Source organism: Rutidosis leptorrhynchoides, chromosome 5 (genome assembly GCF_046630445.1).
Source record: "Rutidosis leptorrhynchoides isolate AG116_Rl617_1_P2 chromosome 5, CSIRO_AGI_Rlap_v1, whole genome shotgun sequence".
NCBI lineage: Eukaryota > Viridiplantae > Streptophyta > Magnoliopsida > Asterales > Asteraceae > Rutidosis > Rutidosis leptorrhynchoides.
The window spans coordinates 411,508,250-411,580,338 of NC_092337.1; the positions used below are offsets into that span (position 1 = coordinate 411,508,250).

Below are 72,089 nucleotides of genomic sequence, written 5' to 3' on the forward strand. Positions count from 1 at the left end.
GGTACTGTAGTGACCCGAACTTTTCCATGTTTATATATATTAATTGAGATTGATATTTACATGATTAAATGTTTCCAACATGTTAAGCAATCAAACTTGTTAAGACTTGATTAATTGAAATATGTTTCATATAGACAATTGACCACCCAAGTTGACCGGTGATTCACGAACGTTAAAACTTGTAAAAACTATATGATGACATATATATGGATATATATATATATATAGTTAACATGATACTATGATAAGTAAATATATCATTAAGTATATTAACAATGAACTACATATGTAAAAACAAGACTACTAACTTAATGATTTTTAAACGAGACATATATGTAACGATTATCGTTGTAAAGACATTTAATGTATATATATCATATTAAGAGATATTCATACATGATAATATCATGATAATATAATAATTTAAAATCTCATTTGATATTATAAACATTGGGTTAACAACATTTAACAAGATCGTTAACCTAAAGGTTTCAAAACAACACTTACATGTAACGACTAACGATGACTTAACGACTCAGTTAAAATGTATATACATGTAGTGTTTTAATATGTATTTATACACTTTTGAAAGACTTCAATACACTTATCAAAATACTTCTACTTAATAAAAATGCTTACAATTACATCCTCGTTCAGTTTCATCAACAATTCTACTCGTATGCACCCGTATTCGTACTCGTACAATACACAGCTTTTAGATGTATGTACTATTGGTATATACACTCCAATGATCAGCTCTTAGCAGCCCATGTGAGTCACCTAACACATGTGGGAACCATCATTTGGCAACTAGCATGAAATATCTCATAAAATTACAAAAATATGAGTAATCATTCATGACTTATTTACATGAAAACAAAATTACATATCCTTTATATCTAATCCATACACCAACGACCAAAAACACCTACAAACACTTTCATTCTTCAATTTTATTCATCTAATTGATCTCTCTCAAGTTCTATCTTCAAGTTCTAAGTGTTCTTCATAAATTCCAAAAGTTCTAGTTTCATAAAATCAAGAATACTTTCAAGTTTGCTAGCTCACTTCCAATCTTGTAAGGTGATCATCCAACCTCAAGAAATCTTTGTTTATTACAGTAGGTTATCATTATAATACAAGGTAATAATCATATTCAAACTTTGGTTCAATTTCTATAACTATAACAATCTTATTTCAAGTGATGATCTTACTTGAACTTGTTTTCATGTCATGATTCTGCTTCAAGAACTTCGAGCCATCCAAGGATCCATTGAAGCTAGATCCATTTTTCTCTTTTCCAGTAGGTTTATCCAAGGAACTTAAGGTAGTAATGATGTTCATAACATCATTCGATTCATACATATAAAGCTATGTTATTCGAAGGTTTAAACTTGTAATCACTAGAACATAGTTTAGTTAATTCTAAACTTGTTCGCAAACAAAAGTTAATCCTTCTAACTTGACTTTTAAAATCAACTAAACACATGTTATATATCTATATGATATGCTAACTTAATGATTTAAAACCTGAAAACACGAAAAACACCGTAAAACCGGATTTACGCCGTCGTAGTAACACCGCGGGCTGTTTTGGGTTAGTTAATTAAAAACTATGATAAACTTTGATTTAAAAGTTGTTATTCTGAGAAAATGATTTTTATTATGAACATGAAACTATATCCAAAAATTATGGTTAAACTCAAAGTGGAAGTATGTTTTCTAAAATGGTCATCTAGACGTCGTTCTTTCGACTGAAATGACTACCTTTACAAAAAATAACTTATTTTTCCGACTATAAACCTATACTTTTTCTATTTAGATTCATAAAATAGAGTTCAATATGAAACCATAGCAATTTGATTCACTCAAAACGGATTTAAAATGAAGAAGTTATGGGTAAAACAAGATTGGATAACTTTTCTCATTTTAGCTACGTGAAAATTGGTAACAAATCTATTCCAACCATAACTTAATCAACTTGTATTGTATATTATGTAATCTTGAGATACCATAGACACGTATACAATGTTTCGACCTATCATGTCGACACATCTATATATATTTCGGAACAACCATAGACACTCTATATGTGAATGTTGGAGTTAGCTATACAGGGTTGAGGTTGATTCCAAAATATATATAGTTTGAGTTGTGATCAATACTGAGATACGTATACACTGGGTCGTGGATTGATTCAAGATAATATTTATCGATTTATTTCTGTACATCTAACTGTGGACAACTAGTTGTAGGTTATTAACGAGGACAGCTGACTTAATAAACTTAAAACATCAAAATATATTAAAAGTGTTGTAAATATATTTTGAACATACTTTGATATACATGTATATATTGTTATAGGTTCGTGAATCAACCAGTGGCCAAGTCTTACTTCCCGACGAAGTAAAAATCTGTGAAAGTGAGTTATAGTCCCACTTTTAAAATCTAATATTTTTAAGATGAGAATACATGCAGGTTTTATAAATGATTTACAAAATAGACACAAGTACGTGAAACTACATTCTATGGTTGAATTATCGAAATCGAATATGCCCCTTTTTATTAAGTCTGGTAATCTAAGAATTAGGGAACAGACACCCTATTTGACGCGAATCCTAAAGATAGATCTATTGGGCCTAACAAACCCCATCCAAAGTACCGGATGCTTTAGTACTTCAAAATTTATATCATATCCGAAGGGTGTCCCGGAATGATGGGGATATTCTTATATATGCATCTTGTTAATATCGGTTACCAGGTGTTCACCATATGAATGATTTTTATCTCTATGTATGGGATGTGTATTGAAATATGAAATCTTGTGGTCTATTATTATGATTTGATATATATAGGTTAAACCTATAACTCACCAACATTTTTGTTGACGTTTTAAGCATGTTTATTCTCAGGTGATTATTAAGAGCTTCCGCTGTCGCATACTTAAATAGGACGAGATTTGGAGTCCATGCTTGTATGATATTGTGTAAAAACTGCATTCAAGAAACTTATTTTGTTGTAACATATTTGTATTGTAAACCATTATGTAATGGTCGTGTGTAAACAGGATATTTTAGATTATCATTATTTGATAATCTACGTAAAGCTTTTTAAAACCTTTATCTATGAAATAAAGGTTATGGTTTGTTTTAAAAATGAATGCAGTCTTTGAAAAATGTCTCATATAGAGGTCAAAATCTCGCAACGAAATCAATTAATATGGAACGTTTTTAATCAATAAGAACGGGACATTTCAGATGACATACTACTTATTGGAAATGACATTCCAACTTTGCAAGATGTCAAATCTTGGCTTGGAAAATGTTTTGCCATGAAAGATCTTGGAGAAGCTAAGTATATTCTAGGAATCAGGATCTATAGAAATAGATCCAAAAGGCTTATTGGTTTGAGTCAAAGTACATACATTGACAAAATCTTACGAAGATTTAACATGCAAAACTCTAAGCGCGGAGCATTGCCCATGCAAAAGGGCATAACCTTGAGCAAGTCTCAAAGTCCTATCACACCTGATGAGATAAGACGAATGAAATGTGTTCCGTATGCTTCGGCTATAGGATCCATTATGTATGCCATGTTATGTACTAGACCTGATGTCTAGTTAGCCTTAAGTTTGACGAGTCGTTATCAACGGAATCCAGGTGAAGAACATTGGATTACTGTTAAAAGCCTTCTTAAGTATCTGCGAAGAACTAAAGATATGTTCTTGGTTTACGGTGGTTTGGAAGAAGAGTTGAGTATTAGATGTTATACAGATGCTAGTTTTCAAACTGATCGAGATGATTCTCGATCCCAATCAGGGTATGTCTTTGTCATGAATGGCGGGGCAGTTGATTGGAGAAGCTCAAAGCAGAGCACAGTTGCACAGTCTACAACGGAAGCAGAATACATTGCTGCCTCAGAAGCTGCTCAAGAAGCTGTCTGGATTAGGAAGTTTATTGCTGAACTCGAAGTAGTTCGCAGCATTGAATCCCCTATGGAAATGTACTGTGATAATTCAAGTGCTATTATACTTGCGAAAGAATCACGTGTACGTAAAGGTAGCAGACACATTCTTCGAAAGTTTGACTACATTCAAGAAGTCGTTGAGAGGAATGATATTAGTATTCTTAATGTTCATACAGATGATAATGTGGCTGACCCGTTCACGAAGCCCATGACACACAACAAGCATGATGATCATGCTAGTAGTATTGGACTTCGTTATGTTGCCGATCTTTTTAATTTGTAATTTAGTATTTGGATATTTTTGGAACATTAAGCAGTTTTATCTTAATGAATTGATATATAGTTGGTATGATCAGTTTCATTTATATCACTGTGTTCTATATTAGCATGTTTAATCCATGAATAATTGTTGATTATTCAAAATCTCCATAATCGGTTATGTTATGGGAATAACATGAATTAAGATTAATATGAATTTTTGGTTATATTCATTGATGATGAATAGTTAACTTATTGAGACCAAAATTCATATGTATTCATTGATGATGAATATTGGAATGACCCAACCATGAGATGTCACTACATGGATCGTAGTCAGTAGTGAATCTTTTAGTGATTATGTTTTTATGTCCTTAGACTTGAGATGCACGCCCGTCTTAATGAGTGTAACATTGTATTTTGATATGGTTAAACGCTGTCCTGAATAAGGCTGTTATAAAGGCCATTATTGGGTATACTGTAAAGCTCGTGATAGACACGTGTATGCAACATAGGATTTGTTCCTCTAAAATGTTTGGAGTTAGATACTTTTTGAGCTCCTCGATGAATGAATAAGATATTTGTGTGGCCGCACCCAGATGTAATTAAGATGATACTTAATTAATTTGGTGATCTAATTCAGTTATAAGATCGAGAAACAAAATTGTTAAACAAATGAGAATGACCGATGATCCATATCTCAAGTTTAACTAAAGTATCTGAAACAAAAGGACGAATGACATTTAAAACTTACCATAAACAGTTTCGAGAAACTACCCTCACATGAATTTGGGGACAATGACGTGTTGCTAGACGCTTACCATTGTTTGTATAGTTACTTGGTGTTGTGCCATGCACAAGTGGGAGTCTGTAGGATTAATGTGCAAGGTACAACATATAACTATATGGCCAACTTCATTTGAGCCTTCGGGGTCACACACATATACACCGAGATGTCAAATAAAATATATATATGATGTATATATATTACTCAAGTAACAAAATAATAAATCGAAATTAATTCATTTACTATTCATATGAATAGTAAATGAAACGAAATTAATTAATTTACTATTCACATGAAAGCGACATGATAGAAATTATTAATTATAAGTTACATAATATACCCCTAAAGTATTTGAGAAATACGACTTTATGATATATATTCGTTCTAATTTGGGGGTTAATTCATAAAAGTTCACGGGTGTTTTTTTTTTAAAAAAATATCTATATATATTGGTCTGTTATAATTCAGTAGGCTTATAACTACCTTTAGTGGTTTGGTTCGTGTTATAATTCAGTAGGCTTATAACTACCTTTAGTGGTTTGGTTCTTGACTGTAGACTACTAATAAGTATATAGAGAGAATATGAGAGAAGTATGTGTTTTATATATTTTCATAAAATGAGCACCATATGAGCTCTTACATAACACATATATATACTCAAAAAATCTACCATACAATATATATAATAATAATAAAATTAGCATCCACAATTGACTTTTATAACACTCCCCCTTGGATGACAATTTTATTAGAGTATAACTATTACTGCCTCGTTAAAAACCTTGCTAAAGAAAATCCATTGGGATAAAACTTTAGCTAAGGGAAAAAGAGTGCAGCATAGAGTTGACTCCCCCTCAAGTAGGCAACGCCTGAATTGTTACATCTTCTGAACATGCCTCATGCCAATATTATGAACGTATGTTATGAAAATAGCAGTTGGAAGTGCTTTGATGAAAAGGTCAGCAGAGTTTTTGCTGGACTGAACATATCTCATTTCAATCTGGTTGTCCTTAATGAGATTTTGAGTGTATGAGAAGAATCTAGGAGGTATGTGTTTTGTTTGGTCACTTTTGATATACCCTTCTTTCATCTGTGTTATGCAAGCTACATTATCTTCATAGATAGTTGTTGGACTTTTATCGCGTTCTAGTCCACAAGAATCAGTAATGAGTTGTGTCATTGATCTCAACCAAAAACATTTCCGAGTAGCTTCATGTAATGCAATCACTTCGGCATGATTTGATGATGTTGCAACAAGTGTTTGTTTTTGAGAACGCCATGATATTGCGATACCTCCATTTAGGAATACATATCCATTTTGAGATTTAGCTTTATGTGGATCAGATAAATAACCTGCATCTGCATAACCAACCAAATCTTGTTTCGATTCGTTAGAATAAAATAATCCTAAATCAGTAGTTCCTCGAAGGTATCGAAATATGTGTTTGATCCTATTCCATTGTCTTTTGGTAGGAGCTGAGCTGAACCTTGCCAACAAATTAACTACAAAAGAAATGTCAGATCTTGTACAATTTGTAAGATACATAAGAGCTCCAATTGCACTAAGATATGGTACTTCTGGTCCCAGGATATCTTCATGATCTTCACAGGGACGAAATGGATCAGTGTCAACATTAAGTGATCTAACAATCATAGGAGTACTTAATGGTTTTGCCTTGTCCATATTAAAACGTTTTAAAATCTTTTCAGTATATGTTGTTTGATGTACAAGTAAACCATTAGGCATATGTTCAATTTGTAAACCAAGGCAATACTTGGTTTTTCCGAGATCTTTCATTTCAAATTCTTTCTTTAGAAGTTGAATGGCTTCATGGATCTCTTTATTTGTACCTATGATATTAAGATCATCAACATAAACAGCTATGATTACATATTCGGATGTTGTTTTCTTAATGAAAACACATGGGCAAATAAGATTATTGGTATACCCTTTGCTTATCAAGTAATCACTTAATCGTTTATACCACATGCGACCCGATTGTTTCAACCCATATAAAGACCTTTGTAACTTGATTGAGTACATTTATTTAGGTTTTGCATTGGTTGCTTCTGATACCTTAAATCCTTCAGGTATCTTCATATATATATCACTATCAAGTAATCCATAAAGATAAGTAGTAACAACATCCATGAGATGCATTTAAGTAACTACCAGGTTGATTAATTATCTAATAAGTAATTGTATCCATTACAGGAGGATAAGTTTTCCTCATAATTCATTTCTGGTCTTTGTGGGAAATCTTGAGTTACAAGTCTAGTTTTTCCTTGTAACTTCATTTGCACATTTCTTTTTCGGATAAAAATTCATTTGTATTCCATACGTTTCACATCTTTAAAAATGATAACGATTGATCCGAAAACTTTTATTTTATTGAGCGATTCTAATTCAGCTCGTATTGCTCCTTTTAATTGAGCGCAATCATGTCTATTTTGATATTCAATGACAGATTTTGGTTCTAGATCATCATCTTTATTCATGATGTCATTGTAATATTATATGAAAATATCTCATCAAGATTTTTCATTTCATTTTGGTTCCATAATATTGCATAATTTATTGCAATTTATGTATTTACATTTATCAATATCCTCTGCAGAAGGAGTATTGATTTGTGGTTCTTCTTGAACACTTTCTTTTACCTCATTATCAGCTGATTTTCTTTTTCGAGGATTTTTATCTTTGGAACCAATTGGTCTCCCACGTTTCTGCCGTAGCAAAGACTCATGAGTGACATTATTGCTAGCTTTTGTAATTTCAATTCTAGCTGAAGCATTTACTGCTGGTATATATGATTTAGTCACTTATTTTTTGTATCTTTAAATGCATAAAGTAATTAATTTGCAAGTTCTTGCATATGCATTATATTTGAACTTTCTTTTCGCATTCTTTTGTGCGATGATCAATATTCCTTAATTGATCTTCACACCATGAAACATCATTTTATTTATAATTCATTTCTCCGCCTAATATAGGGAACAATGTTTCATTAAAGTGACAATCGACAAAACTTGCTGTAAAAACATCACCCGTCATGGGTTCAATATATCTTATGATTGAAGATGTTTCATATCTAACATATATTTCAATCCTTCTTTGAGGAACCATTTGTTGTGGTTGTTCAATTAAAAATACACTGCACAACCAAATGTTCTAAGATGGAAAATATTTGGTCTCCACCAAAATTAAATTGGTAATGGAGAATATTTATAACTTGCACTTGATTTAATGCGAATTAATGTCACATCATGTAAATTTACATGTCCCCATATAAATATTGAGAGTTTTGTACTCATTTCTAATTGTCTAGTTATTAGCTGTAAGCGTTTATCTATTGATTCAGCTAAACCAATTTTGTGTATGCACATGAGCAACTGGATGTTCAACAACAATCCTTGTAGACATATAATAATCATTAAAAGCTTGAGATGTTAACTCACCAGCATTATCAAGTCTCATCCTTTTAATGGTGTAATCAGAATAATGTGTTCTTAATTTAATAATTTGTGCAAGAAACTTTGCAAATGCCATATTACGGCTTGATAACACACAAACATGAGACCATGCGTTAGATGCGTCTATTAGAAAAATGGTCCACATGATGGATGAATTGGTCCATATATATACCCTTGAATTCTTTCAAGAAACATTGGTGATTATTTCTCAATGTGCTTTTCATTAATCGCCATATGTGCTTTTCATTAATCACCATATGTGTTTTTCGTTAATCACTATATGTGCTTTTCATTAATCACTATATGTGCTTTTCATTAATCACCATATGTGATTTTCATTAATCACCATATGTGCTTTTCATCATATATCATTTTCACCATATGCGCTTTTAATCATATGTGCTGCGCTTTTCGTCATATGCACTTTTCATTATATGCGCTTTTAATTATATGCGCTGCGCTTTTCATCATATGCGCTTTTTATCATATGCGCTTTTAATCATATGCGCTGCACTTTTCATCATATGCGCTTTTTATCATATGCGCTTTTAATCCTATGCGCTGCGCTTTTCATCATATGCGCTTTTTATCATATGCGCTTTTTATCATATGCGCTTTTCGGTGCTACATTGATATTTCTCATTTTCGATTATCATTGACTGATAATCATATCCATTATGATATATATCAGAGAAACTTAACAAATTTCTCTTTGATTTGGGAGAAAACAAGACATTGTTTACCAAAAAATTCGTACCATTTGGTAATATGAAATTTTGCCTTTTTCGTTCCTTATATTAAGTTTGCAAGAGCTGATATAGTATTTATAATTTCTTCATTTGATTTAAATCAATGAAATATTTCTTAGATTTGATCATAGTGTGTATGTTACTACTATCTGCAATACATAGGTCTTTACCATTTAATTGATGTTGTATTTCAGCAGGATTCATACTAAAACTTCAAATAAGATAAGCAAATAATGAGTTATATTACAGCAAGATAATCAAATTATATTACCTGCAAACAAGTTATAATCTGAAGTACATAAAAGATAACACTTAATAAAACATATGCGTTATGGTCTAAAACCATTTATTTATGAGTGATACATAAAAAAAACTAGGCATCTTAGAAAATTCAAACCATTCAAGTCTCAAGGTAGCTCAGGGTTAATTTAATCAAGATTTGTCAACAGATTCACTCTCGTTTTCTTTTCTTTTGGGACTTATTTGTAGAGCTAAACAAGATGTTCATGTATTCAAGAAATACTAGACTGATGATCCACGTTACCAGATCATTAATAAGAATCTCCGGAATTCTTATAAGAGCGTCTACTAATATCTTTAATTTTATTCTTTCATGGATCACCGTTATTATTATTATTATTATTTTTTTTTTTGATAATTAATATCGTATCTATCTTTGATTATTTTCCATAATACACTTGGATTTTCGATCATATAATATGTAGATTCTAAGGACTCGTCAATATGTTTGCTAAGAAAAATACTTACTATTGCATTCTCTTGTTCGGAATAATTGTTATTTTCATTCAGGGTTTCTAAAATACCGTTTGATTCGAGATGTTTTTCTACATTCATAACCCATGTTAAGTAGTTGTTCCCACTTGTTCTAAATGAACAAATTTAAGCCTTTTCAAATTCGACATTTTCTATTATCAAAAAGATGAATAACATAAATCATAATCATAATCAACTTCTATTTATAGACAAATAATAAAATGAAATTAGAATCATTTTAAATTCATAAGTAGCAAACAACAGAATAATTGTATGATTACAAATAATAAAACCACAAGGGCAGGATAGAATATAGGTTCACCCGGTGGTATATTAGCAACAATGATGATAGTTAATATGACCAATACAATAGAAAAAATCATCCTTGTGTGAATCATTTTTACAAAAATTTTTTGAGAGTAGTAATCTGAAAAATGAAGATTGATTTGTGAAAATGTGAAAACGGAGATGTTTATTTTATATTTGAAAAATATAGTTGTTGTAACGTCGTCAGTTGACGTTAACAACCGTTATGTTTATATGACCGTTGTAACGTCGTTAGTTGACGTTAACGAATAAAGTCACTATATCAAAACGCGTATGAGTAATATAAAGGACAAGATTTTTTTTCTTATTTTAACTTTTAAGATTTACTTTTAATAAAAAATACAAACTACTTTTTCTTATTTTAACTTTTAAGATTTACTTTTAATAAAAATACAAACTACTTTTCTTATTTTAACTTTTAAGATTTACTTTTAATAAAAATACAAATTACTTTTCTTATTTTAACTTTTAAGATTTACTTTTAATAAAAATAAAAACTACTTTTTCTTATTTTAACTTTTAAGATTTACTTTTAAGAATAAACATTAGTATGCGTGAAATAAATAATGATTAATTGCATAAGTAATCATAAATGTTAGATAACATATAAAGACCCCATCGTATTCGTATTGATCGGAATTAATCTCGACCCATGGTACCGTGTTGTCAAATGACGTGTTGCGTACATAAAGTACCGTGTTGTCAAATGTCGTGTTGCGTACAATCATGAGGTCTTATTAAAATAAATATAAATGTTAGTGAAGTTAATAAGAGTTAGATTACAAAAAATATAATTCAGGCGGTATAACCGACCATATATAACTTAAATAACATAAATATAAATGTTAGTGAAGTTAATAAAAGTTAGATTACAGAAATATAATTCAGGCGGTATAACCGACCATATATAACTTAAATAACATAAATATAAATGTTAGTGAAGTTAATAAAAGTTAGATTACAGAAATATAATTCAGGCGGTATAACCGACCATATATAACTTAAATAACATAAATATAAATGTTAGTGAAGTTAATAAAAGTTAGATAATTTCTTACCTTGATTAGTGACATGTGCTTGCTTAGATAAACCTTGATTATACGGAGCACTTCGTGCTGATAACGTGTTATAATTCAGTAGGCTTATAACTACCTTTAGTGGTTTGGTTCGTGTTATAATTCAGTAGGCTTATAACTACCTTTAGTGGTTTGGTTCTTGACTGTAGACTACTAATAAGTATATAGAGAGAATATGAGAGAAGTATGTGTTTTATATATTTTCATAAAATGAGCACCATATGAGCTCTTACATAACACATATATATACTCAAAAAATCTACCATACAATATATATAATAATAATAAAATTAGCATCCACAATTGACTTTTATAACATGGTCTAATTTGGGGCTGGTGGAGATACACAAATAATAAAAGGAAAAGAACCACTTGGTTGATCATAGTCTAACGAAAGAAAGAAACACAAATTTCTTTCTTGCTTTTTTTTCTTTTCGCACAAACACTAAAACCAATCCCAAGTTTCCTTTTGGTTTCTTTTTGGTAGTCAAAGTAAACTTATACGGAGTATTATTATTTAGTGTATTAATATAATTTGATTATATTAATATGTAATTTGGGTTTGGACTAACATCCGTAGACGTTTTTGAAAGTGTAGTGGACTATCCAAAGAGACGGTCATACTTTTGATCGTAAGTTTCTCTCCGTCTCATCAATTCTCCAAGAAAGGTATATCGTTAACTCCTCTTTTGTTTTATATTCATGAAAATTATTATGGTGTAACTGGATCATTGGGAAAGATTAATCGTGTGCATGTTTCATTAAATAAGTGAAAATTTAATCTTGTTAAATTTTGTTCATAAAATAATAAAAGATTATTATTTTAACTATCCGCTGCGTTAATCTGTTTTGGTAAAAGTACACACAATTTTCCAACAAAAATCTCAAATACCAATCCCAACCCCAAATTTTAATCCCACACAAAAGTTAAAAACCAAATTTAATCATCCTTGACATTAAAAGGCTGAGGGGTAGCAAAGGTTAACCACAGTCAACATGGGTCATTGTGACCAATACCAAACAGTAACCAGGGGAAAATAAAGCATAATCCTTTTAGCATTAATATTCAAGAACTACATTATATGTCCTGTAATCAATCTGTTATAACAAAAACATATTTTCTAACTTTAAACATTCTACTGTGATCCATCACACTGATACACGATAAACTGGGTCATTGCACGCTTGCATTTATCGCAATCTACAATCTTTTCAACCATTCCTTCATCATATGGAACCATGTTTGTGTGATCACAACTGGCTGTCTCACCAGCTTCATCAAATATACTTGCGATCGCACCCACAAACCCAAATGATGCAACCTTTTTAGCCCAAACAGGGACCCGGTCCAAAAACATCATTATATCATTCCCTTTTAACTTCACTAAATCTTTTGAACTCAAGCATCCAAAAACTGCCCAATTGCTATGATCATCATCGGTGTCTAGTAATTCTAAAACTTGGTTCAAAATGATTTCATAGTTGGTAAATGTATGCACTTGACCGACCCGAATAATTGAATCTTTAATTTTCTCCAACCTTATCCAGAAAAACTGAATTTGTAAAGGAGTGAAAGACTTGTTTTTGTTAACAATGGCTAATGTTTTTAGCATGTCTTCATTCATGTTTCGGCTTCCGACATAGATCACTTGAAGCTTCAAACCAACATTTCGTAGTTTCTCAATTCTCGATTCGAATTCCTTGATCCATTCTATGTTACTACTTCCACATATACAAATGTTTTTGTCTCCTTCCTCCTAAAAACAAGACTATTTTGTAAATATAACCAGAAAAAAAAAAAAAAAAAAAAAAGCAGCCAATGACATAACAACAACAATACCCAATCTCACGAATGTAGGTTATGGGTAACCAATGACATACTAACATATTAATAATTTTATAGACATAATTACGCTGACAGTCCCCGTGGTTTGCACAGATTACGCGCTCGGTCCTTAATTTTTTTTTTGCGTGGTTAGTCCCTCGTGATTTGCAGTTTTAACAAAAAGGGTTTCTACTGTATCTCTTTTTTAGATATAAACTATTTTAACTGATTTTAAGAATCTTACCGTTTGCTTTAGGAAGTGATCATCTACTCCATATAACATAAGATCAAGATTCCAGTGTTCTTCTTCCCAAAGCTTTTTCTCATTCGAATCAGAAAAAGGAAAAGCTTTCGCTCCCCAAATTAACACCATATCTAACGCATTATAATTCGAAACTGACCCGTGTTGATCTAATACTACCATCAAGGGCTTTTCGTCGAAATTCCATTCTTCTCTGATCATTCTAACTACTGCTGAGTTTAGCAACCATGGTTTCCTGATTGATAACCATGGTAATGAGTTTGACAAGTAATCAAAACTTTTGTGCTCATCAAGAGTCCATGTTTCTGAAGACGAGATCGGGACCCACACTATTTCATAGTCTTGCTTTATGTATTTGTGGTGAGGATGCTCATAAGTTTGTTGTATCAACAACAGAGTTTGATCTATTGGCAAAAGATCTGGCTTTGAAACCAAAAGCATAACTACCTTCTCTTTCAGTCTATGTATACCCACCTATTTAAGAAAACAGTTTTAGTTTTAGTAACATAAGAAATATGGTTCTTGTAATAAAAGGACTTACATTTTCTTGAGAAAACGAATCTTTGAGAGGCAAATCATCGTCCAAAGAAAAGAATAAGTTAAGAAATTCTTGGTTTTCAATTTGCTTATTATCTTTAAGAAGATTCAACAGCCTTTTGTACAGCTTCTGTTCTGCAAAAGATAATCAAAATTGAAGTTAAAATGTACAAAAGATTCGAGATCGCTCGAAGAGTTAAAATAGAACAGCCCACATTTTAAAGTTTTACTTTGTCAAACAAGGTTTTATATGATCGTTCAGAAAAAGATTCAACATTTATCTGTTCTTGAATTACCTATATGTTCTTGAAATTCATCAACCTGGATTCTAAGGCAACTGCATAATGTGCTCAATCTAAGAGCCAAGCTAGACAAACCCCATGCAGCATTCGCCGTTATATTTGAATTCCTGGAATAAAGTTTCAAGCTTTAATATAACACATATGAAATAATCCAAAAAAAACTCAAAAAAGTCAACAGAACATGCACTTGCTCCTGTTTCATGGCAATCAAGTCTGTAATCTGAGAAGCCGATGTTAACGAGCTTCTAAAGATCCAATAAGTAGCCAAATAAATCTGAGACTTCACAGCAGAAACTAAGGTACAATCATGATCAGCATGAAGTAAAAGATTTATCGGTAGGACTTCAAATCTCACTACACATTTGGCCAATTCCACCATTTCTTTAATAACAATTTCCATACTTTTCAATTGGGGTCTTAAAGTTTCAAAATTTCTCCACCATAAGTTCTTGAGTATTGCAAGTGATGCTGCTAGTGAATTGTTTGCGTAAACGTCAAGAAACAGACGAAATTCGCCGTAATTTATTGTAAAAGCTGTGAGCATAATGACCACTTTTGCATCCCATCTATAATTCCCTAACATCTCAAGCAAAGCCAGAGTTCTCGTGTGTATATCGGTTGTGTTGTAACACTCCCATAAAATCTGCAACATTAGCATTGTACTTAAAAAAAGAAAGAAAAAAAAAAAGATCGAGTCAAATGGTAGTTTTCGCTAAGTTTGACTAAGTACCGCGCGTGAAATCTTGTAAAAGGAATGCTCCAAAGTTTCACTTGAAAAGTTTTTGATGTTATCAAGAATTTGCACATCAACAGCCTGAAAGATAAAGAAGTGACAGTTGGTTGTTATAAACAAATGACAGTTTTAGTTAAGATGATTAAACGAAAGATAAAGGTCATACATTGTTTATGTTAGATGCATAAAGCATGACATTTTCCATGGCTTGAAACAAAATGTTGCAATCAACAAGACGATCGTCAGATTTATGAGTGAGCAGAGTCTTGTTTATGATGAATTCTTGTTCGATCGATAGTTCTGGTGAAGAAGTTTGAGGGGTAAAACTGTCATTTACAGTTAACTCCATGGTTGCATCAACTCAAAAGAACACAACTGCTACATGATGTGTTATGTTAATTGTTAAAAAAGATTGGTGAGATATAAGCTTTTCTGAGGCTGTAACTTTAGCTGAAAGTTACAATACAAGTATTTATGGCATGTGTACAACATCATAATGCACTTGTTTTGCTTCATTTCTATTAATGGGGAGACAATTCAAAAAGATAAAGCAGAGCATAATATACAAAAAGAAAAGGGATGTAGAGGTTCTTAAACCTTCCTGTAAGCATGTAATATATGGGAAGACATTCAAAAAGCAAAATAAGGTTTATAAATAAATATGAAAAAGTAAAGTAAAGGTCCATGGAACCAAATAAACGTACATATTTGATCTATATCCATGTAAATCGATCATTGATCTGCCTTTCAAAAAAAAAAAAAAAAAAAAAAAAATCGATCATTGGTCTTCGTTAAAGGAGACTTGGTCAGTCAGTCTTTCGAAAAACCACACATTGATCTGAACAAAATGTTAGATACTAAGGATTCAAACTTCATCACCATACCATTTTTTGTAAAGCAACTATCTTGACCCATTTTATGATTATATATTCTTGTATCATCGTATACAAATGTGTAAAACATGTCAAAACACGAGGTCGTCGATCAGTGTCCACCCAAGGTACGTGACATGATCGTTTGGCCTTTCCAAAATGGCCTTATAAATACAATCATGAATAAGAAAGATTCAAACTTTTTATATTTACACTACATGTTTGTATCTATGTTTTTCTGTTTGTTTGTAAATTTTCATTGAGGTACTCTTGTGCGCAGAAAGGAATGCGAATGAGAATCCAATATACTCAACAAGTAGTTTTGATACCCCGTAAATCAAGTTTAGTGCTTTTTCTATCAACAAATACTCACTCACACAAGCCACAAATGACACTCTAATCTACACCCTATTAAAGCTTAATCATGTATTGATATCTAATTGGCTTCTCTTACGTCTGCTAAAATATTTGAGCAAAAAAGAAAAGACTTAGACTTCGCATATAACACTAGCTCTGTAATGTACACCAACATAAAAAATCACACATTTTGTATGTCATTGTGGTTGTTACAAAATGTTCTATAACTTACCAAACGTGACGTCTTGAACTCGACCCTTAATTCATGGAAACACATGTTTAGTAAAGTAATACACCAAACTGATTTGCTCTTAAGCACATACTTACATTCCTGTACCATTCTCAATACTCTCCTAATCTCATATACAGTAATTTTTATACTTTTATTTCATAAAACAAAAACAAAAAATCCATAAAGAAAAAAACAGAACATAGATTACAACATGATCCTGAACCTTGTATTCTCTTTACCAAGATGGCTATATTCCCATTTGTCGTCCGCAGATATAACAATGTCCCTCTTAATCATCTTCATCTGCAACTCGATCCTTAATAAACTCACCCGAAAGGGTCCTATGATATGGCCCGTTTTTGGAATACTTCCAACAGTAGTGTTACACGCATCCAATCTTTATGAATGGGGGAGCGATTGTTTGATAAAATATGGTGGAACGTTTTATTATAGAGGTATGTGGATGGGTGGTACTTTTGGGGTTGTAACAGGTGATCCTCATAAAATCGAATACATGCTCAAAACCAATTTTAAAAATTTCCCAAAAGGGCAAGCGTATAAAGAAAGATTTTACGATTTTCTTGGAGATGGAATCTTTAACGCCGATGATGAGCTGTGGAGGACTCAGCGTCGTGTGGCTAACTCTGAAATGCATTCGGCTCGTTTTATGCAGTTTTCCTTGGACTCCATCAAAAATCTTGTGCATAACAAGTTGTTAAAGGTTTTAGAGGCTAAAAAAGGGTGTGTTGTTGATTTGCAAGATGTGCTTCTTCGTTTTACTTTTGACAATACTTGTTCAGTGGCGTTTGGTGTCGATTCGGGGTGTTTAGAAGTTGATTTTCCTGAAACGCCCTTTGCAAAGGCGTTCGAGAAAGTAACTTTTGCTAGCTTGATGAGGTTCATGGTCCCTCATTATATTTGGAAGCCGATGAAGTTTTTTAGAATTGGGTTTGAAAGAACATTGCATGATGCTGTCAAGATTGTGCATGATTTTTCTGAAAAAACAGTAAGAGAAAGAAAGATGGAATTGCTATCTAACAAGGAGGGTATAATAAGTACTTCAAGGTGTGATCTTTTGTCAAGGCTTATAATAATGGAACAAGATAAAAAAGATGTCTTTTTTACTGATAAACTGCTTCAAGATTTTTGCATTAGCTTCATTTTAGCAGGAAGAGATACAAGCTCAGTGGGATTATCATGGTTCTTTTGGTTAATTACCCAAAACCCGTTAGTAGAAACTCGAATCCTCGATGAAATCCATAATATTTTACAACAACACGAAAAACCCAACAAAGATAATCAAGAAAATGTTGTATTTACAGAAGAAGAACTCAAGAAGATGGTGTATTTGCAGGCAGCAATATCTGAATCCTTACGTTTGTACCCTCCTGTTTCATTTGACCACAAACAGCCACAAGAAGACGATGTTTTTCCTGATGGGACCCACATTGGAAAGGGTGCACGAGTCGTTTATTACATGTATGGTATGGCTAGAATGGAGAACCTTTGGGGTAAAGATTGTTGTGAGTTTCGACCCGAAAGGTGGATTAAAGATGGTGAATTTGTGAGCGAAAGCCAGTTCAAGTACACTGCTTTTAATGCTGGTCCACGATTGTGTGTGGGCAAAAAGTTTGCGTATATGCAAATGAAAATGGTGGCTGCTTCGATTTTATTAAGATATAAATTGAAGTTGGTTGAAGGTCATAAAGTATGTCCAAAACTAAATACTACACTTTACATGAAGTATGGGCTATTGATTACAATGGAGCCTAGGGTGTAAAGATGATTGTTTGATGTTAAATTGAAACTTGTTCTTTATTCTAACGGTTATATATGCAGTGGATTGTTAATTTAGATTCAGTGTCATACATAATATGTAAAGTATAATGGAATTTTATGCCTCTTCTAATCAGATTATATTCATGTTCATGTTTGTATCTCAACTTGATTAACCAGTTACAAACTTGCACTTGAATACATTTGATACGAATTGTCTCGGCTCATATATAATGCATTTGAGCTAAGCCTGGCAAACGGGTCGGGTTGGGTCGGGTTAGGTCGAGATCCAAATGGGTTTGGGTCAAAACGGGTCATGGGTCGAACGGGGCTCGAAAATCAAACGGGTCGGGTCGAGACCCAAATTGGTTTGAGCATATGCCACAAATACACTTTTCTAACACAACCTGATTGGTCAAGTTGCTTCTGATAAATGGGTATTGTTAGAATGTAGATATGCATTTATGATAGGTAGTTGATAGAAAACATTTATTGTGTTAGGTGGTATGTATTTATTGTAGTAGTTGGTATTGTGCCTATAAATAGGTTGTATGTATCATTTGTATAATTGAGAAAGATTAATAAGAATTACATGTTTAATCATTCATATATCTTTCTTCACATGGTATCAGAGCTAGGCTAGAGAGTCGTAACATGTGAGATTCGTATCCAGTGAGTACAACTTGTTAGAGTTACCCAGCGAGTAACTGATCTTCAAATCACCCTGGAGAGTGATTATTGAGTGTGATATTGTACCCTGTGAGTACAAATCGTCATCACCACCGCTGCCATATTAGAAGTTACACCCAGGAGAGTGTAACAGGGAATGTGTAAGTGAGTTTCTGGCACCCTAGAGAGTGTAATCCAAATTTCGAGAGTACACTGTGAGTACTCTGAGAAATTCAAGTTTCTTGAGTACCCCGTGAGTACTCTCCGTTGATGTTTCTGTTCTGAAAAAAAAAATAGCGTACCACTGATCTTGAAATCACCTCCGAGAGTGAATTTGGATCCCACCACCCCACCGGTCGTCGCTGTATATTTCTTTCCGGTAACTTTTCTGAAGATTACGACCAAAACCCCGATGTGTATTGGTCTGTTCGGATGTGTCAATTTTCGAGTCTAATTTTTGAATTTGCTACTGCTACTATCTGGGTTATGGTTTGGAGTTGGTGAAGAAAGTGGTACAGTACTTAATTGAGGAAAGGAATCTTGTCTAGAATGGGATGGAAAGTGGTGTCTGCCACTTATAAGAAAAGAAAAAAAAAAGTTTAGTGGTAGAATGTCGACATAAGAAGCAAAATAAAACAAAAGAAAAGAGAGTTTGGACCCACCATTGATCAAATTGACATTAGTATTGCAAGTACATAATAAAAAGAAATTGTTGGTGGGTTCTTTGTGATGATAAAAAAAAGGAAAAAAAAAATATGTGTTTATAATTTTTCAAGTACCATGAAGATGTTTGGAAGATGTCGGTCCATGTGTGTCAAGAATGCCCCTGGTAGGCAAGAAAAGTTCGGTTGTTTGTCCCTGGTGAGATGAGTATTGTTGCTCCTGGTGAAGCAAGTTTGGGTATTTGAAGATCCCTGGTGAGATGAATTTCGTTGTTCCTGGTGAAGCAAGTTCGGTTGTTTGTCCCTGGCGAGATGAGTATTGTTGCTCCTGGTGAAGCAAGTTCGGTTTTTGTTCGTTCTCGGCGAGACGAATTTGGTTTTATGTCCTTTTGTTTTGTGGCAAGTTGGAGTTGGATCAAAATCTATGCTCCAACTTGAGGGGGAGTGTTAGAATGTAGATATGCATTTATGATAGGTAGTTGATAGAAAGCATTTATTGTGTTAGGTGGTATGTATTTATTGTAGTAGTTAGTATTGTGCCTATAAATAAGTTGTATGTATCATTTGTATAATTGAGAAAGATTAATAAGAATTACATGTTTAATCATTCGTATATCTTTCTCCACAGGTATAATTTACACCCTTTCATTAAAATTTTGCATGATGTTCATATGGCTCTTGTATAACAAAATCCAAGCAATGATTTACATCAATAAGAACTTGTTGTACTAAGCTATTATTCGAAGTATGTTACACAAACTCGTAACCTTAATTCCAACGCGAAGTACAACAATATTATACACGTAAATAACATGAGTTTTGAACTAAAAACCAAAATGTTGCAAGTCACACTCTTTGTGTGGTAAGATGTTTTTAACAAATATTCGTAACATACCAAAAGAGTCGTCTTAAACTCAGAGCGAAATTGTATATGTATGCTTAACCATAATATGATTGAAAGGTTTTTGCTTTTTTCATATTTCCTTATATAATCCATCATTTGTTAATATATCAATTTCCATTATATACAAGTTATGGAGTATAATATAATCATAAACCTTATTATCTCTTTAACAAGATGGTTGTATTCTCATTTATGGTTCTCAGACGTAGTCATAGCGCTCTTAATCATCTTCGTTTGCAACTGCATACTTACAAGGCTCACAACAACGGGTCCCATGAATTGGCCGATTTTTGGAATACTTCCAACAGTCGGTTTGAACGTGTTAAATTTTTATGAATGGGGAACCAATTCTTTGATCAAATATGGCGGTACCATTTACTATAAAGGTGTATGGATGAGTGGTACTTTTGGACTTATCACGAGTGACCCTGCAAAAATCGAATACATGCTCAAGACAAATTTTAAAAACTTTCCAAAAGGGGAAGCTTATAAAGAAAGATTATATGATTTTCTTGGAGATGGAATATTTAATGCTGACGATGAGTTATGGAGGATTCAACGTCGTGTGGCTAATTCTGAGATGCATTCGGCTCGTTTTATGCACTTCTCAGTGGAATCTATTATAAATCTTGTGCATGATAAGTTGTTGAAGCTTTTAGATGCTAAAAAGGGTTGTGTTATAGATTTGCAAGATGTGTTACTTCGTTTTACTTTTGATAACACGTGTGCAGTCGCTTTTGGTGTTGATTCGGGGAATCTGGAAATTGGATTACAAGAAACAGCCTTTGCAAAGGCGTTTGAAAAGGTGACTTTTGCGAGCTTGATGAGATTTGCGATACCTTACTATTTATGGAAGCCTATGAAGTTTTTTAGAATTGGGTTTGAAAGAACATTGCATGATGCTGTCAAGATTGTGCATGATTTTTCTGAAAAAACAGTAAGAGAAAGAAAGATGGAATTGCTATCTAACAAGGAGGGTATAATAAGTACTTCAAGGTGTGATCTTTTGTCAAGGCTTATAATAATGGAACAAGATAAAAAAGATGTCTTTTTTACTGATAAACTGCTTCAAGATTTTTGCATTAGCTTCATTTTAGCAGGAAGAGATACAAGCTCAGTGGGATTATCATGGTTCTTTTGGTTAATTACCCAAAACCCGTTAGTAGAAACTCGAATCCTCGATGAAATCCATAATATTTTACAACAACACGAAAAACCCAACAAAGATAATCAAGAAAATGTTGTATTTACAGAAGAAGAACTCAAGAAGATGGTGTATTTGCAGGCAGCAATATCTGAATCCTTACGTTTGTACCCTCCTGTTTCATTTGACCACAAACAGCCACAAGAAGACGATGTTTTTCCTGATGGGACCCACATTGGAAAGGGTGCACGAGTCGTTTATTACATGTATGGTATGGCTAGAATGGAGAACCTTTGGGGTAAAGATTGTTGTGAGTTTCGACCCGAAAGGTGGATTAAAGATGGTGAATTTGTGAGCGAAAGCTAGTTCAAGTACACTGCTTTTAATGCTGGTCCACGATTGTGTGTGGGCAAAAAGTTTGCGTATATGCAAATGAAAATGGTGGCTGCTTCGATTTTATTAAGATATAAATTGAAGTTGGTTGAAGGTCATAAAGTATGTCCAAAACTAAATACTACACTTTACATGAAGTATGGGCTATTGATTACAATGGAGCCTAGGGTGTAAAGATGATTGTTTGATGTTAAATTGAAACTTGTTCTTTATTCTAACGGTTATATATGCAGTGGATTGTTAATTTAGATTCAGTGTCATACATAATATGTAAAGTATAATGGAATTTTATGCCTCTTCTAATCAGATTATATTCATGTTCATGTTTGTATCTCAACTTGATTAACCAGTTACAAACTTGCACTTGAATACATTTGATACGAATTGTCTCGGCTCATATATAATGCATTTGAGCTAAGCCTGGCAAACGGGTCGGGTTGGGTCGGGTTAGGTCGAGATCCAAATGGGTTTGGGTCAAAACGGGTCATGGGTCGAACGGGGCTCGAAAATCAAACGGGTCGGGTCGAGACCCAAATTGGTTTGAGCATATGCCACAAATACACTTTTCTAACACAACCTGATTGGTCAAGTTGCTTCTGATAAATGGGTATTGTTAGAATGTAGATATGCATTTATGATAGGTAGTTGATAGAAAACATTTATTGTGTTAGGTGGTATGTATTTATTGTAGTAGTTGGTATTGTGCCTATAAATAGGTTGTATGTATCATTTGTATAATTGAGAAAGATTAATAAGAATTACATGTTTAATCATTCATATATCTTTCTTCACATGGTATCAGAGCTAGGCTAGAGAGTCGTAACATGTGAGATTCGTATCCAGTGAGTACAACTTGTTAGAGTTACCCAGCGAGTAACTGATCTTCAAATCACCCTGGAGAGTGATTATTGAGTGTGATATTGTACCCTGTGAGTACAAATCGTCATCACCACCGCTGCCATATTAGAAGTTACACCCAGGAGAGTGTAACAGGGAATGTGTAAGTGAGTTTCTGGCACCCTAGAGAGTGTAATCCAAATTTCGAGAGTACACTGTGAGTACTCTGAGAAATTCAAGTTTCTTGAGTACCCCGTGAGTACTCTCCGTTGATGTTTCTGTTCTGAAAAAAAAAATAGCGTACCACTGATCTTGAAATCACCTCCGAGAGTGAATTTGGATCCCACCACCCCACCGGTCGTCGCTGTATATTTCTTTCCGGTAACTTTTCTGAAGATTACGACCAAAACCCCGATGTGTATTGGTCTGTTCGGATGTGTCAATTTTCGAGTCTAATTTTTGAATTTGCTACTGCTACTATCTGGGTTATGGTTTGGAGTTGGTGAAGAAAGTGGTACAGTACTTAATTGAGGAAAGGAATCTTGTCTAGAATGGGATGGAAAGTGGTGTCTGCCACTTATAAGAAAAGAAAAAAAAAAGGTTTAGTGGTAGAATGTCGACATAAGAAGCAAAATAAAACAAAAGAAAAGAGAGTTTGGACCCACCATTGATCAAATTGACATTAGTATTGCAAGTACATAATAAAAAGAAATTGTTGGTGGGTTCTTTGTGATGATAAAAAAAGGAAAAAAAAATATGTGTTTATAATTTTTCAAGTACCATGAAGATGTTTGGAAGATGTCGGTCCATGTGTGTCAAGAATGCCCCTGGTAGGCAAGAAAAGTTCGGTTGTTTGTCCCTGGTGAGATGAGTATTGTTGCTCCTGGTGAAGCAAGTTTGGGTATTTGAAGATCCCTGGTGAGATGAATTTCGTTGTTCCTGGTGAAGCAAGTTCGGTTGTTTGTCCCTGGCGAGATGAGTATTGTTGCTCCTGGTGAAGCAAGTTCGGTTTTTGTTCGTTCTCGGCGAGACGAATTTGGTTTTATGTCCTTTTGTTTTGTGGCAAGTTGGAGTTGGATCAAAATCTATGCTCCAACTTGAGGGGGAGTGTTAGAATGTAGATATGCATTTATGATAGGTAGTTGATACAAAGCATTTATTGTGTTAGGTGGTATGTATTTATTGTAGTAGTTAGTATTGTGCCTATAAATAAGTTGTATGTATCATTTGTATAATTGAGAAAGATTAATAAGAATTACATGTTTAATCATTCGTATATCTTTCTCCACAGGTATAATTTACACCCTTTCATTAAAATTTTGCATGATGTTCATATGGCTCTTGTATAACAAAATCCAAGCAATGATTTACATCAATAAGAACTTGTTGTACTAAGCTATTATTCGAAGTATGTTACACAAACTCGTAACCTTAATTCCAACGCGAAGTACAACAATATTATACACGTAAATAACATGAGTTTTGAACTAAAAACCAAAATGTTGCAAGTCATACTCTTTGTGTGGTAAGATGTTTTTAACAAATATTCGTAACATACCAAAAGAGTCGTCTTAAACTCAGAGCGAAATTGTATATGTATGCTTAACCATAATATGATTGAAAGGTTTTTGCTTTTTTCATATTTCCTTATATAATCCATCATTTGTTAATATATCAATTTCCATTATATACAAGTTATGGAGTATAATATAATCATAAACCTTATTATCTCTTTAACAAGATGGTTGTATTCTCATTTATGGTTCTCAGACGTAGTCATAGCGCTCTTAATCATCTTCGTTTGCAACTGCATACTTACAAGGCTCACAACAACGGGTCCCATGAATTGGCCGATTTTTGGAATACTTCCAACAGTCGGTTTGAACGTGTTAAATTTTTATGAATGGGGAACCAATTCTTTGATCAAATATGGCGGTACCATTTACTATAAAGGTGTATGGATGAGTGGTACTTTTGGACTTATCACGAGTGACCCTGCAAAAATCGAATACATGCTCAAGACAAATTTTAAAAACTTTCCAAAAGGGGAAGCTTATAAAGAAAGATTATATGATTTTCTTGGAGATGGAATATTTAATGCTGACGATGAGTTATGGAGGATTCAACGTCGTGTGGCTAATTCTGAGATGCATTCGGCTCGTTTTATGCACTTCTCAGTGGAATCTATTATAAATCTTGTGCATGATAAGTTGTTGAAGCTTTTAGATGCTAAAAAGGGTTGTGTTATAGATTTGCAAGATGTGTTACTTCGTTTTACTTTTGATAACACGTGTGCAGTCGCTTTTGGTGTTGATTCGGGGAATCTGGAAATTGGATTACAAGAAACAGCCTTTGCAAAGGCGTTTGAAAAGGTGACTTTTGCGAGCTTGATGAGATTTGCGATACCTTACTATTTATGGAAGCCTATGAAGTTTTTTAGAATTGGGTTTGAAAGAACATTGCATGATGCTGTCAAGATTGTGCATGATTTTTCTGAAAAAACAGTAAGAGAAAGAAAGATTGAATTAGCATTAAACAAGGATGGTTTAAATGATAATTCAAGGTGTGATCTTTTGTCAAGGCTTATAATAATGGAACAAGATAAAGATGAAGTCTTTTTCACTGATAAATTGCTTCAAGATTTTTGCATAAGTTTCATTTTAGCAGGAAGGGACACTAGCTCAGTTGGGTTATCATGGTTTTTTTGGTTAATTACGAAACACCCATATGTAGAAACTCGAATTCTTGATGAAATTTACAACCTTTTGCAACAACGAGACAACCCCAATAAGCAAAATCAAGAAAATGTTGTTTTTACAGAGGAAGAACTCAAGAAAATGGTGTATTTGCACGCAGCAATATCTGAATCTTTACGTTTGTACCCACCTGTATCGTTTGATCACAAAGAGCCACGAGAAGATGACGTTTTCCATGATGGAACGGTTGTTAAAAAGGGTGCACGAGTAGTGTACACGATGTACGGTATGGCTCGAATGGAGAGCATTTGGGGTAAAGATTGTTGTGAGTATAAGCCCGAAAGATGGATCAAAAATGGTGAATTTGTAAGCGAAAGTCCGTTCAAGTACACAGTGTTTAACGCGGGCCCACGGTTGTGTGTAGGTAAAAAATTTGCATATTTGCAGATGAAAATGGTGGTTGCTTCAATTTTATTGAGGTATAAATTGAAGCTAGTTGAGGGTCATAAAGTTTGTCCAAAAATCAACACTACACTTTATATGAAGCATGGTCTATTGGTTACAATGGAGCCCAGATCAAATATTATTGTTTGATGTAGATTTTAACATCATGAATTTGATTTATCCTTCTTGTTGTAATGGTTATGAAGTTATATGAAATTTTAAATTTGTGTCAATGTTATACACCATAGGACACTAACAGTTTGGATAACAAATCAAAACATGTATTTTTACATGTCAAAATGGGTTTGGTTCAGAGGTAAATAAATTCAAGGCAATAAACATAACACTTGCTAGAGGTTATATTTATGGGGAGGTACATTTTTTTTTTTTTTTTTATCCATGTACACTTTTGTCTCGTAAACTTACAGTTATGCTCCTAGATTAATGGAGTTGAACTTATATTATTATTATTATTATAAGTATAATATAATTAAGGATAAAATAGATAATTATGTGTGTACATGAATCAAAAAGTGATGTATGAAGATCACCTACCTATATTGTGATGACCCGGAAAATTCTGACCAAATTTAAACTTAATCTTGTATGATTAACGTTTCCGACACGATAAACAAAGTCTATGGAGTTAAATCTCAAAATTTTAAACTGTTCAATTAACCTTCGATTGTTCTCAACGAAACGCGAACAATTATATATAGATACATATATTATAACTTGAAAACATAACAAAGTGTTGAGGATATGATACTGTGCATTAAACTTATTGGTTTGATTATCTGATTGATATATTTAACTACAGAGTTAAAAGATTATGCCAAACGATTCAAGTAAAAGATATTTACTGAGTCTCTTAAGAATTATGATATTATTACGTGTCTCTGTTGAGAGGTCCACGTTGATTTGAGAAATTATTCATTTTTAACGGTATTCGGAATAAATGGTGAATTATTTGTTTAAATAACGTAATTTGGACACATACAATAATAAGGAATATTAACTGTTAAGAATTAATTATATGAATAACTTGCGATACGTATTTTAAAACGTGTTTATAAATATTGAGAATAGATATTAACTTGGTTATGAAACGTTTGATAAATACTATTATATTAATAAATAACGAGACAATGATTTATAGAAGTAAATGACCAAAATACTCGAAAGTTTAAGATATTCTTTGGGTGGTATAATTTAGGGATAATTTAAGGCTATATTTTGACAAAGGTACGTGTCCCAGAATGAAAATTACAAGTTTTCTCAGCGTACGAAGGGACACTCGAAAAACCGGAACCGGGACGTAAGTCGCGTAACAACGTACGACTTATCGGAACAAAAATTACAAGTTAACTATGCATGTGAATTTAATATAATATATAATTAATTATATAAATTAAATATATTATATATATTATTAATTATTATGCCGACAAACAAAAATACAAAAAAATGTGAGCTGGATTTTGGGGCCATGCGATCGCATGGAAAATAGGCATAAAACCCATGCGATCGCATGAGGTCAGATTTCAGGAAAGTTCTATAAATTGAATTCGTTTTTGCTCAGTTTACACACACTTATTACTTCGTATTTATTTTATTTAAATTATTATTATTATTATTATTATTATTATTATATTAAATTATTATTAATCTTAATATTTTTAGTAATATTATACATAAAATATTACGACGAGGTTATGAGCATGTCACTTTTAAAAATGAGTTTTACGAGCGGGATAGAGCTAAGGAAATTATGGGTTATTGCCAAGGAGGTTATGGGTAATGTTCGGGGATATATTTATGAATCAAACCTAGTGTTTATCATCTCCGTTACGTCTACGTACTTTCCTACAATATTGAATCTCAATATTAATACGTAAGTACTTATATTTTATCTATTATATATTAATAGTGTATCCATGTCTAGTACTCGAGTATATATATTTATACATGCTTGTATGCTAAATTTCGTCGTTAAACAGTTTATAATGAATCACGAATTAAATCCATATATTACTGGTAAAAGGTATATGATATACATGTTTTTGGAAAGCTGGCGAAAAATCGATAACTTTTCATTTAGACACCGAATAGTTTCGATGAACGGATTAAAAGATATGATCAACTGAATTATGATTGACGTTAATTGAAATTGCTTTTGAATCTACAATTAAGATTTAAACAACTTGTTTACGAGATTGATAAAGTAAATTTTTAAATATTACCAACCGAGTAAATGAATCTTTATATAAGGCAAGTCTCATTTTATTAAACTATTGTCAAAATTGACTTTTTGAAACGACTTTGGATAACTTTTGTATGTCGATCTCGAGCATTAGGATTGTGATACACTATGACCTGACCTAGCTTGATAGACATTTATTGACCAACATATGTTCTCTAGGTTGAGATCTACGATTCTTTGATATACCAAGTTTCGGTCACATTACGATGAACAACTGTATGTGCTGCTAAGGTGAGTTTCATTTGCTCCCTTTTTAATTGCTTTTGCAATATATATTTTTGGGCTGAGAATACATGCACTTTATTTTAAATGCAATAGATACAAGTACACACTAAATTCTACACCGAGTTTGAACCGAAAATCCCTTAGCTTTGGTAACTAGTAACTGCCGGTTATAAGAACTGGTGGGCGTGAGTAGTTATATATGGATCCATAGGGCTTGACATCCCCGTCTGTTCCAGGTATAGAAACCCTAGCCTGAACTATAAAACAGACGTATGCTATTTGAGTGTATCGTACATGTTGGTTGCATGTTAAACACAGGGGTACTTATTAGATAAACGTTAAAGCTTAGTTACCAGGGTGCTCAATCTTGTAGAATATTTTGATAAACGTTTCTGGATGAAAAAACTGAAATTTTGTGATCCATCTTTATATACAGATTATGCGAAACATACAAACTATGAACTCACCAACCTTTGTGTTGACACTTGTTAGCATGTTTATTCTCAGGTTCCCTAGAAGTCTTCCGCTGTTTGCTTATATGATAGACAAGCTATGTGCATGGAGTCTTATATGGCATATTTTTCAAGAAAACGTTGCATTCACCAATTCATCATCATGTACCTTATTTTGACTGCATTGTCAACGGAAGTACTATTGTAAACTATTATATATGGTGATTGTCTATATGTAGAAATCATCAGATGTCGAAAACCTTTGATTTAAATATTCATTTATGGTGTGCCTTTTCAAAAGAATGCAATGTTTACAAAACGTATCATATAGAGGTCAAATACCTCGCAATGAAATCAATGAATGACGTGCTCGTCCATATGGATTTGGAGCGATCGTCACATATATTTATTAAGCTCATCTAAAGAGCTCCAAAGCAATTTAGCACATCTAATAATAACTAAATAACTAATAACTAGCTCAACAATAAATACTAGTACTAAGGTTTCACATCTAAAAGTTTTTTTAAGAAAAATAGTTAGCACAAATTGTTCTGATTGTATGCATTTGTCATCATCGTAAGAACAAGTCGTGAACAGGACTAAGGACGACATTGTAAAGGTAGAACTTAATCCTAAATTAAACCACCATGTACCGGTTACTTTGGACTTCAATTGTTTTAGTTTCTTTAACTCGCATAAATTAACTGTAACAGTTTAACATGAAAAAAGAATATGTGAGAATGGAAAATTAACTATACTAGTATTAGCTATTAGCATATGATAAGGTGATGACTGATGATACAATCTATCTATCTATACAAATTTTTATTTCTAGAAGTAAAAGTATTGACTATTACTATTATCACAAATTTCATTTTTGTCCTTTGATTGAACAACATCCAAATTTAAAGGGGGGGAAATGTACTTTTTTATTATAACCTATGTACTACAATCAATTATCACTCTCTAAAAAAGCCCCTTTTATTTGTCTTGCTACTCAAGATTTCATCTCTATATCCCCAAATCAACATAAACCGATTTTAATCTACTACAATCAATTATCACTCTCTAATCCGTAAGTTAATCATACGATACATTTTTATTAATCTCAATATAAACATTATGTTAGTTTCTTAGTTTTAATCAGTATTGATTTCGTATTTTAGCGCTTTCTACCTTCCGTTGTTCAAATTAGGTTTAAATTGTTATAATATCAGCGGTTGTTTTATAAAATTAGGTTATTGAAGATGACGATTGAAGCAATTGACGTTCCAAAAACTGGATTCAGTTTCGATTTGTGCAGAAGAAACGATATGCTGACGAAAAAAGGTTTAAAACAACCTGGATTTCTTAAAACAGGAACTACAATCGTTGGTCTAATTTTTGAGGTGTGTTTTGGGCCTCTATTTTGTTTTCATTGATTGATTGATTTATGTGTTTTGCAGCTTTTTATATATTGTTTAATTTGAATCAGGTTTATGTGAAGTAAATTATGATATTTTTGCATTAATAGTTTGTGATCTAGATGTGTTACTAGTTTAAGTTAATAAATTAGGCTATTCGGTTGAAACGAAACGTGGCTATATTAGTATATGATGACTTTGAAATAATGAACTAGGAGCCATGTGAGGTGAAATGCATCTGACAAATTTTCAACTGTTAACCTTTAAATTGCTAAAATTTGCCCTATTATTTTGATAACAAAGTAATAAATTTATTATCTGGTTAAGCTTGGTAGTTAGTTGTCCCAAGTTAGCCAAATATTTAATCAGTACAATATACTATATATCTATATTTATTATTAGTGTGTTGATGCCTGAGACTTTTGGAATAACCTATAATAGTTACATTCTCAATTTTTGTATCTATAAATCTAACTGTAAAGGGTTATAATTACAATAAGTCATTTTTCAGTTGATTTATTAGAGAGTTTATGCTATTTTGTTTTTACGAAATGTGTTCCATTTAGCAGTTGTTTAAAGCTACTAAGTATATACATTCATCCGAAAAACATGTGTACTTTGCTCTGGAGCAATGCTACAGCATTTTTCTAACTTTTTGTAATTGTTGCTTAATTCGATCTGCAAATGAAGTACGGGAGCTGTTGTAACAACAGTTGAGGCTGCCTATTTAGATTAGAATCTGTATTGATTTAGTAGTTTTTTACTTTATTTTGTATTTTTTATGTCTTATAATACTCTCATTCCTTTTGCATACGCTCGACAAATTGTGACCTATTCAAGATTATTTATGAGATGGCCGATCAATAATTTTGGTTATGTTTTTCTAATGCATAAAACAAGTAAACGAACGTACGTACGTCCATTCCTACGCACGCACACATACACATACTTACATAAAAAAGCTTTTAGAAAGACTACCTCGACTGATCAAGAAATTTGTATATGTATACATTTTTATGCATATGTGTCGGTTTAAGTTATTGACATGATGATGCATTTGCATAATCTGTATAACTGCATGTTTTAATGATATGGCGTTGACCTTGTATATTGGCGATTAGTCTTCTAATCATAGTCTCATTTTCTAAATTTTTTATTGAAATAATGTTTGAATATGGGAATAGTTAGTAATACTCAAACTGATCTAAATACATATGTTGTGTGATTAATTTGAATTCATGGGATTAATTTAAATTCGATTATTAAGTCCGGATGATTGATATACGTTTAGTAGTGGTATATGTAATGTGTTGCTATGCATCACACGGGGTTTTACCCTAGTTGGTCATAATTTTCAAGAACGTTCAGATGTCATATTAAGAGGTTGGATGATTTTTACTTGGGTGAAGCTTTAATGATGTCATGTGAATAACATAAATAGTTAGTAGAGTAACCGGGAATAATTGATTGTTTGAGCAGGAACATAAGAGGTTCATTGAAAATACAAATTATGATGAATATGAGACCATGCGGCTATAATATACCGCAGTAAAATTTGACACAATTATTATTCTAAAGAGTTTATAACATTGTAAGCACTATCGTGCAAGTATGATCATAAGGGTTACAGCCCTAGAACTTATTGTCTTTTTTTCTTTTAATAGTGCCTAATATCATTTGAGATGAACTATCTCTGATTATCTTATTTCATCTTCAGAATGGTGTTATTCTTGGGGCTGATACCAGAGCCACGGAGGGTCCAATTGTTGCGGACAAGAACTGTGAAAAGATTCATTATATGGCTCCAAACATATACTGCTGTGGAGCTGGAACTGCTGCTGATACAGAAGCTGTCACAGGTTCTATTCTACTCACATATTTTCCAAATTATCACTCTTTATAAGGAGCCATATAATTAACCTTAGTTGAATATATCTCTTTCTGATAGACAACATCAGCTCTCAACTGAAGCTGCACAGATATCACACTGGCCGCGAATCAAGAGTTGTAACAGCACTTACACTTTTGAAGTCTCACCTTTTCCGGTAAGCTTAAGTGTAAATGTGATTATCACTTTTAGTTTAGAGATCTGACTTTGCTTTTGCTTAACCAGATACCAAGGTCATGTATCTGCTGCTTTGGTTCTTGGTGGAGTTGATGTGACTGGCCCACATCTACACACAGTGAGTATATCATATTGATGCATCCGGAAATCCTATTTTACTTATAAGACAATATGCTAATGGTTCAAGATTGCCTTTTTATAGATCTATCCTCATGGATCAACTGACACTCTCCCATTTGCCACTATGGGGTCTGGGTCTCTTGCTGCAATGGCTATCTTTGAATCTGAGTATCGTGAAGGGCTTACTGTGAGTTTTTCCATCATCATGATGTTTTTGAGGATTTGTTAACTTTATAATAATTAAGTGTTGATTTTTTAATATTTTTTGTAGAGGGAAGAAGGTGTGAACTTGGTAACCAAGGCTATATGCTCTGGTATTTTTAATGATCTGGGAAGTGGAAGCAATGTAGATGTGTGTGTGATAACAAAGGTATGTTTGTTCTACACTTACTAATGAATAACGATGAATATCCCTGTTATCGATACCATAAAATATTACTTTTTTCTGCAGGGTAATAAAGAGTATCTGAGGAATCATCTGACTCCAAATCCACGTACTTACATCAGTTCAAAAGGCTATACATTCTCCAAGAAGACCGGTTAGTAGTTTATTGAAAACTCCAAGTTTATGGCTCATTATGTTGTCTTTATCAATCACAATTTGATTTCTTTTTAATTATCATAGTAAAGTAAAATAGTAAATTACAGAACTTAACTTCTATTTTTGTGATTTGAACTGTGTTTACAGAAGTTCTGCTTACAAAGATTACTCCACTGAAGGAGCTGGTTGACGTAGTTGAAGTGGGAGGAGATTCCATGGAAGAATAAGTTTGTCATTTTTAAGGTTTATTATGACAGCAATTCATGTGATGTTATTGTCTAGATAATCAGTTGCTTGAGTTTTCACTTGTATTTGGTTGATTAAACTTCTTCATCTTTATGCCTAGGCATACAACTTTCTGAGTGAAATGCACTTTTACTTGTGATCTTAGGCTGTCACTACTCACTAGTGGGATCGTGGGGTTTGGGTAACACATACGGGTCAAATAAGCTGGGTCGGGTGGTGGTTCATCCTGCCACCAGTCTATGCGGCTGGAGAAATGGCTAGTGTTGACAGAGCCTGGTGGCAAGATGGAAAATGATTTTATTTGGACGATTTTCTGATAATGCAGGTCCTGCATAGCATACAAAAACTTGTAAATAAGCAATGTAAACATATCCCTGAATTTGTATCAATTAGGACCCATTTGGACCCTTGTACAGAATGGTTAATGATCTGATCTGGTCAGAGGATTTGACTTGGTCTTTGGGTCGTATTCTGATTCTCCTGGTCCATTTAACTTTTACGGTTCATATCTTATGACATATGGTTTAGATATAATGGAATGCAACTTACATTGATAAAAAAGAGTCGATTAAACCGGAACTTATCTTTTTTGCTTACAAATTTTAATTTGACACTAATACGGAGTAGTACATAATAATTTACTAAGGGTCTGTTTACATTTCACTTAATGATTTGTTTCTGTACAGCTTTTAATTCAGTAAGTAAAATTATTATTTTTTTGTCACTTAATTTGAAAATTGATTTGTTTATAGGAAATATAAAACCAGACTCTCTTTCTCAAACAGAGCTATATGAAAAGTAAATGGTCCCTAAGTTAATCATAAAGTGGTATTTTCTTGTGTAGTTCAAGTAAAAATAGAAGCTTTAGCAAGTTACTTCTTTGGTTTTTTTAATTTACTATCTGATCTAAGAGCACGCGGTGTCCCCAGTTGTTGCTCACCGTCCGTCACCAAGCGACGCCAGGATCGACCATCGGTCTCCAATGTCGCCACCAAGACGGTGAATTTTTTGACCGTTGAAGCTTTTTTTTTTTTGAAATTATCTGTTAATCCAACTCTCTCTCTCTATCTTTCTTCTTGTTAAATTTTGGTATTTTAATCTTTTTTTTTTTTTTTTTTTTTTTTTTTTTTTTTTTTTTTTTGCAGATTAGAACTATTGCACTAGCTAATGAAGAAGAAGATAATTTGGTTTTTTTTTAAAAATGGGCCTATTTTATTTTACATTGGGCTAACATTTTTATTTTGAGCTAAAACATTTTTATTTTTAATTAATGGCTCTATTGAGTCGACAACAATCGTCGATTTATTGGCGACTTGACTGACTCTTAGAGCCTAAATTAAATTCTTTAAAACCCATGAAAATTTGATTCTACCATTTTCATGGCGTCTATTATTATTTTTATTTTAATATTTTTATTTTATTTAAAAAAAAAAACTTTTCTCTACTTAAAGGTCGGAGCTCCTCTCGGAAGCAATCTCTTTATCCGTCGAATAAAGAGAGGGATGACTTTCTCTACTCTTGAGAGTGTGTCACTCTAGGTGGAGAAACGACATGTCTTTATTCTCGGATAAGGGAAGGATTGTCTACATCTCACATCCCCATACACCACTCATGTGGTATTGGGTATTGTTGTTGTTGTTGTAATTTTTATTTTAATGTTTTATTTTAATTATAAATCATTTACGTATTTTATTATTAATGAATAGTTTTTATATAGTTATTATTAATAAAAAGTTTTGTCTTTTTCACATTTAATAAAAAAAACAATAATTAATAGTAGAAAGCTATTAAAAAAGGGGGATGATTCTCACACACACTTTTTTGATCCTCACACACCTATTTTAACCTTTTACTCTTCTAATAATACTCAATTGGTGTGTGAGGATCAAAAAAGTGTGTGTGAGAATCACCCCCCATTAAAAAAACAATTATTGAAATAAAAAAAATATTTTACAAATTAATTAAAAAAATAAAAATAAAAAATGGACACTGTGGACACCACCACCCATGACACAGTCAGTCAATTTCGAGGTCCATTTTTGACACTGGAAAAATGGACATCGAAATGAACACGGACACCCTCTGATCTAGCAGTTGAATACTAGTCAACTTTTAATTGTTTTTTTTATACTAATACTCCGTACAGTTTAATTGTTCAAATGTCCGAGTCACATTTGTATATTCTTTTCACATGTCATATTTTAAGTGTTTGGGTACCTAGCTTGTAATAGCTTAGCTTAAACTTATTTTTTTCATAAGGTGTGTTCGAACGAAAGTAGCTGGAGCTGGAGCTTATAGCTGGAGCTGGAGCTTATGAACAGGAGCTTGAGCTGGAGCTTATTTTTGAAGCTGATAGCTGGAGCTTATTATTTTTTATAAATGTTTGGTAAATTAGCTGGAGCTTATTTTTCAGTTCATAAGCTCTACTTTTTTTCATAAGCTACTACGGGTGTGTTTGGATGAAACTAGCTGGAGCTGGAGCTGGAGCTTATAGCTGGAGCTGGAGCTTATTTTTAAAGTTGGTAGCTGGAGCTTATTATTTTTTATAAGTGTTTGGTAAACTAGCTGGAGCTTATTTTCAAGTTCATAAGCTCTACTTTTTTTCATAAGCTACTAGAAGTAGCTTATTTTTCTAGAGCTTATGTTTTTCATAAGCTCTACTTTTTATGTCTCCCAAACGAAGTTTATTACTTGGAGCTTATTAAAATCATAAGCTTAAGCTCTCATAAGCTCTCATAAGCTCCTCTACCAAACACACCCTACAAGTAGCTTATTTTTTCAGAGCTTATGATTTTCATAAGCTCTATTTTTTTATCTACCAAACGAAGCTTATGACTTGGAGCTTATTAAAATCATAAGCTCAAGCACCAATAAGCTTCCATAAGCTCCAATAAGCTACGCGCCAAACACACCCATAATCTCTAACTTTTTAGCATTAGATGGTAGACAAAATCTTAAGAGCTTATTAAAAAATAATTTAGGAACATATAAGGTACCTAAATGTAGTTTTGCAAAACGTGTGAATCGACATAGACACACGAAGTGTGTTGCTTTGCAACCTATGCCACCATAACCGATAGGCGCATATCAGGCAAGACTCTAATCCGGGTAGCCCTTTAAGTGTGCCAACATTCGGCCCGAAGGGAATTGAATTTGCGCCTTGTATTTTGCAAACTGGCAACACTTAGTAGGTCCACAGACTGATGGTCTGGGTACCGTTGATGCAATGCTTCGTTGGTTACCTAAACGTAGTTAATAAAGATAAGTTATGAACTAATTACCTCTTAATTCTTTATGTATCATTACTTCTTGTTGCAATATCTCATTTATATTTTTAAGCTTCAGCTAATTTATCAAACGTTTATTTTGGATTCTATCTTGAAATATAAACTTCAACTACCATCTCTATCTGTCATTTAAGTTTGTGAAACACACCCTTTGTAGCGTTTGAAGGGCTGGATCATTACATATTTGGGCTACATAGTTGGGCTTAGTTGTTGACTATCGCTATGATTAAGTGGGCTTCTTTGTTGATTGTCAGTAGCTATATGGGCCATCTCTTGTGTAGTTGTTGACCTATGCAAGCCGGGATGCGACGATAATTTTTTGGGATTATCACCAAAATGCCCAAATATTTTTCACCCCTTGCACCAGAGCCCAAAAAAAATTGACAAAATGCCCTCGCAAGGCGCAAGGTACCTTGCGACCTTGCGTCTTTGCGTCTTTTTCTAAAAAAATTACGGTTAAATGACATTTTTAAACCTGTCACTCCACACTTTCATCCGACTTCGCAAACACGCAAATAAACAGTTACACAGGCGATCCGCAAAAACGCAAGCACAAACGCAAACCCTCTTCATCGCTTCCATTACTACTACCAGATTCTCCTCCTTCAACATCTCCACCGCCACCTAACCCCTCTTGCCACCACCGTGACTTCTTATACTAGCCTGCAAGGGTTTTCACGCAAAAGAAATCGGGTTTTCACGAAGTAATCAAGCAAATAATCAAGGAATCAACCTTGCAACGATGGCGAGCACCCAGGTTAGTGATTACTTTGTTGTTTATGTGTGTTTTATTTGTTTATTTTGGGTTCGATGCGAATTGTATAAATGTGCACACCAACTGCTCGATGAAATGTCTGTTCGAGGTGTATTTGTGTTTAATGAAGTACAAGCGTTGTTTTATGACATGCAACTGTATTTTGGGTTATATGTTCGAGTGAAATATACATTAACTGCTCGTAAAATTATGGAAATTGACCAGACGCAAGACCTAGTCTGCGTGCTTGCATACGCAACGCTAGTAGACGCAAGGTTATCTTTGCGTCCTTGCGTGTTACCAGAAGCTTGTCTTTGCGTCCTTGCGTTGGTCAATTAAACAGACGCAAGTTTTATCGTTCGTCCTTGCGTCCTGATACTTTCTGCTAATTTTATTGTTACTTATGCAGGGATTTGTGGAAGGAAAGTTAACGATGAAGAATAAGTTGAGCGTTATAGGGGATGTGAAGAAGGTCATGACTGAGAATCAAATTAAAAGTTTAAAGAAAAGTGTTCAGGTCCATGGTTAGATCTAGAATACTTTGGTAATGATCCCGGGCTTGTACATTGCATGCTCCAACGGAAGAGTGTGCGGCCGGAAAGACTAGATAATGTTAAGTACCCCGATGAGCATGAGGATATATGGTTTCATTTTCAGAACAATTTTTCGATTAGATTTGGTCGCCGTGAATTTTGTCTTGTGACGGGTTTTTTGTTTAGTAGCCTGACGGACATGGCACATTACATCCCGAAGAATTATGACGTCCAGACCGCACCTATTAGACGACGTTTATTTAAGGGTTTTAAAGATTCTCAAAATGTTTTGATTAGTGATGTTGAAAAGATGCTTTTAAAATCTGATCACAGCCGTATTAGTGACGATGATGTGGTGCGATTAGCAATTATCTTGATTGTAGAGAGAGGTTTTATGGGTAAACAAGGGATCCATGTTGTGAATAAAAAGTTTTTATGGCTAGTCCAAGAGTTATCGCATGTTAATCAGTACCCGTGGGGGTCTCGTATTTGGGAGCCAACTTACGAAGCGGTTAGTGAAGGGTTTGTTATTCGTGAAAGCCAATTAGAGAGTGGAAAGGCGTACACTTTGGCGGGATTTATGTGGGCATTCAAGGTAAATGGTTGAATATTTATTATTTAATGTTAATATTTAAGATGTAACATAAATTAAATTAATTGTTTTTTTATTTGTAGATTTGGATTCTTGAGTCTTGCCGTCGTACCATTAAACCGTTTGCAAAAAAGACTGACAAGAATGGAGTACCGAGGGCTCTTTTTTGGAAGCGTTCATCTGCCGAGTCATTTGGAATGTCTGAATACCTTAAACTCCTACATATTCAGGTTAGTTACATTTTAAAAATGTTAACCTATCCTAAATTGTTGCATAGTTTATCTGTTATCTGTTTACAGATAGGTTCTGGTATGGGCGCAAGGTATGCCTTGCGTCCTTGCGTGTGTTTTTAAGTAGACGCAAGGTGGACCTTGCGTCCTTGCGTGTGGTTTTGTTCCTGGACGCAAGATTTGTTTGCGACCTTGCGTACACTAACGCAAGCTTTTCTTTGCGTCTCTGCGTATTCGTTTCTGCTAATATTCTTATTTGATAATTAAATAATTAATTGTAGGATGAGTGTCCCAAGAAAAAGAGACCTTTACGTGGTCTGCAGCCAACTGAAACAGAAAAGAGTTGTCAATGGTGGATTCAGAGTGACGTGTACTTTAGAGGAGGAAAGGTACCAGAAGATGAGATCGAGGATGAGGTCCAGGATGATGAAGTTGATACAGATGATCCAGTTGTTGATGGGTCTGAGCAGACACCCCATAAGCATTCAACAGAAGATGTTCATACAGAGGGCCCTCGCGATGTACACAATTTACATCGTATGTTAGAGTTGTTGACAAAGCGGATGGACAAACAAGAGAAAGAGTTAATTGATTGCAAAAAACTTGTTATGCAACACGAAAAACTTTTATCGCAACAACAACAACAACAACAATATCAGGTAGATTGAATTGAATTGATTTATTTATTATTTTTGGTATTAATTGAATTGATTTATTTATTACTTATGTTATTTATTGTGTTTAGGATGATGATACGTGTTTCAATCGATCTTTGTCTGATAATGAGATTGAAAGGCCTTCTCCAATGCACATTCGACGTGGAATCAGAGAAAGAAAGCCAACTGGTGTATTAAGGTCCCCATTCACAACACCTGGGTACAGAAAACCCATTGAGAAGGTACATTTCAGCAAATTAAAAAAGTTGTATGTTAAATTATTGCAATAAACAATGGCTAAATAATGGTGTTTTCTGTTACTGTTGCGGACGCAAGACATACCTTGCGTCCTTGCGTGTCGCAAGGGTGTTCTTGCGTCCTGGCGTCTAGGCACGCAAGGTTGTTCTTGCGTCCTTGCGTCGGCTTGTCGCAAGGTTGAGTTTGCGTCCTTGCGAATGGCTGTTTACTAAGTTATCATTTGTTTTTTACTCAGTTGTCAAAAGATGTGGTTGAGAAAGTGGAAAGCATGAATGTTGTACAGTTAGGGACTGAAGAAGATCAAGGTCAACAACAAATTAATGAGGATGTGGTACCCATGGACACAGATGCAGCAGCAGAGGTGAGTTTGGCCGCCGCAAACAAACATTTGCATCCTTGCGTCTGCTTTATTTTAGGCGCAAGTGTGTTCTTGCGTCCTTGAGTCTCGTTGGTTCCACACACGCAAGATAATGTTTGCGTCCTTGCGTCTGTTTGAATTAATTTAAATTAACCTTATTTGTTGAATTATTGTAGGTGAGTGGTGATAAGCAGCCTGTTAAAGTGACTAAGAGAAAAAGAAAGGAACAAGACTGGGCTACTGAGGAAGAAATTTGGGCGATGATTGACAGGTTTATAAATGATCAAGGAATTCTCCAACCACTGCCACCTAATGCCTGGAGAGATGGTAGAAAGCATGCAGGCCCAGCAAAAGATCCAAAGACAATGATTGAGAGCAAGCAAGAGACGCGTTGCATGTTCATCTTTTAAAATGACCAATTCATTTTTATAAATCAAGACTTTTGGATTCGATTACTGGGATTAGGACATTCTGGTTATTTGGATAACTTGGTAAGTTTGTAAGTTTGTTATTCTTTTGTTAATTTTATATAATTTTATACAACTTATTTTATACTAAGGTTACACTGTATATTAACTTGTTATACTTATAGCACATTGACGGCTGGGCTACATTTCTTTTGAGATATCGTCAGAGATTTCTCCCCCTATCCAGTCAAGTTTATGCCACTCCTGAGTTTCCAGCTGAGGTGATTAAAGAAAGTTCTCGATGGACTATTATGCCACTGTGATTCCTGAACATGTTTGAGAGGTTCAACACTTATTTTGACAATACTCAGAAGGAGGTGGGCACACAGGAGGAATCTACAACAGATGGAGAGGGAATTATTGGCCATAATCCTCCAGATTACATGTACTTAATTGGACTTGGAGACGGCAGTGTTGACCTATATCCATCTTGGGCCGACTGTGATCAGGTAAACACAAGTATTTATGCAGCATTTGTTAATCTGGAGCAGACGCAAGGACATTTTTGCGACCTTGCGTCTTGGTTACCGGACGCAAATTTCTCCTTGCGTCATTGCGTCTCCTTGTCGCAAGGTTAACCTTGCGACTTTGCGTATGTTTTGGGTGTTCGCAAGGTTTATCTTGCGTCCTTGCGTCTGTTGTTGTAACAACCCGACTTCGCTTTACCAAAAACACACTACCAAAAAAAAATTTCTGGTGCAGCACATCTGGACGGCGTCCAGATATCTGGACGGCGTCTAGCAATGAAGGGTGGGACGACGTCCAGCAGATCTGGACGGCGTCCAATTGGCCTTCCAGCTGCTGTCGCCGGGTCCAACTTACACGAGCGGAAATCCCGCTTCCCGACACTTTTAAAAGAAAACCTCTTCACAACATACCACATTATAATAAACTAAGAGATTTTCATCATCAAAACAAGTCTTACATCACCGGGCCCACATCGGCCCGAATTACGCGTTTCGTTCAAAAATACAAGTTTCGACCATACTAGTTTAATTTCCAAATGACACCTAGAGCACGGTGTTTGGGGTTAAACTACCCAATCTCGGTCAAACTTCAAAAATCTAAACACCAAAAAGCTAAACACCAAAAAGCTAAACACCAAAAAGCATCCCCTATTAATACAAGCGGGAGACCACTAATCCAACCGAATACCTTTGCCTTTGTCCACGCCGGAGCCTAAAAAGGTAAACAACGAGAGGGTAAGCTAAAGCTTAGTGAATGCAATAATTATACATATACATATATAACTTACTTACTTGCATCACTTACACAATACCATACACGAGCTAGCAATTCTACAACCATGCAAAACATTATGCATATACCAATAACCGCAATTCACAATGAGCTAGCAATACCAATAGCATATAGTTCATAATTAAATATGCTAACACAAAATTCGTACAACCATGGTTAACCAATCGAACAAGGGAACGGTACTTAAAAGACCATCGGAGTTCATAACATCCATTAGTGTTACTTAAACACCGCGTAATCACTAATTCCCCGGGTGATGTCTTGAACAACGTGACTCACTCACCCCCATGACAATGTGGCGTCTTGAACAACGCGACGAATCCACATGTCAATCAAAACAATGAGTGGTGCCTTGAACACTGCGGCATCCACTCCCATGACAATGTGGTGCCTTGAACACCGCGGCATCCACATGTCAATCAACAAATGAGTAGTGTCTTGAACACCGCGATAATACTACTCTTTACTTAGAATGTGGTGTCTTGAACACCTCGACAATGCCACATTCATACAACACAAATAAATACATTATATACGTACACGTATAATTATTCCACTCACCTTACGCCTTTGGTGAATCAATAAACCAAGCTCGCGGCTTCAAGGTAACGTACCTATTACATTATGCACATATATCAATCATTCATTCAAGTTGGTCAACCAACTCACTCACCATCCTTAGGTCATTTTGACCCATGGTGCAATTCCGACCCATTTGCACACTTAACCCTAATATTGGGTCAACTTCGCCAAAAACCCTAACCCTAGCCATTTATGGTCTTAATACACATATAATCACAATGTTATCTCATTTTCACACTAACAAGACAACTTAGGTCATCAAAGACCCGTTTTACCCATTCGAGGTTTCCACACCCATTCGGGTCACCACATACCCAAATAGCACCCATTTACATAACATCTAGGTATGCTAGTGGTTAACTAACCAATTTAAGACTCATAAACACATTTAACATTTCAAAACCCTAGGTTAGTCATCCTTGAGCCCTCATGACCCAAACTTACCAAAAAACCCACAAATCATTAACAAATGGGTTTTATGTTCATCACTAGCCCAAACCCTAACCCTTAAACACATTAAACTAAGGAAATCAAGTTTAGGACTTACCACCATAATCAAAACGTAGCAAGTGAGGAGATGAACAACTTTAATGCTCGAGCTCTAACCCGAAACAAGCTTCTTCCTCTTCTATTTGAGCTTTCTTTCACTTGAATCACACACTCTCTCTAGAATTGAAGTGGATGAGGTTTGGTGGTTGTAAATGGAGTAAATGTGTGATGACCCATCCTAATCCATCCGGACGAAGTCCATATCAATTATAAACGATTCACAACAGTTGATTACATCGCGAGGTACTTGACCTCTATATGATACATTTTACAAAACATTGCATTCGTTTTTGAAAAGACAATCTCTCATTACATCGAAAGTTGACGACATGCATACCATTTTATAATATATCTAACTATAATTGAATTAATAATAATCTTGATGAACTCAACGACTTGAATGCAACGTCTTTTGAAATATGTCATGAATGACTCCAAGTAATATCTCTAAGATGAGCAAATGCACAGCGGAAGATTTCTTTCATACCTGAGAATAAACATGCTTTAAAGTGTCAACCAAAAGGTTGGTGAGTTCATTAGTTTAACATAAATAATCATTTTCATCATTTTAATAGACCACAAGATTTCCATATTCAGTTCTCATAAATATACGTCCCATACATAGAGACAAAAATATCATTCATATGGATTGAACACCTGGTAACCGACATTCACAATATGCATATAAGAATATCCCCATCATTCCGGGATCCTCCTTCGGACATGATATAAATTTCGAAGTACTAAAGCATCCGGTACTTTGGATGGGGCTTGTTGGGCCCGATAGATCTATCTTTAGAGTTCGCGTCAATTAGGGTGTATGTTCCCTAATTCTTAGATTACCATACTTAATAAAAAGGGGCATATTCGATTTCGATCATTCAACCATATAATGTAGTTTCGATTACTTGTGTCTATTTCGTAAAACATTTATAAAAGCAGCGCATGTATTCTCAGTCCCAAAAATATATATTGCAAAAGCATTTAAAAAGGGATTAATGAAACTCACTATACTGTATTCTGTGGTAAGAATACATATGACGATTCCGAACAATGCAGGGTTGGCCTCGGATTCATGAACCTATATCATTTGTATATATATTAATACATATCCTTGTAGTCGAACAATTATGTGTATATATTTTATTATTAATGATAAAACTTTATATTAGTAAATTGTACATTTCGTTATTAATATGTATTCATTTATATATATATATATAGAAATATAAATTTTGTTACGTTATACGTAATAAATATTTTATATATATATATATATATATATATATATATATATATATATATATATATATATATATATATATATATATATATATATATATATATTTCATTTGCTTGTTAAAAATAGTGATTATAATAATATCAAAATAATATTAGTAGTGATTAAAATAATAATAGTGTTAATATTATTAGTGTTTCTATTAATAATAATATTAACGTTAGTTTTAATAGTACATCTTATAATAACGATAATAACAGTAATTTTTAATAAAATGAATAGTTTATTTCTAATGATAATGAAAATAATAATTTTTATAGTAATATATAATACTTAATAATAATACTAATTATTATAGAAATTTTATTACTCGTGATAATATCAATAACCACACTTATGTTAATCATAATCAAAATCTTCATATTAAATTTCTAAACTAATAACTAAAGCTTCTATATCATCATTTCGTAATCCTAATCATAATAGTAATAGTAATACTTATATTAATAATACTCATATTAATAATAATATTTAGTGATAATACTAGTACGAGTAATGATAACGATATTAATATTAGTGATAATAACAATAATACTAAATAATATTACTTGATAATGATGATAATATTAGTAATAACAATATTAATGATAATATTCATATTTGTAATTTTTAATTATGAAAATGATAAATATTAACTAATACATATTTTAGTATTAATAATAATAATAATCACTATAATAATTGTATTAATAACAATCAATAATAACAATATCGATAACCATAACACTAATAATAATAATAATAATGAAAATGATAATAATAATAATAATTTTAATAAAAAGGAACTACCTTCTTTGAGGAAGGCTTAAAAATAAATATAATGCTCCATGAGGGACTCGAACCCGAGACCTCTTGAATACCCGAACACCTCCCTAACCAATCCCTCTGTCTTACTTTTCTGAATTAAACCCATACCATAAATACTTAATACAGTATTCTATTTTCTTATTCTTCTTCTTCATTAGCAAACTCAACTCAACCAAAATCCACTTGCTCTTAATTATAAATACAAGTATGAATTTAGGATTTACAACTAACACATAAACAATTAAAAGTGATCAGTTTGATTAACAAAAAAAAAATTAAAAAAAAACCCATACAGCTCGTCGCTGTTTAGAACAAAAAAAAAATAAAAAAATTGAATATGAAATTTAGAAAGTTTTAGGTGTTGATTATAACATGAAAAAGATTTCAATTCGATCCTAGAAACTTTTCGAATCAACAATTTAATCAGAAACAGAATCACTAATGCGAATTTGATTCAAGAACAAATATTGACTTTTTGAAATATAAACTTTGACTTCGAAATTAAAGCTTGATAAATGGAATTGGATCTTGAAACTTTATAGAAAGATTACATAAGGGATTCCTAACACAATGGCATTTTTAGTTTTTGAAATTTCTTATGAAATCAAGCTTTTCATAAAATGGAATAAAAATAGAGGTACCGGCATTTATTTTATTTTCCTGTATGAATTCCTTGAGTTTGTAGTAAATAACTTAAGAGTATAATTGAGTGATGGATAATAGGAGTCGAATGATTCATATCTTTAACAATTATCAACCGATTTATAATAGAAAAAGGGAGATGGCAGTCACGGGACAACAGAAAGAAGAAGAAGAGTTAAAAGGAATCTGATTTTATCTCAATCAGATGGATGGTGATGTACATAACAGCTATCTCACGCGTTTATATATATATATATATATATATATATATATATATATATATATATATATATATATGTATTTATATATATAATTTGTTTTTTAATATTCTTAATAATTATATAATATATATTAATAATAATACAATTAATCATATTAGAAATAATTAAGATACTAATAATAATTATGTTAATAATAGTTATAATAGTATTAGATAATAATAATAATACTAACTATAAAAATGGTAATAATAATATTATTCGTAATACTAATAATAATACTAATTATAATAATACTAATTATAATAATATTAATATTATTAATGATAATAATAATAATAATAATAATAATAATAATAATAATAATAATAATAATAATATAACATTATACATTAACTTAATACTAACCTTATATTTCATCAATTATGTAATACATATTTTATCATCATATATACCTACATATATATATATATATATATATATATATATATATATATATATATATATATATATATATATATATATATATATATATATATATATATATATATATATATATATATATATATATATATTTATCTACATATTTAATTACCAAAAAATTGTCCGTGAATCGTCGGAAAACAGTCGAAGGTCAAATGAATCCATCTAAATAATTCAAAAATTTTAAGACTCATCATTACAGACTTTGCTTATCGTTTCGGAAACATATAAAGATTAAATTTAAATTTGGTCGAGGATTCCCGGGTCACTACAGTACCTACCCGTTAAAGAAATTTCGTCCCGAAATTTGAGTGAGGTCGTCATGGCTAACTATAAAAATGTTTTCATGACGAATATGAGTTGATAAATAGAGTTTTATCATCATTGAGTAATATGGATAAAACAATTTGATTATTCGAAGAGCACGAGTGAAGCTATTCTGATGTCATAGCGTGGGGGTACGTGATAGTACTATATTTTACTACGAAATACGTTACAAATTACACAAGTTTTAATTATTTATTTACAAATGGGATATACCTAAACCTTGCTACAACACTATAGGCAGTGTACCTAATCGTAGAGTAGTATAGTTTTTAGTAAGTCCGGTTCGTTCCACAGGGAACGAGCTTATTGCACACTATATTTTAAACAATTATATTCGTACAAAATATATTATATTAATAATATATAAAAGGGGGGTTTTACCGTTTAATGACCGGTTTGTCGATTTTATATTTTAAACGAAGCGTAAAGTAAATGACGATATTTAACTAACAATATAAAATAAATAACAATAATTAAAATGACAATAAATAAAAGTACGAGGAAATATGAAATAAAATATATTATGCTTATTTAAGCTTCCGTAACCATGATGTTTGACGTTTTGATTATTTATTACCCTGGGTTAATTGTCCTTTGTCCTGGATTATTTGATAAGTCCATCTGGTTTTTGTCCATAACGGTCCATCAGTTATAAATATAAAGTGCGAGTGTCCTCGTCAAATTATCCTTATGTCCGAAGTCAAATATTTCAACTAATTGGGGACTTAAACTGTAACAAGATTTTAATACTTTGTTTAATAATTACACCAGGTTATCGACTGCGTGTAACCCGAGGTTTTAATACTTTGTTATCAATTATGCCAAGTGTCCTTGTACATAATTTCACCCCTATTTTAATAATTCTAGTGACTATTAATCCATTCTCGTGTCCGGTTAAATGAACTATTATTCGTACATATAAATACCCCGCCCATCGTGTCCGATCGAGTGTATATGGTTATTTATAGGGACGTCCAATTGTAAATCTTTATATTAAAATTAACAAACTATCATTTAGTTAAACAAATATAAAGCCCATTAATAGCCCATAGTCTAATTTCCACAAGTGTCGTTCTTTTGTCCAAACCCCAATTATGGTACAAAGCCCAATTACCCAGTCTTTAATTTTTAGCCCAACATCTTGATTACTTCGGCTCAAATAAGTATAATAATAACTTAAGCACGAGACATTAATTTAAAAAGGAGAACATAGCTTACATTGATTATTTATCGCGTAGTGGTACACGAACAGAGCTCCGACTTTAAAACCCGTAAAAATAACTTTTACATAACCCAAACTAATCTAATATAACACTAATCTATACTATATATATATATATATATATATATATATATATATATATATATAGTATATATATATATATATATATATATATATATATATATATTATATTTATTTATATTATACTACGGAGTATTATTATTATTATTTTATTTAAACTCGCAGAATTCGTGGTCTTTTATAGGCATTTTGATTTCTGACAGCTCCGCGAGTCGTGGAGTTTTAAGCCTTCAAACTCCGCGAGTCGTGGAGTTTGAAAATCCAGCTCACAAACTTTTGGCTCCTAGCTTGTCGACATAATAAATATATAAATATAAAATATAAATAATTAATATAATTATTTATATATTATATTATATTCTTGTGCATAGTAGACTTGTAATTTTTGGTCCATTGCGTCAGGCGTTGATAGTTGGCTCGTGTACCGGTTCCGGATTTTCGAACGTCCTTTCGTATAATTTAATATCTTGTACTTTGCGTTTTGTAACTTGTACTCTTGTCATTTTTAGACGTTTTTCATCAATAAATTGAACCTTTTGAATTGTATCTTGTACATTTGAGCTTTTTGGACGTTTTTGTCTTCAAATCTTCGTTTTCACTTTTTGTCTTCGCACTTATTTATTTAAACAATTACAATAAAAATATAATACAATTACATATGAAAACCTATTATTTAGGAGGGATATTGCTATGAAATATATGTTCCTTTTTAGCCTTATCATATTCACAAAAGAATGAAATGATAAACAAAGATTTGTTTTTAACTTTTGACGTAGACAGGTTTGAATTTAGAAAATAAGGCGCGTCTTAACTTTCGACATTGCCTTGGTTGAATTTCGGAATTCAAGGGATTTAAAGAAAATCTTGAAGATCTATAAGATCTGATTCTTCAAGATTTAGGGAAAATTAAGATCTCTAAAATTAAATACGATGATCCGCCTCGATTATTCTGTCTGATATTTCCATTATAAATTAAGCCCTTCCGTCCCCTTATTTTCATCATTTCTATACAATTTCCAAATTTAAAAGATTATGAAAATACTTAATCTAATTCTAAACCCTGATATTTTTCTAATTATCATTTCTGTCATCCTTCTTTTTAATCTTCCACTAGAAAATCTGTTTACTTTAATATAACCTTGGGGTGATACTATTCTTAATTATACCGTGTCTTTATATTGTTATTCGTATTAATATCCACGGTTTGTAATCTCCGTGTTGTTATTGGGCTTTATATTCTCTCTTATATTTCAAAGCTCTATGCTTTTGTTTTCTTTTCCCGACTTCAAGTCAAGCGAATAATGGTCCAGAATTTGTAGATATAGAGTTTCAAATGATTATAATATTCTAAGCAGGAAGGAACGTGATAGAACGATTTGATTTTTAAATCTATCAACATCACGGAAGATAGAACCATCAAGAATACATTTTCTTGATTTGTTCAGAAGTTAAGTAGAATGAAAGAGTTATGTAACATGGCACGTGATGACGTTAGGATCTGTGAATCATCACGTCCCATTAGAAACTCAGCATGACTTACTGTAATATAATCACGTTGATCAAGTGTCATTATATTATACTAACTCATGCATCAGTTCCCAACATTACTTCAATAACATTAATATTTTAAGTTTGAAAGTTTACAGAATATAGAAACTAACAGTTTCTATATGATGTAACACTGATAGTACGAAGAGATTAATGATTTCAGATAAGAGTAGTTATAAAAATATCTTCAGAAATATGGAGGATATTTATAATGAAAGATACAATAATATCTCGGAATATCTAAGATCAGCGGATGATAGAAACTATTGTCTGCAAGGGTTTAGAGTAAGGAGCAAGATATTCACTAAAGACTTTAGCAGACATTGAATCATTTGGATTCTTTGAAGTCAAACTTATTCTTTGTGATTTGTCCATGACTTTCTTCATAGTTTCGCATAATCTGCTTTTCGGTACTAAATTTTCTCTTGAATGTTTCCAATATAATGATACACAGGAAGCACGAAGAGGTATATAATTTCGGACGAGAATATTTATGAAAATATCCTCAGAAATATCAAAGATATTGATGATGATATTTTGGAATTTCTAGGTTCGATGGTTGATGGAGAAAGATTTTCTGCAAGATTTTAACATGACTTCGGAGCAAGATATTCTCTAAAGATTTCAACGGATCCAGAATTATCTGGATTCTTTGAATATAGGGTATGGTCCTTGTATTTGTCCTTGGTCTCCTTCATGGTTAACTTAATTTGTTTTCCTGTTTCAACTTTTCTGAGCCTTTCCAACATACTATTCTTTATCATCAAACTTCCGATGATTAAGGTCATTTACGGTTGTCTACGGTTTCTGCTGCTTCATTCAGCTTTTTCAACATTCAGAGTATTGATTTGTGACAGAGTGCTTTTCAGAATTTCAGAATGAAAGATCATAATTCTAAGAGATAAATGTCATACATATAACTGTTGATGTAGATATGCTGTGAGTTTTCAAAGTACTGATTGCTGATTCCTTGTAATTGGTATGGCAGTTCTCGTTACAAGATGCGGATGAGTATATGATAGGGTTTCAATGAATAAATATAATGATTTTTCGGAAAGTCCAAATTCATTGAAGTTGCTGGTAATTTTACTGATAATGTGGTGAAATATAAACGGTTCTCTGGTAACGATGACGACAGGAAACTTATATATCGAGGTTATAATAAGGCTAATTCGAATGGAAGTTGAAGTTGATTTGTTGAAGCTGTGATAAAATTGGCTAATTTGAAAAAGAGTTGCAATGTTATTTTCGGTAATAACAATGCCAAAGGAGCTTACACAGACACGTGTTAAACTTTTACTTAGGGTCCGGGAGTTTTCAGGTGCATAACTATATGCGTCAATCTTTTCTTCCATAGATGAAGTGCGGTTGGTTCATCCTTTCAATTGAGGTGTTTTTAAGAATCATGAAAGGTTTGAACGCAGATTAGAATTGTCAAGATACAAATGGCGTTTAAGATGAAATCAAGTGGCAAACTTGAAGAAATGTTTAGTTTCATATGTTATAATCAATGTTTTAATTTATTTTAATTGTCCAATGTTATTAGTCCACAATCGATAGTCCACAGTTGACAGTCCAATAATTCATATATAGTTTAATATATAATATTCGAATTAATTAATTCATATCGTGACCCGTGTACATGTCTCAGACTCGATCACAACTCAAAGTATATATATTATTATAGAATCAACCTCAACCCTGTATAGAGAACTCGATCATTACTGCATATAGAGTGTCTATGGTGATTCCAAATAATATATATAGATGCGTCGATATGATATGTCCAAACCTTGTATACGTGTCCCGATATTTAAAGTGCATAAAATAAATAACAGAATTTAAATGACGATAAATAAAGTGCGTAAAGTAAATAACAGAAATTAGATGACGATAAATAAAATTGCGAGCATGTAAATTGGGATAATTAAATTGCGATAAATAAAGTGTAATCAGTTAGCTGGGAACAATTAGTTAGGAACAGTTAGCGTGAATTCTTAACAAAATTTCTCATAGTTAATTTGTTTGTTTCTAACAAATTTTATTTTGTCCAATGTTTTCTTCATTATGCCACTTGTTGGATTCTGATAGGTCAAAATCCAAACATGATATTGAATGAAAATGGTTATTCTGCGGTGAACGGATACGTATATCGGTGGTTGTAAGTAGGATAGTAAACGACTGTTAAATCAGATTCGAAGAATGTACAGTGTAACTTATTAATGTGAAATTTAAATATTCCTCGGGTATTACCTACCCGTTAAAATATTTTCATCATTAACAGTTTGTACGAAAGAATTTTTTTTATTTACAATCTTTATGAAAATATATATACATATATATTTTCTTCAGATGTAATTATGGATTTAATGAGTCAATATGATAATAGACTCATTTGATTTACCGTTAGAACAAGAATATATAATCTCTAAAACATTAGAGAATACATAATCGCCATGTTGAACGAAGATAAATGATGTAGAACGTCATGTAGAACGATGATTATACTCGAGGTACAGAATGAGATGTTGAGGCATGGATTGTTGATGGTACTGGTGCTGTTACTGATGGTACTATTGGTGCCAATGATCTTGCTGAAGCTGGTAAATTTTGCACCATATTTTTCAAGGCTACAAATCGAGCACGAAGTTCGATGACTTCTTGTATTCCTCCGGGATGACTGTCGGTCGGAAGAGTGGATGAATAAGGTTTAGAATTGTGGATAGAATATAATTGTGATGGGATACTCGGAAATTGAGGGTGAAAATGGTGTTTCGGACTGGTTCGCTGATAAGTGCTTCAGGTTCATCGCCAAGAGGTAAATTCGGTTGGTGGAAGGGATCGCCTTTTTCGCGTCTCCATTGATTAAGTCGACTACGAACCCATCAGATGAATTGGGGATGACTGATTGGTTGATTCATTCCGGTGACGCTGATAGGTGAAACTCCATATCGGAATAGCTGTCGGAATCCGAGGAATTCGAACTGGTTGAGGGATTCATCTCGTACGATCAGATGAAGGACTTTTCGATAAGAAATAGATTATAGGATGTAGATTAGTACCCTGCAATACATAATTTACATATGCATATATAATACTAAAATCCCATAAGTTACGGAGGAATCTACGGAAGCTGTCAGACAAAGGTAACAATAACAGATACGCTAAGATATGAATTTATCTATACACAATTCATGCAATCATTGCAGTAAGATGTGTCTAGACTAAGAATTATAAGCAGGAAATTTTCGACACGAAACGATAAGCAAAACTTTTGACATGCAGACACGGTCGAAATCCAGACTCACTAATGCATCCTAACGACTTATCAGTTATACACACTAATGCAGACCTGGTTCGCTAAGACCACCGCTCTGATACCAACTGTGATGACCCGTCCTAATCCATCCGGACGAAGTCCATATCGATTATAAACGATTCACAATAGTTGATTACATTGCGAGGTACTTGACCTCTATATGATACATTTTACAAAACATTGCATTCGTTTTTGAAAAGACAATCTCTTATTACATCGAAAGTTGATGACATGCATACCATTTTATAATATATCTAACTATAATTGAATTAATAATAATCTTGATGAACTCAACGACTTGAATGCAACGTCTTTTGAAATATGTCATGAATGACTCCAAGTAATACCTCTAAGATGAGCAAATGCACAGCGGAAGATTTCTTTCATACCTGAGAATAAACATGCTTTAAAGTGTCAACCAAAAGGTTGGTGAGTTCATTAGTTTAACATAAATAATCATTTTCATCATTATAATAGACCACAAGATTTCCATATTCAGTTCTCATAAATATACGTCCCATACATAGAGACAAAAATATCATTCATATGGATTGAACACCTGGTAACCGACATTCACAATATGCATATAAGAATATCCCCATCATTCCGGGATCCTCCTTCGGACATGATATAAATTTCGAAGTACTAAAGCATCCGGTACTTTGGATGGGGCTTGTTGGGCCCGATAGATCTATCTTTAGAGTTCGCGTCAATTAGGGTGTCTGTTCCCTAATTCTTAGATTACCAGACTTAATAAAAAGGGGCATATTCGATTTCGATCATTCAACCATATAATGTAGTTTCGATTACTTGTGTCTATTTCGTAAAACATTTATAAAAGCAGCGCATGTATTCTCAGTCCCAAAAATATATATTGCAAAAGCATTTAAAAAGGGATTAATGAAACTCACTATACTGTATTCTGTGGTAAGAATACATATGACGATTCCGAACAATGCAGGGTTGGCCTCGGATTCACGAACCTATATCATTTGTATATATATTAATACATATCCTTGTAGTCGAACAATTATGTGTATATATTTTATTATTAATGATAAAACTTTATATTAGTAAATTGTACATTTTGTTATTAATATGTATTCATTTATATATATATATATATATATATATATATATATATATATATATATATATAGAAATATAAATTTTGTTACGTTATACGTATTAAATATTATATATATATATATATTTCATTTGCTTGTTAAAAATAGTGATTATAATAATATCAAAATAATATTAGTAGTGATTAAAATAATAATAGTGTTGATATTATTAGTGTTTCTATTAATAATAATATTAACGTTAGTTTTAATAGTACATCTTATAATAACGATAATAACAGTAATTTTTAATAAAATGAATAGTTTATTTCTAATGATAATGAAAATAATAATTTTTATAGTAATATATAATACTTAATAATAATACTAATTATTATAGAAATTTCATTACTCGTGATAATATCAATAACCATACTTATGTTAATCATAATCAAAATCTTCATATTAAATTTCTAAACTAATAACTAAAGCTTCTATATCATCATTTCGTAATCCTAATCATAATAGTAATAGTAATACTTATATTAATAATACTCATATTAATAATAATATTTAGTGATAATACTAGTGCGAGTAATGATAACGATATTAATATTAGTGATAATAACAATAATAATAAATAATATTACTTGATAATGATGATAATATTAGTAATAACAATATTAATGATAATATTCATATTTGTAATTTTTAATTATGAAAATGATAAATATTAACTAATACATATTTTAGTATTAATAATAATAATAATCACTATAATACTTGTATTAATAACAATCAATAATAACAATATCGATAACCATAACACTAATAATAATAATAATGAAAATGATAATAATAATAATAATTTTAATAAAAAGGAACTACCTTCTTTGAGGAAGGCTTAAAAATAAATATAATGCTCCATGAGGGACTCGAACCCGAGACCTCTTGAATACCCGAACACCTCCCTAACCAATCCCTTTGTCTTACTTTTCTGAATTAAACCCATACCATAAATACTTAATACAGTATTCTGTGTTCTTATTCTTATTCTTCATTAGCAAACTCAACTCAACCAAAATCCACTTACTCTTAATTATAAATACAAGTATGAATTTAGGATTTACAACTAACACATAAACAATTAAAAGTGATCAGTTTGATTAACAAAAAAAAATAAAAAAATAAAAAAAACCCATACAGCTCGTCGCTGTTTAGAACAAAAAAAAATAAAAAAATTGAATATGAAATTTAGAAAGTTTTAGGTGTTGATTATAACATGAAAAAGATTTCAATTCGATCCTAGAAACTTTTCGAATCAACAATTTAATCAGAAACAGAATCACTAATGCGAATTTGATTCAAGAACAAATATTGACTTTTTGAAATATAAACTTTTACTTCGAAATTAAAGCTTGATAAATGGAATTGGATCTTGAAACTTTATAGAAAGATTACATAAGGGATTCCTTACACAATGGCATTTTTAGTTTTTGAAATTTCTTATGAAATCAAGCTTTTCATAAAATGGAATAAAAATAGAGGTACCGGCATTTATTTTATTTTCCTGTATGAATTCCTTGAGTTTGTAGTAAATAACTTAAGAGTATAATTGAGTGATGGATAATAGGAGTCGAATGATTCATATCTTTAACAATTATCAACCGATTTATAATAGAAAAAGGGAGATGGCAGTCACGGGACAACAGAAAGAAGAAGAAGAAGAGTTAAAAGGAATCTGATTTTATCTCAATCAGATGGATGGTGATGTACATAACAGCTATCTCACGCGTTTTTTATATATATGTATTTATATATATAATTTGTTTTTTAATATTCTTAATAATTATATAATATATATTAATAATAATACAATTAATCATATTAGAAATAATTAAGATACTAATAATAATTATGTTAATAATAGTTATAATAGTATTAGATAATAATAATAATACTAACTATAAAAATGGTAATAATAATATTATTCGTAATACTAATAATAATACTAATTATAATAATATTAATATTATTAATGATAATAATAATATTAATAATAATAATAATAATAATAATATAACATTATACATTAACTTAATACTAACCTTATATTTCATCAATTATGTAATACATATTTTATCATCATATATACCTACATATATATATATATATATTTATCTACATATTTAATTACCAAAAAAATTGTTCGTGAATCGTCGGAAAACAGTCGAAGGTCAAATGAATCCATCTAAATAATTCAAAAATTTTAAGACTCATCATTACAGACTTTGCTTATCGTTTCTGAAACATATAAAGATTAAATTTAAATTTAGTCGAGAATTCCCGGGTCACTACAAAATGAGGCTCCAAAAACTGATCTAGGGCTTTAAATTCGTCCCCCAAGTGAAATTACCAAAATACCCACTTTAAATATCTAAAAACAGGGCAGCTGGCCTGCCAGCTAATCTGGACGGCGTCCAGATTTCTGGACGGCGTCCAGATTTTTGGACGGCGTCCAGCCCTTTACAACGGGACGGTGTCCCACCAATTTGGACGGCGTCCAAAGCACCTGGAAAAACAGGATCTTACAACTCTCCCCCACTTGAATCTGATTGCGACCTCGCAATCCAAGCCGCATGACAAGCAGGAAGATGTAACATCCCGCGTTTTTCCGTTAAATTTATTTTAACACCGTCTTTTTTTTTAAATAATATCTTTCGTATTTAAATTCGTCGACTCCGTTGACGAACGTTCATAATATTCTCGTTATTTAATTATAACATCTCTCGTTAACTTGCGTTTTAAAAATATTCGATCGGTTAAATCCCGCACCCGCTTCTAAACTCGAGGGACTAAAATTGACACGGGGCAAACTAGTTGACTAGGTCAACTAGTCCACCCCAATCACCACCATTCAACCATCTCCCTCTCTCTCTCTTTCTCTCTAGCAAGAACACACACACAAACCCCAACTTCATAAAATCATCATCTAAATTCGATCTAGGAGGCTTACAACAAAACAAATTACATTTTCGTGATCCTCTCTTCATTCTCTACGATTTGATACTAACTTCATCGATTTTGGGTAACATTTCTAAAACTCTAGATTTCTCTAAATTCGTGTTTTTGATTTGAAATGGTGTTAGTTAGTGTCTATGGCTCGTGTCTAGCATGAATATATGATTTGTATTCTCGATCTTGATGTTTTGGTGTAACTAGCTTGAAAATGAAAAGTGTATGCTTAATCCTTGATTTTGGATGATCAAATGTTGTTAGATTGTTAAAGTGCATGTTTTAAAAGTGTTACTAGTATCATTAGCTTCGTTTTGATGTATAGGTTGATTAAGGAAACTCCAAAAACATGATTATTGATTTTGAGATGTTTGACTAGGGTTTGATAGTTCTTGACATGAATTTTTGGATGCTTGAATGCCATGAAATGTTAATTGTTAGTGTTTAGTAGTAATGTATGCTTCATTACTTTCAAAACGGCATATCGTATGTGTAAATTGGGTTCCCGAATCATAAAATACGTTTTACGAACTTGAAACTTTGAAAATAAACCTTTCTTGATCAATTGACGAGTTTTCGGTTATTGTAAATGATGTTTTTGCTTGATGAAAAGTGGTTAGTTGTATTCCTTGTCAAAATACCTTTCCAACGATATAAGATACTTGTTTTGGATGTTTACGGTTTAGGAATTATGGGTATTTGAAGTTGGATTCGTGCTTGAGTGTGAAAAACTGACCGGAATTCTCTGCCCAGGTAGTGGCGCGGCGCGCCCCATTCCCGCGCGGCGCGCGGATTGGCCTGGCCAGATTCTGCCTTGTTTGGCGCATTTCACGCGAAATGTTTGACTAGCTATCGACCTCCGATTCACATGAAACTTGTTTTAATATACTTGTATATGAATATTTAGCATAGAAAAATAGTTCGGGACCCGACCCGAACGCGTTGACTTTTTCGTTGACTTTGACCAAGTTTGACTTTTAGTCAAACTTAACCAAACTTTTATACAATCATTCTAACATGCTTTTATACTTGTTTCTTGTATGAAACTTGACAACGTGATTCACATGCTATACTTAATCGAGTCGTAACGAGCCATAGGACTAATTGAACACATTTCACCCGACCTTGTGTCGTAACCGGTTAATTGATATAACTTACTTGTTTAGGTCAAGGCTAAGCAACTTTCATGCACACGTTTACTTGTTGAAGTACCTTTATACTCGTGCACTCGAGGTGAGATCATAGTCCCACCTTTTCAACAACTTTTATACTTTTAAATCGTGGGCTGAGAAAACATATACTTTGTTACATCTCGTACTACTTACTTTTATGTTTTGAACACAAGTGTGAAAACAAACATTCCACGTGCGAGTTAGAACAAAAATGCCTCAATTCGATTATCATTAGTTACACTTGCAGGGTGTAAGCGAGAACTTATATTGTGTGGCCATACGGGTTTAACAAACCCTCATTCGGACGGTTCGCTACCGTTATGCGGATGAAATATATTTTTGTGTTTTAGTGCGGGTTCTAGCACTGTGTGATGGGGTAACGTTGGTTAAGTTTTGATAATTGAGTGCTCGCGTATAACAACACTTTTGGAATGCAAATGATTTGGATAATCTACGTTATGGAAATACAAAATCTTGTGGTTCAAAAACAACGTTTAATACTTACTAAACCTATGATTTCACCAACGTTTTCGTTGACAGATTTCTCTATGTTTTTCTCAGGTCTTGCACGATATGTGATACATGCTTCCGCTCACTATTTGATACTTGCATTGGATGTCGAGTATACATGCATTACTTGGAGCGTCTTTTGACTTTACTTTAAACCGTGTCGCCTAGATTTCAAATGTACTTATAACCTTGTAACTTAACTTTTGGTTGAACAATTCTTGTAAACTTTGAAAACAATCTTTATTTGAATATGAGGGCGACATATTTTGGTCAAACATTGTCATAAAGACTTATGACCAGGTAATGGGACCCACGTAGTCGACGCCGTCACTTGACGATTTGTCGGGGTCGCTACAAGTGGTATCAGAGCCTTGGTTGTAGGGATTTAGAGTTCATTTGTGTCCACCCCGAGTCATAGGGTACATAGGTGAATCTAGACTACAACCGGCATATAGACAGAAGTAGGAATTACTTGACTATTTGTGCATTTATACTCGAACTCTTCTATCATATCTAACTCGTATTCGATCTTGATCTTACGTTGATAAATTTTGTTGACGCGCCACCTTGACTTTATGAAGTAATGTTAAATGCACATGAGAATCAGGGTAATATAATTTCCGGGATTATATTACGGTGATTCATATGGACATTCCGACATTATGACATAAAGAATTTAAGGCGAGTCAAGGAAAATTTTCTCTACATCATCATTCCATATCATGATTAGTATTATTGAGAATACTAATCAACGATATTCTTGTGTCTTGAAGGAACAATGCCTCCCCGTCGCGGGCCACGTAATGAAACTTCCGAACAAGCTTTTCAACGCATGATAGCCACCGCCATAGGTGCGGCTATGGCTAGTATCTCCTCCGACATCAATAACAACCACAACCACAACAACCATGGAGCCGGTAATTCAAACGAGAGTTGCTCCTACAAAACTTTCATGGGGTGCAAACCTCACACCTTCGATGGGACCGGAGGACCGGTTGTGCTCACCCGATGGTTTGAGCAAACAGAAGCCGTTTTTAGCATAAGCGGTTGTCGGGACCAAGACAAAGTCAAATATTCCACCCACACTTTTGCCGGTATCGCCCTCACATGGTGGAATACGTATGTGCTGTCGGTGGGTATCGATGAAGCCCACACACTCTCATGGGCCGACTTAAAGAAAAAGATGATCACCGAATACTTCCCGCGCGAAGAGACCCGTAAGCTCGAACACGAACTAAGAACTTTAAAAGCGGTCGGGAATGACCTAAAGGCATATAATCAACGATTTTCTGAGCTATCCTTGATGTGCCCAAACCTCGTGACCCCCGAACCTCTAAGGGTTGAACTTTACATGGATGGTCTTCCCAAGAGCATCAAACAAGGAGTAATGTCATCCAGACCCAGTAATCACCAAGAGGCCCTGAATATGGCCCGTCAATTGATCGAAACGGTAGACGAGATTGAAGTGCCGGCACCTAAAGCCGAGGATCATTCGGGTGACAACAAAAGAAAATGGGAAGCCCCCCAATCGAGTAACTACAACAACAACTTTTCCAAGGAACCTCTCACCCCCGTCGGCAAGAAAAGTTATGCCGGGACACGACCTTTTTGCAACAAATGCCACAAGCATCATTTTGGTGAATGTGGCAAGCTAATTTGCCATCGGTGCCAAGGTAGTGGTCATATTGCCAAGTATTGTGGAAGTACCGCCCCCGTCACTCAAAAGGGGCCCGACGCACCAAAGCCGAGTATTTGCTACAAATGTGGCCAATCGGGTCATTTTAGGAATGAATGCCCAAAGAATAAAGCAACAACCAACGCGCGCCGTTGAACTTACGACATCGACACCTAGGATGCCCGAGACGATGATGGACTAGTCACGGGTATGTTTCCTCACAACAAACTGTATGTTTCATACTTATTCGATTCGAGTACCGTTAGACGTTTTATAACCAAGGATTTGACTCGTGCTCTTTATATTCCACCTCTTTCCCCCAGATACTACTTAGACGATTTAAGTGACCGACGGAAAATATTGTGTGCCTATAAATTTTATTGGATGATATACGTTAAGACTTTTGACTTGACACCTATAGAACTAGGGAGCTCGGAACCTATTCGTAAAAAAAAAAAAAAAAAAAAAAAAAAAATTGTTTCCCCATCATCTTGTATAGATTATTGTGAACTGAGTAATTTTCGGTTGGAAACCGATACCCTCTCCCTCGCATCCATGACCTTATGATTATTTGCACGAATCCCGTATGTTCCAAATCGACCTCCGTTCCGGTTATCATCAATTGGGGGTTAAGTGAGACGATGTCTCCTAAGCCACTTTCCGAACTCGCAACGTTAGTTGTAAAACTCTCTTAGTACCGTTTGATTTATTTAGGGCTCGCCCGTATCCATAAACCTCTTGAACCGCGTATGCAAATTCATATAGACTAATCTGTTATCGTATTTATAGATGACATCTTAACTTATTTAAGTAAAGAAGGAAAACGAACAACATCACCATCTTACGCTCGAACTTTTGAGAAAAGAGCAACTTTATACCAAATTCTCCTAGTGAGAATTTCTGTTGAACGAAGTCCAATTTTCTAGACCATGATGTTAATGGTCAAGGCATTACAATCAATCTCGAAATCAAGCCACATGTAATCAGGAAACTCTCCCAACTCAGACTTGCATTCGTAAAATCTTAGATCTCGCCTGTTATCACCGAAGATTCATTTCTGACTTTTCTCGTGTTACCCGACTTTTACACTCGTTAACTCACTAAGGGAAAACTTTAAACCTCTCCGTGTTCGAACCTTGAGCGTGATTCTTCACACCAACATTTCTAGTTAAAATCGTATAGCAACAGATGGAACTCAAACATGGAAATATTTCTACATGAACGCCGAAAGGCATACTCTCTCGACTCAAAATTAACGTAACTAAAATTCGTTATTTTGCACGAAGAATTCGAATATTAAACTGTAGATCCGATCAACTTTCTCGTCATCACGTACCACACACATACCTCTGTTATTTCACCGTTACTGTCTGATATTACTGGAATTTAAGATAACACACAATCCAACGATACTTCACTCTTCTTTGACTTAACGTCCTTGTGTTTCTGATAATCGGCCAACTATTATTCAACCCCGAACTATACAACTACGTGTACTATCTTGTTTCTCTTCCAGACTTCAACTTTTGACAACTAGAGGCACGTTATGGCAACCTCGAGATGTAAACTCATCCTATTCTAAGTCCTCATTTCACTACTATCTTTACCGTTCGCATTTCCGTTTAAAGAAACTCCTTGTAACATTTCTCCATGGATAGAGAAACTCCTCATATTACATAAGTATTCGCCATGAGGGTGAATAGTCCTAACGAACATTTTTCGAACCCTAACTAACTTGTTCAAACGTATCTTAAGAGATTCAATTCCAACACGGTGTATCTTTGTCAATTATTCCGTATCGAAATACTCGTTTCACTTCTAGTTTTACAAGGAACCTTGGGAACCCGCTTAGACATGAGTACCGCGTACCACCCACAAACTGACGAACCGAACAAACGAACGATTTACGTCTTCAAAAGACATGTTTCAAACTTGCATGGTCGCTTTTAGTAGATCCCTCTTACAACAGTAGTTACCACTCGTGTGTTCACACGCACTTTCCGAAACCCTATATGACCGCTAATGTCATACCCCTATTCGTTGGACCAAAGCATGTGGCAAACAAAACACCGAATCTTAACTCATCCAAGAAACAACAATTGAGATAATCCAAGTCCGAGAAGGGCTCGAGACGACCCGTAGTCGCCCAAAAGAGTCATACCAAACTTAGATGAAAACCTCACAAATCCCAGTGTGTAACCGCGTAATATTGAGAAACCGCACCTTGGAAAGGTGTAATCCAATTTGGGAAATCGAGAAAGGCTATATCCGCAATATCGAACCTTTTGAAACCTTGGGGCGTATTGGAACCGCTTCCTATCGTTTAGAACTTCAGACTCAATTAAGTTTCCGTTTACCCTACATTTCGTGTAACAAACTTAGAAACGTGTCCTGTGGAACAGGAACGTGCAATCCTGCTAGGTACATCAACTATCGATGACAAACTTCTCTTCATAGGAAAACCAGTTGAAATCGGGGATCGTAAAACCAAACTTTAATACAACGTAAAACCCTGACTATCCAAATTCATGAGAACACTCAAGGACGTACCTACACTTATTCATATTATGAACAACGTAAAGTCTCGAGTAAGAGATATCGACTACTACTTCCAACTAAATTTCGGGACGAAATTTCTTTTGAGGTGTGGATAATGTAACATCCCGCGTTTTTCCGTTAAATTTATTTTAACACCGTCTTTTTTTTTAAATAATATCTTTCGTATTTAAATTCGTCGACTCCGTTGACGAACGTTCATAATATTCTCGTTATTTAATTATAACATCTCTCGTTAACTTGCGTTTTAAAAATATTCGATCGGTTAAATCCCGCACCCGCTTCTAAACTCGAGGGACTAAAATTGACACGGGGCAAACTAGTTGACTAGGTCAACTAGTCCACCCCAATCACCACCATTCAACCATCTCCCTCTCTCTCTCTTTCTCTCTAGCAAGAACACACACACAAACCCCAACTTCATAAAATCATCATCTAAATTCGATCTAGGAGGCTTACAACAAAACAAATTACATTTTCGTGATCCTCTCTTCATTCTCTACAATTTGATACTAACTTCATCGATTTTGGGTAACATTTCTAAAACTCTAGATTTCTCTAAATTCGTGTTTTTGATTTGAAATGGTGTTAGTTAGTGTCTATGGCTCGTGTCTAGCATGAATATATGATTTGTATTCTCGATCTTGATGTTTTGGTGTAACTAGCTTGAAAATGAAAAGTGTATGCTTAATCCTTGATTTTGGATGATCAAATGTTGTTAGATTGTTAAAGTGCATGTTTTAAAAGTGTTACTAGTATCATTAGCTTCGTTTTGATGTATAGGTTGATTAAGGAAACTCCAAAAACATGATTATTGATTTTGAGATGTTTGACTAGGGTTTGATAGTTCTTGACATGAATTTTTGGATGCTTGAATGCCATGAAATGTTAATTGTTAGTGTTTAGTAGTAATGTATGCTTCATTACTTTCAAAACGGCATATTGTATGTGTAAATTGGGTTCCCGAATCATAAAATACGTTTTACGAACTTGAAACTTTGAAAATAAACCTTTCTTGATCAATTGACGAGTTTTCGGTTATTGTAAATGATGTTTTTGTTTGATGAAAAGTGGTTAGTTGTATTCCTTGTCAAAATACCTTTCCAACGATATAAGATACTTGTTTTGGATGTTTACGGTTTAGGAATTATGGGTATTTGAAGTTGGATTCGTGCTTGAGTGTGAAAAACTGACCAGAATTCTCTGCCCAGGTAGTGGCGCGGCGCGCCCCATTCCCGCGCGGCGCGTGGATTGGCCTGGCCAGATTCTGCCTTGTTTGGCGCATTTCACGCGAAATGTTTGACTAGCTATCGACCTCCGATTCACATGAAACTTGTTTTAATATACTTGTATATGAATATTTAGCATAGAAAAATAGTTCGGGACCCGACCCGAACGCGTTGACTTTTTCGTTGACTTTGACCAAGTTTGACTTTTAGTCAAACTTAACCAAACTTTTATACAATCATTCTAACATGCTTTTATACTTGTTTCTTGTATGAAACTTGACAACGTGATTCACATGCTATACTTAATCGAGTCGTAACGAGCCATAGGACTAATTGAACACATTTCACCCGACCTTGTGTCGTAACCGGTTAATTGATATAACTTACTTGTTTAGGTCAAGGCTAAGCAACTTTCATGCACACGTTTACTTGTTGAAGTACCTTTATACTCGTGCACTCGAGGTGAGATCATAGTCCCACCTTTTCAACAACTTTTATACTTTTAAATCGTGGGCTGAGAAAACATATACTTTGTTACATCTCGTACTACTTACTTTTATGTTTTGAACACAAGTGTGAAAACAAACATTCCACGTGCGAGTTAGAACAAAAATGCCTCAATTCGATTATCATTAGTTACACTTGCAGGGTGTAAGCGAGAACTTATATTGTGTGGCCATACGGGTTTAACAAACCCTCATTCGGACGGTTCGCTACCGTTATGCGGATGAAATATATTTTTGTGTTTTAGTGCGGGTTCTAGCACTGTGTGATGGGGTAACGTTGGTTAAGTTTTGATAATTGAGTGCTCGCGTATAACAACACTTTTGGAATGCAAATGATTTGGATAATCTACGTTATGGAAATACAAAATCTTGTGGTTCAAAAACAACGTTTAATACTTACTAAACCTATGATTTCACCAACGTTTTCGTTGACAGATTTCTCTATGTTTTTCTCAGGTCTTGCACGATATGTGATACATGCTTCCGCTCACTATTTGATACTTGCATTGGATGTCGAGTATACATGCATTACTTGGAGCGTCTTTTGACTTTACTTTAAACCGTGTCGCCTAGATTTCAAATGTACTTATAACCTTGTAACTTAACTTTTGGTTGAACAATTCTTGTAAACTTTGAAAACAATCTTTATTTGAATATGAGGGCGACATATTTTGGTCAAACATTGTCATAAAGACTTATGACCAGGTAATGGGACCCACGTAGTCGACGCCGTCACTTGACGATTTGTCGGGGTCGCTACAGAAGATACACAAGAACAAACTCTTCGGGCTCCCAAGTAAACTTAGAACCTTTACTACGACGCCATTGAACTTTAAAAGTCCTAACCACTTTATTTCTCAATCTTTTGACCTTCTCGTCGAGTATAGCAATCGGCTCCTCAACATACTCTAACTTATTATTTAGCTCAATCTCGTCTAATGGTACCCATGATGAATCATCTGCAAGACACTTACGGATATGGGAAACATGAAATGTATTATGGATCCCCGTAAGTTCTTCGGGTAATTCCAAACGATACGCAACTTCGCCAACCCAGGCTAAAACTTTAAATGGGCCAATAAACCGAGGAGCTAACTTTCCCCGTTTTCGAAACCGAATAATACCTTTCCATGGCGAAACCTTAAGCATCACCATGTCACCTTCTTGGAATTCGATCATTCGCCTACGTTTATCGGCATACGACTTTTGTCTATCTTGCGCCTTTTTCAAATGAGCCCGAATCATATCGATTTTGCTATTCGTTTCTAAAACCAAATCGGTACTCCCGATTTCCTTTTGTCCCACTTCACCCCAACAAATTGGAGTTCGACATCTTCGCCCATAAAGCATCTCATACGGTGGCATCCCGATACTAGTATGATAACTATTATTGTAATAGAATTCCACCAAAGGCAAGTGCTCGTCCCAACTACCACCGAAATCAATAATACACACCCGTAACATATCCTCTAAAGTTTGATTCGTACGTTCGGTTTGACCGTCCGTTTCAGGATGATACGCCGTGCTCAATTTTAATTGTGTACCCATATCGTCATGAAACTTTTCCCAAAACCGAGATGTAAAACGGATATCTCGATCCGAAATAATAGATATAGGAACCCCATGTCGAGCGACTACTTCCTTGATAAACAATTTAGCCACGGTCTCCGACGATATCGCTTCCCGAATGGGAAGAAACAAAGCACATTTTGTCAATCGGTCAACTATCATCCAAATTGAATCAAATTGGGTTCTCGCCGACTTTGGTAACTTTGTGATAAAATCCATGGTAATGTGCTTCCATTTTCACTTCGGGATTTCTAACGGTTGTAACTTACCATACGGCTTTTGGTGTTTGGCTTTAACTTGCAAACACGTGACGCATTGCTCAACATACTTAACAACATCACGTTTCATGCCCGGCCACCAATACTCCTTCCTTAAATCAAGATACATTTTTGTTGCGCCCCGATGAATGGAATACTTTGACTTATGTGCTTCATCAAGTAGCACTCGTTGATAATCCCCCATCTTAGGCACCCACACTCTTCCTTGAAAAGACAACAAACTACGCGAGCCCATAGTAATGAACTCCGATTGCCCCACTATTCGTTCTGCATGCTTGTTGTGAACGTAAGCCTCTATTTGAATCACACCAAGTTTTTCAAGAAAATTGTTAGTAATAATCATACGTAACAATCCCAATCGTAACGCCGGGTGATGACTCTTTCGACTTAACGCATTCGCGACCACATTCGCCTTGCCCGGATGATAAAGTATTTCACAATCACAATCTTTTACCACATCCATCCACCTACGTTGACGATAATTCAAATCTCTTTGGTTAAAGAGATGTTTCAAACTCTTATGATCCGAATAAATCGTACTCTTGACACCATACAAGTAATGGCGCCAAATTTTCAATGCATGCACAACCGCCGCCAACTCAAGATCATGAGTCGGATATCTCGTCTCGTGTTCCTTTAATTGTCGAGAGGCGTAAGCGATGACTTTACCTCTTTGCATTAGAACACACCCGAGCCCATTTAGCAAAGCATAACAATAAACCGTCATGTCTTCCGCACCTTCCGGCAACACCAACACCGGAGCTTGACACAACTTTTCTTTTAACAATTGAAAAGCAATTTCTTGCTCGTTCTCCCAAATAAACCTCGCGTTCTTCCTCGTCAATTTCGTCAATGAAGAAGCGATCTTAGAAAAGTCTTGGATAAACCGACGATAATAACCGGCCAATTCGAGAAAACTTCGGATTTCCGTAGGCGTAGTCGGTCGTCTCCAACTCTTCACCGTCTCTATTTTCCCCGGATCTACTTGAATACCGTCTTTGTTCACAATGTGACCAAGGAATTGTACTTCCCTTAGCCAAAATTCACATTTGGAGAATTTAGCGTACAACTTCTCCTTCCGCAATGTCTTTAACACACTCCGTAAATTATGTTCATGTTCCTTTATACTCTTCGAATAGACAAGTATGTCGTCAATGAACACAATTACCGACTTGTCCAACATAGGTTGGCACACCCGGTTCATAAGATCCATGAATGCCTCCGGTGCATTCGTAAGACCAAAAGGCATTACCACGAATTCAAAATGCCCATAACGCGTTCGAAAAGTCGTTTTCTCAATGTCTTCCTCACGGACCCGCATTTGGTGATAGCCGGACCGTAGGTCGATTTTAAAGAAATACGTTGCACCTTGGAGTTGGTCAAACAAATCGTCAATCCGAGGCAATGGATAACGATTCTTGATCGTCACTTTGTTCAACTCCCGATAATCGATACACATCCGCATACTACCATCCTTTTTCTTCACGAATAAAACCGGAGCGCCCCATGGCGAAGCACTCGGTCGAATGAAACCCTTCTCAAGCAACTCTTGGGTTTGATTTAACAACTCTTGCATTTCCGTTGGCGCTAAACGATAAGGAGTTTTAGCAATGGGGGTAGCTCCCGGAACCAACTCAATGCGAAATTCAACTTGTCTTTCCTCCGGAACACCCGGTAACTCGTCCGGAAAAACGTCTTCGAATTCACTAACCACCGGAATTTCACGAATGGGTGGTGGCTCATCACGAGTATCAACAACATGGGCAAGAAAATCCATGCCACGACTAACAAGGAAACGACGTGCCCGTGCAAAAGTGCATATCGGCACAAGTCTTCTACGCTTATCACTGTGAATAATTAACTCTCCCCCACTTGGGGTCTTCACACGAATAAATTTTTCATGGCATGCAATATCGGCTCTATTATGATCGAGCCAATCCATACCAACAACGATATCAAAATCACCCAAAGTCATCGGGATAAGATCAATCTTAAAGTTTTCGGCACCAAAAACGACATCACAATTTTTACACACATCAACCACTAGCACCGTCTTGTCGTCCGCTATTTCGACTTCTACTGGACGACTTAACTTAGCTAACGGTCTATTAAGTTTAGGCACAAATTTTGGAGACACAAATGATAAATTTGCACCGCTATCAAATAGAATCCTTGCCAGATTAGAATTAACCATGAAAGTACCTGAGTCAACTTCGTTGGATTGTTTAGCTTCATCATTAGTCATCAAATAATTGCGACCCCTAGCCGTACCCGCCGCCTTCTCTAACTGCTTAACATTATCGTTGCGCAAGTCGAGACACTCCGGCCTCTTGTGCCCTTCTTTACCACAATTATAACAAGTGACTTTGGTTGTAGAAGATGGGTTGATGCAATCACGGGCCATATGCCCCTTTCGTCCACAATTGTGACAAGAATAATGGAATTCTCTGGGAACACTCTTCTTCACACTATTAGCACTTTCGGTACCCTTCTTACTCTTTTTGTTTGAAAAGTTCGAATGGCTCGAACCTTCAATCTTCCTCTTGTCAAACGTAAAGCCACTTTTTCTCAACACAAGCGCCTCAAACCCTTTGGCCATATTAAACAACTCATCAAAGCTCTTCACCGCGTTCACACTAATCTTTTCTTAATAACTATCATTCAAGATTCGATAGAAATCTTCTTTCAACATTTTATCATTCCCGACATACTCCGGGTAAAATTGGGTCTTGGACAAAAACACGGATTTGAGAGTGTTCAAATCCATCGACCTTTGCCTCAAGGAACGTAACTCGTCCTTAAGTCTAGTAAGATCGGCCGAAGTTTGGTACTCATCAAAAAACTCCGCTTTGAATTCATCCCACGTGAACTCCATACATTGTTCTTCGCCATAAACTTGGATTTTCGCGTCCCACCACAATTTAGCATCGCCCCTCAACATACTACACCCGTACCTTGTCTTCTTATCGAGAGGACATTCACAAGTACGGAAGGCCCCCTCCATATCGGAGATCCAACGGGCACTCTTAAGAGGGTCTCGTTCACCTTTAAAGGTGGGAGGTTGAGAATCCTTGAAATTCTTATAGAAAAAGTCCCGTCTTCCCACATTATCTTCGTGAAAAACGGCCTTAACTTGCTCCTTTACTACATTGACTAGTTGCTCGTCAATCGTATCAAGAAACATTTTCTTAACATCCTCGAGGAACTCCGCCTTTTGACGTTTAAAGATGGCCTCAACTTTGGCTGTGAACTCAACGTCCTCACTCGTACTTCCGTCATTGGTGTCGTGTCCATTTCTCATCTTCATTCTATAAAATGGAAAAGATTAAATGACGAAACGAAAGGACTTAACACATATGTATATACATATACACCACACTACCCCATCTTGCTCAACAATCGTCGTACATCGCTTGTTTGACACGATTTGAACCCGTAACAATGGTAGCTAATTATTGTTACGCGAGCACGTCGCACTAACTTGCTAGTACAACATCTATCTCACTTGATGATTGCTAACACAACACAAAACAATTAGCGCAAGGTTAGTTCACATAAACCTAAGCACTAATCAACACCCGGTCCGACCCGTCTCCTACAAGTCCCGCATTTAAATGCATACACATTAAAGTCTAAGTCAAGGCACCTATCTCAAGTCGCCTAAATCCCTTAGACCATGCTCTGATACCACTTGTAACAACCCGACTTCGCTTTACCAAAAACACACTAAAAAAAATAAAAAATTCTGGTGCAGCACATCTGGACGGCGTCCAGATATCTGGATGGCGTCCAGCAATGAAGGGTGGGACGGCATCCAGCAGATCTGGACGGCGTCCAATTGGCCTTCCAGCTGCTGTCGCCGGGTCCAACTTACACGAGCGGAAATCCCTCTTCCCGACACTTTTAAACGAAAACCTCTTCACAACATACCACATTATAATAAACTAAGAGGTTTTCATCATCAAAACAAGTCTTACATCACCGGGCCCACATCGGCCCAAATTACGCGTTTTGTTCAAAAATACAAGTTTTGACCATACTAGTTTAATTTCCAAACGACACCTAGAGCACGGTGTTTGGGGTTAAACTACCCAATCTCGGTCAAACTTCAAAAAGCTAAACACCCAAAAGCATCCCCTATCAATACAAGCGGGAGACCACTAATCCAATCGAATACCTTTGCCTTTGTCCACACCGGAGCCTAAAAAGGTAAACAAAGAGAGGGTAAGCTAAAGCTTAGTGAATGCAATAATTATACATATACATATATAACCTACTTACTTGCATCACTTACACAATACCATACACGAGCTAGCAATTCTACAACCATGCAAAACATTATGCATATACCAATAACCGCAATTCAAAATGAGCTAGCAATACCAATAGCATATAGTTCATAATTAAATATGTTAACACAAAATTTGTACAACCATGGTTAACCAATCGAACAAGGGAACGGTACTTAAAAGACCGTCGGAGTTCATTACATCCATTAGTGTTACTTAAACACCGCGTAATTACTAATTCCCCAGGTGATGTCTTGAACAACGCGACTCACTCACCCCCATGACAATGTGGCGTCTTGAACAACGCGATGAATCTACATGTCAATCAAAACAATGAGTGGTGCCTTGAACACCGCGACATCCACTCCCATGACAATGTGGTGCCTTGAACACCGCGGCATCCACATGTCAATCAACAAATGAGTAGTGTCTTGAACACCGCGACAATACTACTCGTTACTTAGAATGTGGTGTCTTGAACACCGCGACAATGCCACATTCATACAACACAAATAAATACATTATATACGTACACGCATAATTATTCCACTCACCTTACGCCTTTGGTGAATCAATAAACCAAGCTCGCGGCTTCAAGGTAACGTACCTATTACATTATGCACATATATCAATCATTCATTCAAGTTGGTCAACCAACTCACTCACCATCCTTAGGTCATTTTGACCCATGGTGCAATTCTGACCCATTTCCACACTTAACCCTAATATTGGGTCAACTTCGCCAAAAACCCTAACCCTAGCCATTTATGGTCTTAATACACATATAATCACAATGTTATCTTGTAACGACCCGGATTTTTCCGATCGTTTATTGCATATAAGATTAATATTTACATAAATTAAACCTTACCAACATGATAAGCAATCTAAATTATTGAGATTTATGTTTTTGAAAAGAGTTTTACACAACGTTTGACCGTCCAATTTGACTGATGATATCACGAACTATATAACATACGATAGTTATACGTCTGGGTATATATATGTATCTATATATATTTAACATGATCTAAGGATGTTTAACATCTCATTGTGTACTAATAACAATGAGTTGTAGGTATATTTTGAAACTACTAACTTAAGTTTTCAAAACGATAACTATACGTAACGTTCTTTGACATAAATACTTATAATCTATAATACTTATACATGCATCGTATAGATATGTATTTAATCACTTTTAAAGGGCTTACATACATAAAACAATATAAGTATATTTACAAAAGATAGCTATATTTGAATCCTCGTTCCGTTTTCTCAAAGATTTCTATACGTATACCTAGGGTATATGTACCGGTATCATACCCATCTTCTAGATGTATTTACTATTGGTATATACATGTCAAATCAACATCTATTCA

The 72,089-nt window shown here is 34.1% G+C and overlaps 4 protein-coding genes and 1 pseudogene across 5 annotated transcripts; 4 read left to right on the forward strand and 1 right to left on the reverse strand.

The window, feature by feature from the left end:
• Positions 1–12,004: 12,004 nt before the first annotated feature.
• LOC139846881 (cytochrome P450 86B1-like) lies at positions 12,005–18,416 on the forward strand. The gene is made up of 2 exons (XM_071836428.1): positions 12,005–12,080; positions 16,804–18,416. The coding sequence occupies exon 2, from the start codon at positions 16,812–16,814 to the stop codon at positions 18,309–18,311; it is 1,500 nt and encodes a 499-aa protein (XP_071692529.1). The 5' UTR covers positions 12,005–12,080; positions 16,804–16,811; the 3' UTR covers positions 18,312–18,416.
• LOC139846880 (protein SIEVE ELEMENT OCCLUSION C) lies at positions 12,466–19,515 on the reverse strand. Of its 2 annotated transcripts, XM_071836427.1 has the most exons (8): positions 18,900–19,515; positions 15,237–15,370; positions 15,068–15,151; positions 14,529–14,980; positions 14,332–14,444; positions 14,040–14,170; positions 13,481–13,972; positions 12,466–13,168 (listed from the first exon to the last, which is right to left on the reverse strand). In XM_071836427.1, the coding sequence occupies exons 2-8, from the start codon at positions 15,273–15,275 to the stop codon at positions 12,548–12,550; spliced, it is 1,932 nt and encodes a 643-aa protein (XP_071692528.1). In that variant the 5' UTR covers positions 15,276–15,370; positions 18,900–19,515; the 3' UTR covers positions 12,466–12,547. The 2 variants fall into 2 exon arrangements, with proteins under 2 accessions (XP_071692528.1, XP_071692527.1); XM_071836426.1 differs by lacking the exon at positions 18,900–19,515 and having other exon boundaries at positions 15,237–15,601.
• A 1,157-nt stretch (positions 19,516–20,672) lies between these two features.
• LOC139847952 (cytochrome P450 86B1-like) lies at positions 20,673–22,334 on the forward strand (annotated as a pseudogene).
• A 2,279-nt stretch (positions 22,335–24,613) lies between these two features.
• LOC139849932 (cytochrome P450 86B1-like) lies at positions 24,614–26,206 on the forward strand. Its single transcript, XM_071839543.1, has one exon. The coding sequence runs from the start codon at positions 24,614–24,616 to the stop codon at positions 26,204–26,206; it is 1,593 nt and encodes a 530-aa protein (XP_071695644.1).
• Positions 26,207–29,952: 3,746 nt separating this feature from the next.
• Positions 29,953–33,512, forward strand: LOC139847088 (proteasome subunit beta type-7-B). Its single transcript, XM_071836694.1, has 9 exons — positions 29,953–30,071; positions 30,234–30,384; positions 32,117–32,258; positions 32,348–32,444; positions 32,513–32,582; positions 32,667–32,771; positions 32,856–32,954; positions 33,036–33,123; positions 33,273–33,512. The coding sequence occupies exons 2-9, from the start codon at positions 30,244–30,246 to the stop codon at positions 33,350–33,352; spliced, it is 822 nt and encodes a 273-aa protein (XP_071692795.1). The 5' UTR covers positions 29,953–30,071; positions 30,234–30,243; the 3' UTR covers positions 33,353–33,512.
• The last annotated feature ends 38,577 nt before the right edge of the window (positions 33,513–72,089 follow it).

Coding starts and splice junctions, on each gene's coding strand:
- LOC139846880 (XM_071836426.1), bottom strand. CDS start 15,419: ATGGAGTTAACTGTAAATGACAGTTTTACCCCTCAAACTTCTTCACCA. Junction 15,152..15,236: donor ATGCATCTAACATAAACAAT/GTATGACCTTTA, acceptor TTTATCTTTCAG/GCTGTTGATGTGCAAATTCT. Junction 13,973..14,039: donor ATTCGTTTTCTCAAGAAAAT/GTAAGTCCTTTT, acceptor TTTCTTAAATAG/GTGGGTATACATAGACTGAA.
- LOC139846881 (XM_071836428.1), top strand. CDS start 16,812: ATGTCCCTCTTAATCATCTTCATCTGCAACTCGATCCTTAATAAACTC.
- LOC139849932 (XM_071839543.1), top strand. CDS start 24,614: ATGGAGTATAATATAATCATAAACCTTATTATCTCTTTAACAAGATGG.
- LOC139847088 (XM_071836694.1), top strand. CDS start 30,244: ATGACGATTGAAGCAATTGACGTTCCAAAAACTGGATTCAGTTTCGAT. Junction 30,385..32,116: donor TCGTTGGTCTAATTTTTGAG/GTGTGTTTTGGG, acceptor TTTCATCTTCAG/AATGGTGTTATTCTTGGGGC. Junction 32,583..32,666: donor CTGGCCCACATCTACACACA/GTGAGTATATCA, acceptor GCCTTTTTATAG/ATCTATCCTCATGGATCAAC.